This window comes from Gigantopelta aegis, chromosome 6 (assembly GCF_016097555.1).
Source record: "Gigantopelta aegis isolate Gae_Host chromosome 6, Gae_host_genome, whole genome shotgun sequence".
Taxonomy (NCBI): domain Eukaryota; kingdom Metazoa; phylum Mollusca; class Gastropoda; order Neomphalida; family Peltospiridae; genus Gigantopelta; species Gigantopelta aegis.
The window spans coordinates 44,497,485-44,558,432 of record NC_054704.1 but is presented as its reverse complement, the minus strand read 5'-3'; the positions used below and the strand labels follow the sequence as shown (position 1 = coordinate 44,558,432).

The 60,948-nt window shown below is 36.9% G+C and overlaps 1 protein-coding gene across 1 annotated transcript; it reads left to right on the top strand.

The window, feature by feature from the left end:
- The first annotated feature begins 2,054 nt into the window (after window positions 1-2,054).
- LOC121374895 (transmembrane protein 272-like) lies at window positions 2,055-33,067 on the top strand. Its single transcript, XM_041502018.1, has 6 exons — window positions 2,055-2,766; window positions 7,939-8,023; window positions 20,151-20,264; window positions 22,256-22,315; window positions 23,189-23,404; window positions 24,938-33,067. The coding sequence occupies exons 1-6, from the start codon at window positions 2,734-2,736 to the stop codon at window positions 25,120-25,122; spliced, it is 693 nt and encodes a 230-aa protein (XP_041357952.1). The 5' UTR covers window positions 2,055-2,733; the 3' UTR covers window positions 25,123-33,067.
- The last annotated feature ends 27,881 nt before the right edge of the window (window positions 33,068-60,948 follow it).

The following is a 60,948-nucleotide window of genomic DNA, read 5'->3' as shown; positions in this document are numbered from 1 at the left end:
TAGGTAAATGAAACTGAGGGGACCAAAACTTAGCTAAACAACATAGGTTGTATCATCTCCTAATAGGCAGAACTTAAGGGATACCTAATAAATACTGGTGTCACAGAGGGAGAAGGCATTAAATATTCAAGGGGCACACTTTAGGCTCTCACAACAACTACACTGTCCAACAAATTCTAAGGGTCCAATGTTGGTGTGGGTTTTGTTTGTTGTTTTTTTAGGGTGGGTGGGGTGGAAGAGATGGTGGTGTGACGCTCTTCCATTCCCCTTCCTTGGCTATGGACCTGCTCTAGGCCAATAACATGTCCTTGTGCTGTACTTCAGATGTCTCCTGGGTTGATTATACTTAACGACTGACATTTATTCAACTGCAGTCCAATTGGTGCCAATGACATTTGATGATCCTGAGCCCGGTCCATGAGGACTACACAAGTGCCTCAGATTAATGGCCTGGGACCTTCTGTGGTAAAGGATGGGAGCTTCAGAGAATGACCACCACATGTAAGCCCAATATCTGCATGGACAATAGAATTTGACACTGAGGTAGCAAAAGTAAGTACCAAGAGCCAGATGGACAGTTATAATGCTCTGGACAGTTACAATGCTCTGGTCTGTGAGAAGGACATTACATAACTGTCCAAATGTCTGCCTGACTCTCTTACAGTCAAGAGTACTCAGGCTAACAAGGAGATAGCCTTTATAATATGCATCTGTGTCACGGGGATTCTATAATTCCCGTAACTGAATAAAACACGATTACCAAAATATCTCTCCTAACTGTATATCTATTAGATCTCTCTGTAACAGGCTGTTAAACCCTAGTATGGCTCGTCTCTAGGTATGATCAGAGATACGATCTTATATAAAGTATATATTAATATAGCACGTTAGTTCTCTAGAAACACAACAAAAACACAATACACTTTGGAATCTGTATTAATCTACGCTGACAAATGTACAGCCGTAGTAGTTAATTAATAACAGCAATAATAACAACCCAGAACTGATCACTGAATTAGTTAATCTCTAGGTGTCTAGTTACACAATATGCGAATCACTTCACCGTTACACCACACCCACACGTGTGATAATTGAGAAACGCTTCCAGGAGAAGTTAATTAATAAAGGAATTACAACACCATTCCTAACTGGTTAATTTTTAATTAACCCTTACTACTCGTTCAGTAACATGTGATAATTTAGAAACGCTTCCAGGGGAACTTAATTAATAAAGGAATTACAGCTCTATTCCTAATGGGTTAATTTTTAATTAACCCTAACTACTCATTCAGTAACCTTGTGACACAGAATTAATATTGGTACCTATCACAATAAAGACAATAACCTACAGTGTACCTAGGTCCGCTAGGATGACTGGCTAAGCTTTATATTACCAAATACTCATATAATGTTAGAACAAAAAGTCTACGATTTACTTCGTCAGATGACCGAAGACACTGTCTAAAGAATATTGGTATAATACAGTATAAAAATATTTAAAGTCACATCAATCACATCAAGGTTATACACAGAGCAGAAATAATATATTTACCAAAGTCCAAATGGACTAACGTTCCCTCGGAGCCTTCCTATTCGTTCTCCTCGATATCTCTAAAACACTAGCTATTTATTATAAATCAGGATTTTGCCTGGGGGTACAAGGCGGTACCTCACGTATCATCTCATAGTCTACCTCTACTAGAGTCGGTATATTTCTCTCTGATCGTCAGTCTGGCTGTCGCCAACCGCGAGCAATCTCCTGGTCATAAACAGCACTACCGGAGATATTACGTAACTACTAGCCACATGGCCTCCACAGCTGGACTAAGTGCATATTGGAATGTCCGATCGCGCGAAGTATTACGTAACAAGTGCCCACCTGGGCTACGGGCAATAAACTGCACACGGCCCTTTAACACAATTAAAATCGCCACAGGCGAAAACAAATTTAAGAGCATGTTCCGTGACAATCTGTTTTTTCCACAGACACCCCCCCCCAACATAACGGCCCACCTCCCCCCTCAAAAAAAAAAATCCAACAAAAAACCCACCAATTTAATATAATTACACACAAACGCCACAAGACATTAAAAAAACTAATGCTTAGGGAATAGCCCGTTTAGGCGAGGACACACGGGGTGCAGGTCCCACGCTATTTGAAAGTGTGTGTGTCGGGGGTGGGGGGTGGCGAGATTCAGGACCCTATCTGTTGCAAAGATTTCAAGGGCATTATCTGATTATGCTTACCTGAGACAATTTCAGGGATTCAAATACTATAGGCCTAGGCTACAGCATTTCCTGCATTCTGGACACAATAATAGTTAAAAAGGAAGGAGGCACCACTGCCCCAATCCCCCCCCCCCCATCCCCGTACCGCGAACCTTGACTTGAAAGCCCGGGGCTTGAGGTACCGATTTATATAGGGTGCCCGGGGGTGTCACTATGTGGTAGGGTCAATACTGATAGGCTAGCTCGAGGACGCTGGAGCTAGTTCCCACGGACATATAAAAAAGAAAATTCGCATGAAGCGAGGGAAGGAGCGGTCGACATCGAAGCAACCCCCACTTAACAGCTTTTGAGTTTGAAGAAACTATGGTGATGAATGAACTCTGACCCGGAAATGTAAACTGAAGCTCAGCCTCAGGACCGATAACTCACTTGTTTTTGCCAACAACGAAAACAATCCAGGAAATTATAATCATTTTTAATAGTTTTAAACAAAATATAATCCAAATGGCGAGTAATGCGGAAAAGGGATACCAGCAGGTACAGGCATCACATTATATTGTTTCATTAGAATATTTAGACTTGTCTTTGTGGGGGAGGTCTACATTTTCAATGATTTTGTTTACCAGGCTACTGTCGTCACTGTCGTGTCCAAAACTAGTCACAAAAATAGATCGATATGTCATCGCTTTATTATTTATTTCGCAATCCTTGAAATATATATACTGATAAAAAAACGTCAACTTTAAAATTTCAATTCAAGTCTTTTATTTTTTTCAATTGCAATGGGCAGGCTTTAAATTGCCATCAGTGGTCCATTTCTGTTTCATAATGTGGTGTACAGGGGTTTGAATTGAGGCAAAAGTGTTTGTTGTAGGCCTAATCTGTTGTTTCGTATTAGAAAAAATACTTTAGTAATGAAACTGAAAAAAAAATCAACCCCAAAATACCAAACAACAAAAAAAAAAAAACCCTAACAACAACAACAAACATTAGGGGGGGGGGGGGGGGGGTGGGGAAGAAAAAAGGAAAAAAAAGAAACATATAAAAAAACCCAAACAAAACGACAACTACGATCAAATGTAGATAATGTAATACAGTTATAACCTCTTGGGGAAAATAACTATTTATCATCAAGAATTAGCCCAAGTACTCCGCCATTTGAGAGCTAGACAGACATTTGTGACAATTATGATCGCTTTCTCATCTGGATATATCTCTATATAGCTATCTGTCACACAGTAGGCAAAGATTCCTGTTTAATACAACAAAAATCCTAGCTTTGACATTAAATACCTTTATTCTGATAATTTTCAAGTTCGCCAGTAAAAAATATTTTACATAGTAACCACTAATACACTCACTACAGGATGAAATGTGTCGGCACCTATAGTTAAGTATTCAACTGGAACATTATTGAAAGGGTGTGGTTTAGCCTCATTAGTATTTTTTAAGTTTATAGCATGCACTAAGGTCCCTGACATCAACTTTAATTGATTCTCATTTCAGCCAGTGCTCAGCAATTGGTATGACAAAGGCTGTAGTATATACTGTTCTGTCTGTGGGATGCTGCATATAAAATATCTCTTGCTGCTAATTGGAATGAGTAGCACATTATGTGGTGACAGCAGGTTTCCTCACTAATTATCTGTGTGGTCCTTAAAGGTAGGGTCAACTCAAACAAGAGCTTTATGTGTTGGAAAGATGCATACCCGGACCACCAACACATACTGATACTTTAGCAAATGAAAACCGCGTAATTTTAGTTTTAATAAAAAAAACATGATTATTCCTGCTAACTGGGGGCAGCCATTTTGTTTCGTTTTTGTGACGTCTGGTGGGATAGCTTGGGGCAAAGTGACGTCAGCTCCTGACCATCTCCTGTATGTACAGTGTAAACAAAAGCAGTAATTTTCGACAAGGCGCTTCTCTTTGATCAACCTGACTTGTAAAACAGCATAAATGACGTAATAATATAATAAACTATTTAACTAAATATATTTCAAGTTGCATTAACGGAACAAACTGGGGTTATAGTATTTTTCTCTGTTAAATAATCCCAAAGGAAAAATGTACACTATTAGGCCTATTGATATGCTACGTTGGAGCAAAAACAACAACCCACGATACCCAAGTGATAATTTTCTTTTCTTTGGGACTACGTAATTGGTCAGTTCTGTGGTTTTAGATGGAAAAGTCTACTTAATCAATATAGTTTTACAGAACTATTTACAGTAATAAACCATGTCCATTACCATTTTAGGGGCGACAGGTATTATTCCACAATACCGGTATGTATTTTGGTGTCTAGACAGCGTCGTTAATTGGCTCGTCTGGTTACCAATCAAATACACCTGCCAATCAGGAATCACAGGTAGAAGCAACTAACAGCATAGACCAATTAACTAAGAAAACACTCAGTGTATCATTTCAGTACGTAAGTTAATGCATGGACAAAACATTGTTAATTATTTCGACTTGTTGTGTAACCACTTTAACAATGGCATTTTATTTTGTATTGAAAAATAATATATATAGTGCTGGATATACTTATTGCTGGCTTCATGGGATGTGTATTATTACAGAACATTGCAATGTATGACTATTTATCATCTAGTTCTAAGGCTTATTCCTGACGTTACGCGTTAAGTATTACGTAACCACCAGCTCGCCAGAGGGCGTACTCACTGAGATGGTACAAAATGGCTGCACCCGTTATATATAATAGCCGTCACATTTAACCGTTTTATTAATTAACTATACGATTATACTTGTTGATATTAAGCAATAATGTGCATTATATATCGTTGAATATGCATACCAGGCCAAATGCCTTAATTGTCCCTTCCTTTAACAATATGTCCGACGCCATGTAATGTGTTGGGTGCATTGTTAAATAAACTATTCCTTTTCTTTCAGGTTTAATTGATGGTATGCTATTGTTTATGAAGACAGTTGAAAACATGTGTATTTTGTGTAGAGATGCACTAAAAACATCGTGTTATTTTGACAGAGTTCAGTTATTCATGGCACTGCTTATGTTTGTTAAAACTATTATTGGTTGTAGTCAATGTTTTTCATTCACTTATTCATTGAATTATGTGTAAAACGTGTCACAACCTCCATCGAAAAGACGCCGTATACAAATTTCTAGTGGTGAAAAAACCAAAAAGCAACATAACACACTTTAAAGAAAGTCACACAAAACACAAACAAGATGAAATTCCAAGCCAGTTTAGCACAGAATGGGGGAATCTACATGTAGTTAGCATATAGAAAGTTGGTAATAAAAGGAAGGAGATGTTTTATTTTTTAACGATGCACTCAACACATTTTATTTATGGTTATATGGCGTCGGACATATGGTTAAGGACCACACAGATATTGAGAGAGGAAACCTACTGTCACCACTTCATGGGCTACTCTTTTTCGATTAGCAGCAAGGGATCTTTTATATGCACCATCTCACAGACAGGATAGTACATACCACAGCCTTTGTTACACCAGTTGTGGAAAATGTTGTTAATATTTTGTATGATAACAGGGTTGAAAATTAACATGAAAACCATGGTCGCCAGCAGGGCTAGTTGAAAAAAAATCTTACTGGCCCTTCTCAAATTCAACTAGCCCTCCAATTTTAACTGCACAATTCAAAACTAGAATGTTCGTTGTTGAACAGTAACCATGTGCTTATCGTATGTAGACCGTTTGAATTGGCATGTAACTTCATAATGTATAAAGTTAAAATTCATATAAAAACATGTTAAAATGTGTTAAACCCATAACTCAAATAACACTTTTTGAAGAAAAAAAATTTCAGTATAAATAAAAATGTTTCTTTACAAATTACCATTAAATTATACATATTAAATCTCATTTTAATACAGTGGTGAAGACAAAATGCTAGAACAGCTAAGGTATGCAGCTTGTCTTGCATTGCCTCTGAAGTAAAAAAAGTTAAAATAATGCAGTACAAAGAGAATAACGGTAGAACTGCACGTGCTTTAGTATATAAAACTAGTCTGGGTTGCAGTCCTCTGTGGCGATGGCAAAGGGATGAAATAAATTTTGTGCCGATGCAAGAGGGATAATATTTTTTCGGGAGTGACAGTCCTACAGACGAAGCACGCACACGTTTGATTTGGATATTGTAAATGCTAGTAGGCGACTAATAAAATAAATATCGAAAGAAAAATAACTATGTGACAAAACCCTCCCCCCCAAAACAAATGCAAAACAAACAAAACACATTTTTTTTTTTTAATTTAAAAAATATACGATGTATCATATTACAAAGCATAAAGCATGCACTGTTGTTAGTATGAGTTTTTGTCCTAGAATAGTGTAAGCTGATTAAATATGGTTCCTTTTTACTATAACATTGAATAATAATTGTCAAATAGTAGCTCTGCTAGATAATTATGGCGTATCCAGTCCATTCCAATAAGCCGACGACTTCCAGATTAAAAAGAAATATATATGCAATGTTTTCGATATGTTTTGAGCTCTGTTTTCAGAAAGACCCAGCTCAAAGCCACAGAAGCTGAGTCTGGCATTGTTAAAATATAGAACATGTTCTATGTCTTCTGCTTCTGTAGTTCACGCCAATACAGAGGCGGTGTGTTTTGACACATTCGATTCAGTTTCAGTGTACTTTCTTGTTTAACTGGTATCATACTCGCCAGACCCTAAAATCGATGGTCGCCTAACGGACTACCTTTCTAAAATTCTTTGTCGCCCTTAGCCAATAAAGGTCACCACGGGTGACCGGGTGACTGCTAATTTTCAACCCTGTGATAAATAAAATGGGCCAGTATACCTAAAGATTGTAACAAGTTGGTCTGTCAAAACATCATCAAATTAATATCTTTCCTTGTTGTTTTTTTGTTAGTAGTTTATTACATATTATAGTATTACTGATTAAATTGGGAAAACCGAAATATACAAGCTATGGGAGATAATTCATCACTAGATCGTTATATGAGCAAAAACTCTTTATAACAGCAATGCAAGCACAGAACAAACATGGCCGTTATAATGAGAGCTGACTGTATAAATGATGCCTTTATTCATAAAATAATCAATAACTGTTATTTCACTGACACATATGTTTACAACAATCCCCCATGCTGTCAATGCAAATTAATATAAACAATCACTCCATGTAATCTGACTGTTGTCTAGTCCTTGACAATCAAAAGGAGGCTACATGTGGTCATGTGATTACCATATTTAGAATGGGACTGAAGTAAAACTATGGGAAAATTTAAAGACACAGACTCTAGTTTCAGCACCTGAAGAGAGACACTGAGTTAGTTAATCTACAAACCTGCAACACATTTAATAAAGTTATAACAGAGAAACTAAAGTTTGTGATGTTTAAATAAGGAAATACTGTCTAAAAATAAAGCTTGTCTCAATAACCATTATTTCTTAGACAAATGTGCCTGTTTAGAATGATGAAAAATGCATTTAGGGGTATTACCAAAACCTGGATAACTAGAACCACTTCAGGTGTTAAGAAAATGAATATTATAAATAATAAAATGTAAGTACTTCTAATTTAAATAATTAAAAATGGCTTTAATAGTGAAAAATATGTTGTATTGTTTAAAAACTGGGGTCTGTCACTTTAGGGGTCAAAAGTCTGGATTTTTTATTCTAAAAATATTACATTTTTATTTGTTTATCTCACTGTTAATTTCTTTGTAGGACGATGTTCCTCCTCCGTATTCCCAAGATGTCCATAGCAGTGATGTGCCTTTACCTTCCTACAACCAGTCAGTGATAAACACAGGTATTTTTACCTTCCTACAATCAGTCTGTGACAAACCCAGGTATTTTTACCTTCCTACAAACAGTCAGTGACAAACCCAGTTATTTTCACCTTCCTACAACCAGTCAGTGACAAACCCAGGTATTTTTACCTTCTTATAACCAGTCTGTGACAAACCCAGGTATTTTTACCTTCCTACAAACAGTCAGTGACAAACCCAGTTACTTTTACCTTGCTACAAACAGTCAGTGACAAACCCAGGTATTTTTACCTTCTTATAACCAGTATGTGACAAACCCAGTTATTTTTACCTTACTACAACCAGTCAATGACAAACCCAGATAATTTTACCTTACTACAACCAGTCGGTGACAAACCCAGGTATTTTTACCTTACTACAAACAGTCAGTGACAAACCCAGTTATTTTACCTTCCTACAACCAGTCAGTGACAAACCCAGGTATTTTTACCTTACTACAACCAGACTCTGACAAACCCGGGTATTTTTACCTTACTACAACCAGACTGTGACAAACCCAGGTATTTTTACCTTCTTATAACCAGTCTGTGACAAACCCAGGTATTTTTACCTTCTTATAACCAGTCAGTGACAAACCCAGATATTTTAACCTTCTTATAACCAGACTGTGACAAACCCAGGTATTGTTACCTTCTTATAACCAGTCAGTGACAAACCCAGGTATTTTAACCTTTACCTTACTACAACCAGACTGACAAACCCAGGTATTTTTACCTTCTTATAACCAGTCAGTGACAAACCCAGATATTTTAATCTTCTTATAACCAGACTGTGACAAACCCAGGTATTTTTACCTTCTTATAACCAGTCGGTGACAAACCCAGGTATTTTTACCTTCTTATAACCAGTCTGTGACAAACCCAGGTATTTTAACCTTTACCTTACTACAACCAGACTGACAAACCCAGGTATTTTTACCTTACTACAACCAGTCGGTGACAAACCCAGGTATTTTTACTTTACTACAAACAGTCAGTGACAAACCCAGGTATGTTTACCTTACTACAACCAGTCAGTGACAAACCCAGATAATTTTACCTTACTACAACCAGTCGGTGACAAACCCAGGTATTTTTACCTTACTACTAACAGTCAGTGACAAACCCAGTTATTTTACCTTCCTACAACCAGTCAGTGACAAACCCAGGTATTTTTACCTTACTACAACCAGACTCTGACAAACCCGGGTATTTTTACCTTACTATAACCAGACTGTGACAAACCCAGGTATTTTTACCTTCTTATAACCAGTCTGTGACAAACCCAGGTATTTTTACCTTCTTATAACCAGTCAGTGACAAACCCAGATATTTTAACCTTCTTATAACCAGACTGTGACAAACCCAGGTATTTTTACCTTCTTATAACCAGTCAGTGACAAACCCAGGTATTTTAACCTTTACCTTACTACAACCAGACTGACAAACCCAGGTATTTTTACCTTCTTATAACCAGTCAGTGACAAACCCAGATATTTTAATCTTCTTATAACCAGACTGTGACAAACCCAGGTATTTTTACCTTCTTATAACCAGTCTGTGACAAACCCAGGTATTTTAACCTTTACCTTACTACAACCAGACTGACAAACCCAGGTATTTTTACCTTACTACAACCAGTCAGTGACAAACCCAGGTATTTTTACTTTACTACAAACAGTCAGTGACAAACCCAGGTATTTTTACCTTACTACAACCAGTCAGTGACAAACCCAGGTATTTTTACCTTACTACAACCAGTCAGTGACAAACCCAGGTATTTTTACTTTACTACAAACAGTCAGTGACAAACCCAGTTATTTTTACCTTCCTACAACCAGTCAGTGACAAACCCAGGTATTTTTACCTTCTTATAACCAATCTGTGACAAACCCAGGTATTTTTACCTTACTACAACCATACTGTGACAAACCCGGGTATTTTTACCTTACTACAACCAGTCAGTAACACACCCAGTTATTTTTACCTTACTACAAACAGTCAGTGACAAACCCAGTTATTTTTACCTTCCTACAACCAGTCAGTGACAAACCCGGGTATTTTTACCTTCTTATAACCAGTCTGTGACAAACCCAGGTATTTGTACCTTCCTACAAACAGTCAGTGACAAACCCAGTTATTTTTACCTTCCTACAACCAGTCAGTGACAAACCCGGGTATTTTTACCTTCTTATAACCAGTCTGTGACAAACCCAGGTATTTTTACCTTCCTACAACCAGTCAGTGACAAACCCAGGTATTTTTACCTTCTTATAACCAGTCAGTGACAAACCCGGGTATTTTTACCTTCTTATAACCAGTCTGTGACAAACCCAGGTATTTTTACCTTCCTACAACCAGTCAGTGACAAACCCAGGTATTTTAACCTTTACCTTACTACAACCAGACTGACAAACCCAGGTATTTTTACCTTACTACAACCAGTCAGTGACAAACCCAGGTATTTTTACTTTACTACAAACAGTCAGTGACAAACCCAGTTATTTTTACCTTCTTATAACCAGTCAGTGACAAACCCAGGTATTTTTACCTTCTTATAACCAGTCAGTGACAAACCCAGGTATTTTTACCTTCCTACAACCAGTCAGTGACAAACCCAGGTATTGTTACCTTACTACAAACAGTCAGTGACAAACCCAGGTATTTTTACCTTCCTACAACCAGTCAGTGACAAACCCAGGTATTTTTACCTTCTTATAACCAATTTGTGACAAACCCAGGTATTTTTACCTTACTACAACCATACTGTGACAAACCCGGGTATTTTTACCTTACTACAACCAGTCAGTGACAAACCCAGTTATTTTTACCTTACTACAAACAGTCAGTGACAAACCCAGTTATTTTTACCTTCCTACAACCAGTCAGTGACAAACCCAGGTATTTTTACCTTCTTATAACCAATCTGTGACAAACCCAGGTATTTTTACCTTACTACAGCCATACTGTGACAAACCCGGGTATTTTTACCTTACTACAACCAGTCAGTGACAAACCCAGTTATTTTTACCTTACTACAAACAGTCAGTGACAAACCCAGTTAATTTTACCTTCCTACAACCAGTCAGTGACAAACCCAGGTATTTTTACCTTCTTATAACCAGTCTGTGACAAACCCAGGTATTTTTACCTTACTACAAACAGTCAGTGACAAACCCAGTTACTTTTACCTTGCTACAAACAGTCAGTGACAAACCCAGGTATTTTTACCTTCTTATAACCAATCTGTGACAAACCCCGTTATTTTTACCTCACTACAACCAGTCAATGACAAACCCAGATATTTTTACCTTACTATAACTAGTCTGTGACAAACCCAGTTATTTTTACCTCACTACAACCAGTCAATGACAAACCCGGTTATTTTTACCTTCCTACAACCAGTTGGTGACAAACCCAGATATTTTTATCTTCCTATAACCAGTCTGTGACAAACCCGGTTATTTTTACCTTCCTACAACCAGTTGGTGACAAACCCAGATATTTTTATCTTCCTATAACCAGTCTGTGACAAACCCGGGTATTTTTACCTTCCTACAACCAGTTGGTCACAAACCCAGATATTTTTATCTTCCTATGACCAGTCTGTGACAAACCCAGATATTTTTACCTTCCTATACAACCAGTTGGTGACAAACCCAGATATTTTTATCTTCCTATAACCAGTTGGTGACAAAACCAGATATTTTTACCTTCCTACAACCAGTTGGTGACAAACCCAGATATTTTTATCTTCCTATAACCAGTCTGTGACAAACCCAGATAATATTTTTACCTTCCTATACAACCAGTTGGTGACAAACCCAGATATTTTTATCTTCCTATAACCAGTCTGTGACAAACCCAGATAATATTTTTACCTTCCTATACAACCAGTTGGTGACAAACCCAGATATTTTTATCTTCCTATAACCAGTCTGTGACAAACCCAGATAATATTTTTACCTTCCTATACAACCAGTTGGTGACAAACCCAGATATTTTTATCTTCCTATAACCAGTCAGTGACTAATTCAGGTGTTTTTATACGCCTGTTTATGATGGGTCGTATTATATGGTATGACGTTGTCTGTCTGTCTGTTAACTTCTTCTTGTCCAGACCATATCTTGCATACAGATGCATACAGGACCATCAAACCTCGCATGTAGGAACAACTTGGGATGGCAATATGTTGCATACTATTACTAGGTCACTGTGACCTACTTTTCAAGATCTACTGCACGTAACAGTAAATCCTTGTCCAGACCATATTTTGCACACAGATGCATACAGGACCATCAAATCTCACATGTAGGAACAACTTGGGATGGCAGTGTGTCACTTACAATTACTAGGTCACTGTGATACAAATAAGTTGAATAATTTGTCTATATTCTGAACATTATAGGAAAATCTTCTTTAGCCTTTGAAGAAAATGCTAAACAAAATTTCCCTTTCTAATAAAGAACAATAACTTCATTAATCAGACAGCACCTTCTCCAATGGATACAGTATCATCAGTAGTTGGTCCAAAACAAACTATTCATCCATCCCATTGCAAAAATTTCACATAATTAGAATTGAATCATACCCGTAACATTCCTTAATAATAATATCTATGGTTTTCATTCCAACGCCTGACGGGTATATCATGTACCTCACCGGTACTCTTACAGTTGTAATATCTAATAGGCATGAACAAATAATTATAATTACATCGATTCTGTTGTTTTTGACAGTTTTTGAAAACTGAAATACCTGCCTATTGCTGTCATATTAGCTCAAAATAGTAGCAGGGCTGTATGCAACAAAGTTACATGTGTACCTGAATGTAGTCATTCGGTTAGGAGAATCTACCATGAGTCTCTGTTGGAGATACAGTGATCCTTGTCAAGTTTCAAATTAAAAATGGGTTTATACCATGACAAATCAAACAACTAGGTAAAAAGTGGAAATGTACAAAAATTACAAAAAAGAAATCATTACACTTCCAAGCAAGATGTATATGTAAACTTAAGCTGTACATTGTCTCATTGTTGAGGGCACATGTGCTGCAAATTATTACGGGGATGGTCAAGACTGGCTGGCTGAGATCGAGGGTGTAAGTGCCCGAGATATTGGAGGGGGTGTTGAAAAATTGTGAAAATCTGATGTCCTAAAATGCTATTTCTTTTATTGTACAAGGAAAATTCATCATGACAAATACTGGTATATGCATATTAAAATAATAATAATTTGCTTTGAGCAGGGGTGGGGATGTGGGGTTGACCCCCCCACCCCGAACATGTCCCTGTTATTATTAATTTTTTTCGCCACTGCAGTGTAGCAGTGTAATAAAAAATGTTCCTAAAAATATGCTTTAAATAAACAGATGCTATTATGCTTGCCCGAATGAGGCAAAGTGAGGCTTTCATATGTTATAGAAGATAAAATTGCACTTTCCATGATACTGAATATAGTTTGGGTATAATGTCTTCCCGGTCGTTACAAAATGAGAACAAAATAATTTAAATTTTTTCCTGGGTCATATTTAAGCCCTTCAAAACCAGTCTATAAAATTACATTTTGCCTGATTGTTTTATCCAGCCTATATATTATAAAGCTGATAATCAACTAGTGGACAGATTAACAGTAGGTCAATCTATGGGAGTTTTTGAGGACAAAACAAAGAAGAAAATATAATTTCAAACTCCATGAATCGGACAACAATTTTCATTATGGGTGACTACATGTATTGTTGTTTTATTTATTTTTACAGATTACATATAAAAATATAGTAGTTTTGTGATTCCCTTTCTTTTTATATAGAGTTTTTTTCTTCTTCTTTTTTTTTTTGATGCTAGTACAAGGCATTTGTTTTTGTATTTATTTTTGTTTTTAAACCATACTTTTATCATTCAAATAGATTGCTTTGTAACCTACATGTAGTTGTAGTATTTGATGATTAATTTAATGTATAAAGTTTGGGTGTGTGGGGGGTGGTGTTGGGTGTTGTTTTTTTTTTTTTTTTTTTTTTTTGTTTTTTTTGTTTAATAATGATATTCCAGTGTATTGGTATGTCCTTTTGAAGGGTGGGATCATCATTTCTGAGGCAAATATTACATTTCCCAAATATTGGGATTGTCTACTGTAACACAACATGCAGGCTTAATTGTTTACTTTCAAACCAATTTTGGCATGTTTTTTAAAATTAATTTATGTCAATGGATTAAATGCATTTCAATTGACACATCGTTTTTTAATATCTACATGTAATAGCGATAGATTGTTCACCAATCTCCTGAACAAATTTGTGGAAAATTATTTAAAAAAAATTACTTGATGACTTTTCTTTAATTTACTACTTATATTTAAAAAATAACATTTTGAATGATCTAATTATCGAAATTATGAATGCCAGAATCTAAAAGTTAACATTAATTTTTATGAGAATCCAGAACAGTAGCTACTATATAGAGCAATTAATTTATGGAAAGCACATATCTAAATGTATTATCCTACATATAATTCTTGTTGTGGGTTTGTAGGCCCTACATATACTGAACAAAATAAGAAACTTCCGCTAACTTTGCTTGAACATAACTTGATGAAAACAAACTGGGGGAATAATTGTTATATATGCATTTAAAGAGTGTTCCATGATGCATCGTTTGGTGGAAAAATCATGGCCATAGGTTAACAGAAACTGGGAGAAATTTTGACCAAGTGTGGTAGGGGTTAAAAATAAAAACACCCACTTAATAGCTGGTATGACCACCTCTTGAATTGACCACTGCAGTGCATCGCAGACGCATAGAATTGACCTAAGTGTTGATTTCTGCCTGTGGTATATTGTTCCATTCCTGAATGAGCGCTTGACGAAGTTCGTTGACGTTAGCGGGTGGGTTGGGAGGACGCCTCAATCGTCTGTCCAGACTATCCCAGGCATGCTCGATGGGGTTGAGATCAGGACTTTTAGTGGGCCAGTCATCAATGAAATCAATGTTATTTGTCCTAAGAAAATGTACAGTGTCTCTAGCTGTATGAGAGGTGGCATTATCATGCTGAAAAATCGAGATGTTGGCGTTGTTATGGAACAGAGGAATGACGTGATGAGCGAGAATGTCATCGCGGTAACGTTGAGCATTTAAATTGCCATCAATGATGACTAGTGGTGAAGGATAACCATGGGCAATGGCTGCCCAGACCATGACAGAACCCCAACCCCCGAAACGATGTCGTTCAATAACACAACAGTCAGCATAGCGTTCAGTTCTCCAACGGTAGACGCGCACCCTGCCATCACCACGTTGTAAAGAAAATCGGGATTCATCCGAAAAAAGAACGGTATTCCAGCGTTGCCGTATCCAATGAGTGTGTACACGTGCCCAATTAAGACGATTTAGACGATGACGTTGCGTTAAAACGCATCCGACGTAAGGACGTCGTGCATGTAAACTGTTCTCCCGCAGACGATTACGAACAGTTTGCCCACTGATTCGGATATTGTGAAGCCCAGGTGTGTTAACAGCAGTAGCAGTGGCAGTTTGGAATCGATTGCGCAAATGCGTGTTCATGATATAGCGGTCTTGACCACGTGTTGTAACACGCGGACGTCCACGAGATGGCAAGTCGTTGGTGCTTCCTGTCGTTCGAAATCTTACGCGAAGATTTCGTCTCGCTCGAGTAAAACTCCCAACATGCCTTGCAACGTCTTCTGTTGACATGCCTGCATCAAGCATGCCAATCGCCCGTTCGCGTAAATTATTGGGTATTCTTGGCATATTACAAATGCTACAATGTAAAAAAACAATGTCAGTAAGACAAGTAAAACAAATTGACTGAATACTACACGGGACATGTCGAACCATGCATGCATGTGCAAATTGAATTTCACGTTGTCGACGATTAACAGTGCAAAAATAATCGATAAAATTCATGAATCCTGATAATACAGCTCAAGGCTAATATTACCTATATAATTTCATTACACAATGAATTCTTTAACACAACAAGTACTATATGTACAAATCGGAAGTTTCTTTTTTTGTTCAGTATATATCATTAGTTAACTGAATATTCTGGCTATCTGTGGTTATCATGGACAATTCAGGGAACAGTTTAATTGTGCAGTATCGCATTGCGATTTGCTACGCAAGTTTTAGAGATTGCTACACAATTTCAAAACATTAAATAGTAGTTGTTACATGCATGCTATTTTTTAATTGACTAGAAATATGCTAATCAAGATGAACAAAATGTTCCCTGCAATTTGATACTTGTACAATGATCGACCACTTGCTGCGAAATGGCCCATATGTTGCAGGATGGATTATAATTTATTATGAGGTTTGTCAAAATCAAGAAAAGCAATTATTATTTCACACTACATGTGCTGTTGGATGCACTATTTTAATAGCGGAATGGATGTTTTATTAGCTGTACATGTGTTTCACTTGTCATCAAATATACCACACTGGAATGACACTGCAGTTACTTGGTATTGGCAAATCACTTCTGTTCCAAGGTACATGCCTCAGAGAATTAGTACCAGGGTCATTTATTTACATTTTGTCATCTTACATGGTTACACTTGGACAGGATACCTGGGATGATAATACGAACGCGTGACACTGTGTAAAAATGAATACTGGTAAGAACAAAGTTAAAAAGTTAGTTAGTTTTATTTTACGATAACACTAGAGCACATTGATGTATTAATCATTATCTATCAGATGTCAAACATTTGGTATTTTTGACATATACATATAGTCTTAAAGAGGAAACCTGCTACATTTTTCCATTAGTAGCAACAGATCTTTTATATGCACCATCCCACACACAGGATAGCAAATACCATCACCTTTGATATACCAGTCATGGTGCACTGGCTGGAATGAGAAATAACCCAAATGGTCCCACCAATGGGGATCAATCCCAAACCAACCACACATCAAGCGAGCACTTTACCACTGGGCTACGTCCCTTCCTTTGGTAAGAGAGTGGTTTGGCATCGTACAGGTAGTCTCAAAGTTGCATAATGATAAAAAAATATTAATTAATTTTTCTTGTAAAAAAATACTTTGAATTTTACATCCCTTCAAAAATTACAGAAAAATATATATCATTTACTATAGTCTGTCTAGCCTTTAGGAAGTAAAAATATATATCATTTACTATAGTCTGTCTAGCCTTTAGGAAGTAAAAATATATATCATTTACTATAGTCTGTCTAGCCTTTAGGAAGTAAAAATATATATCATTTACTATAGTCTGTCTAGCCTTTAGGAAGTAAAAAGGTGAAATATAGGTATTACTTTGCCTGTGGTGGCTGCATCGACAACATCAACTTTTGCAATTATTATTATTATTCATCCAGGTGATAAAATCACCTACATGTACATTGTATCTCATTTTGTTTTCAGCTGTCGTTTTATTAAACAACCATTCATTTCTTTTTCTTATGCTAGAACAGGCCTTTGAAAATTCTGTAAACCATTTATGTGTTACACAAAAACAAATACAGATACTGGTAAGTTAACCCATTTAATTTGTGCTCAACGCGTTAGAGCCATGTAAATGATGATCTAAAGATAATGAGCAAAAAACAAGAAAGAAAAAAAGAAAAAGAAGAAAACAAAAGGCTTACACAAAACTAAACTTGCATTAGTAATGTACAAATAAAACACCAAATTGAAAAGTCTTCTTAGTAGCCCCTACCGGTCCAACCGGAGGGGACTATAGTTTTTATCTCCATCTATCCGTCCGTCTGTCCCACATATAGTTTTCAGGATTTTAATTATTTTTTTTTAGAATGCCTTGAAATTTAAAAATATATTTATTCTATAAAAATGCAAAAACAAAAATTGAACTTACGATCATTACAACGGACAATTAAAACCAAATTAGAAATTCAAAAGTGTATTCTGCTTTAAAAACTGTGAATACGAATATTTTGAAACATATTGGAAGAAATGGTATAATTTATTTATTGACAATTTTACATGAACATTTTCAACTGTAGTTTAACATACTGGCTTAGAGACCAACATTAAAAGATAAGATTTGCAACCCATTATTCTTTTCTTTCACTTCTGATATTTCATTTTTCCCCTTTCTTCTTTCTCTTCTTTCTTGCTCCCAGAAATAATTAAAACTAATTACCCACATGTATGAAAACTGATGTACATGGATATTTGTGTGTGTGTGTGGGGGGGGGGGGGGGGGGGGGGGGGGGGTAGATGAGTGGATGAGAGAGTTTTTTTTAATGTAGTATATGTTTTAAACATGAACATTGTGTACATGTAAATAGTCTGTATATACAGTGTATATGTATATATATATATATATATATATATATATATATATGAAATATAATTAAAATATGTGTACATCAGGTAGCTCAGGGCACCTCAACCCTGACACTGCCAAATATTTCTGGGGACATTAAAATAAAAAAATAAAAGAAGTATAGTTTAAAATACACATATTTCGTCTTCTTTTGTCAACAAAAGGCTCCTTATTACAAAAAAAAAAGAAAAAAAAAGAATGCCTTGAAATTTTGTGTATAGCTTTATTATTTACTGTAACAGATCAGTTATAGATTTCTTGGTGATTTACCCATTTTTGACAGAGTTATGGCCCTTGATCTTAGGAGATATGATACTTTGTTTTCCAGACTTTTTTTTTTCAGAAGGCCTTGTATAACTTTATCATGTACTGTTACAGATGGAGTTTAACCTCCATAGGAGATTTTGACAGAGTTATGACCCTTGAACTTAGGAAATATGAAAATTTGTTTTCCTTTGCAATGCCTGAAGATATTAAGATGAAATTTTGTATATATAGAGGATAATAAACAAGTTTCCAGTTATTATCAAATTTATGTCCTGAGTGAAATAGCTTTAGCGAGTGACAAGTGAAAATTATTTCACTCGGCACATAAATTTGATAATAACTGGTGCCGAGTTTGTTATTCTATTTATTACCTGATCTATTTGAGTTTTTTAAAAGCTTTTATTTTCGATATAGCCTACATCAGCTACACGTCCATGTATATAGAAACGACGTAAACTACTGTTCTGGGTATTGCTTTAAATTTGTATTTTATTCATGGTCACATAATTTTCAAAACCCAAAGTTCTATGTATTCTGTGAAAAAAGATCCATAATGAATTGCATTAAACTACCATTTTGTTACAAGTTTAACACTGAAACCAGAAAGACGTAAATGCAAACGCTTTAAACTACGTGCTTTGCCAAATCATGATGATGTCATATTTAGTACCGACAAGGTGATTGGTTTGTTGGCTTCAAATCGTCCAATAGTAGTTTACGTTAAACCAATGCATGATTTTTATTTTCCCCGTTATGATTGCCTGCTGGGGTAATAAATAGCTTTATCACGTACTAGTGTTACTGATCAAGTTTAACTTTCATGGTGATTTACCCATTTTTCACAGAGTTTTGGCCCTTGAATTTAGGAGATACGAAAAATTGTTGGGCCTGGTAATGGACATGTATTGCTTTAGCAATGCTCTCAAAATCCTTGTAATTAATGTAGAAAATCAGATTTTTATAAAATAAAAAAATTGTCAAAACATGCAACACATTTTTAAAAAGAGTGATAGCATTAAATGAACTAACTTTTGTGAAATTAGTTTTTTTTAAATATGTACTGTATATTGTACATCAAAGTATTTTTAAGTGTTGGTGGAAATGTCTGTATATGGGGAGAATTTTTAAAATATAATTTTCTTGTTTTTTTCCCCTGATGATTAAGGTGAAAGGATGAAAAATGTACGGTGATGATTCAGGGCTCCTCGACCATGACATCACCTATGTTTTAGGGGATAATAAACAATTTGTAAAAATCGCCCAACCCCCAACCCCACCCCCTAACAAAACAACAACATAGAAACAAGACAATTCTCACAATTTTCAGAGGCCTGTAGAAGGATTGTCAATTAAATGAATAACTGTTTAATGGTACTAGAGTCCAAAAAAAGAAAAAGAAAAGAAGAAGACATTGGGTACTGGGTGTCCAATAAAAAGGGCATAGTAACTACCCTGTGTATGAAAGTGATACATGTTTGTGTCAGCTCTGATATTTTCTGTTAACTGAAGGTAACTGTGTTGTGTATTTTGCAGCTGACCCCCCGCCTTCTTATGACTCTCTGTTCGGACGGGTCAAGCAGGTGCGAGGAGAATCCAGCAGCAATGTTGACTTCATGAAGAAATTTATTTTCCTTCTTCTCGGAACAGGTGAAAATAACTTGGTCAATTTTGTTTCTTTATTTTGTTATATATGGTAGCTTCAGGGCACATTCATTTCAACTTATTTTCGTGCTTATATCCAATTAATTAAGGTTCAAGCACACTGTCCTGGGCACACACCTCAGCTATCTGGGCTGTCTATCCAGAACAGTGCATGGGTTAGTTGTTAGTTGATTAGTGGTTAGTGAGAGAGAAGTGGGTGTAGTGGCCTTACACGTACCCATTGAGCCCTTAAGAACTCGCTCTGGGTTGGATCTGGTACCGGGCTGCGAACCCTATACCTACCAGCCTGTAGTCAGATGGCTTAACCACTGCGCCACCGAGGCCGGTTTCAGGGCACAGTATTTCATGCGGACCATCATTCTGTTTGCTTATCAGGAGCCTAATTCACTAAACTCTTGCAACTTCATGATCTCGTAGTGCAATGCTAAAAGACTTGCAGAAGGGTGCTTTGTTGTCTATCGGAGCCTAAGAGACCTTTGTGAATTAGGCCCCTGTTATGCAACAATAAGTTCACGTGACCTGCTGAGTGGTTGTGATGAACACTCATTAACAGTTGCAAACAGTAGGACAGTGTCAAAGACTTTCTTTTTTTGAAATATACTGATGGAAAAAAATAAAGGATCACACAGATAGCAACAAGAAATAATGACTGCATCAAAAATCAATTCATATTGTCCGAAGTTGACTGGGAACATACAGACAGGACATTCAACACAAGACATTCAATCCCATATTACAACTTGGTATGAAATATAGACATTATTAAATGCTAGTTGTGAATTAAATTTGGTCTACGATTTGATGTGTTCCTTTATTTTTTTCCGTCAGTATACATAACATCCAAATCCTGATGCTATATGAAAGCCTGTTCAATATCCTATAAATAAATGTTTTATAAAGTTGTTAATAAAACTACTTGTACTTTCAAAATTAAATTGACTTTCATTATTATTACTGGTACCTGGTATATAGATTATAATTATATGTTTTTTTTTTTTACAAAGATATTCATGACCATTTCATATTTTGCTGTTAAGTAACTGTCTGTGAATTCTTGCTAGGATTGTTAAATTTTTGTATAGTAACATTTAGAGATGTGCGGTATTACCGTTTTATTACATACCTATTCAGTCTTACTATAGTGATAAAGACATTTTGAAACTGTGATAAATTTATTCTGTATCGCACATATGTGTGATATGGACCGGAACTTTTAAAAGGGAATTCCATTTTTCTTTTTACTGCAGTTAGCGCCTTTTATTTACTGATGTCATATATGATTTACAAATGACATCATCATATTTGAAACATATTTGCCGCAGAGTATGATTCTTAACATTAAGTAAATCCATGAAAGGTGTTTTGATCATAGATTTAACAAAGTGTTGTTATGACGTTAAATTAAAAAAAGTTTTTGTAAAACATAAAACAAGGTATGTAATAAATACAGAACTTCACATACATTTATTTTGCGAAAGAACATACCACTCGACCGCTACACAGTCTCATGGTATATGTTCTTGCGCAAAATAAACTCGTGCAATAAATAGGAAGCGAAAACACTGTATGTGAAGTTCTGTATATATATCGATATATTATGATTTACAAGATAAATACTGGTAATAAATATTACGATATACACCCTGCTGTATTGAAACACTTAGCAATTACTGTATTTCATGTTTGCTGCCAATCACTAAGATTAGTCTCCAGTCTTTCGACTGAGATTACTAAATAAACATTGGTACACATAAGTGAACAATATTTTTCCAGGTTTAGATACTCAACTTGTATTTGTACTTGTTTGATGTATTTTCTTAATGTTCACAGAAGTCTTCCTCAAACTACTGTTGATGCAGTTGTAAATAATATATTATGATATGTATTGTGATTCTAGGTACTCAGATCATGATTTATCGTGATACAAAAATTATCATAATACACATCCCAAGTAACGTTACTGTTTATATTTTCAGTTGGCTGCACAATATGTATTGGATTGGTAATGGCTATTCCTGTGTCTATGATTGTCATGGGTATGTACACACACACACACACACACATCCTAATTCAGTGCTAGATTGATTGTTGGCTTTGTTTAATGACACCACTAGAGCACATTGATTTCTAAAGCATTGGCTGTTGGATGTTCCACACCTGATCTATCGTGCATTTTTTTTAAACATGAAAATGTGCTTTTACACAGCTGCATTTTCACAATACCTCAAGAAATGCAGCTGAAATTTTGTATATAGCTTTATCATATACTTTTACTAATCAAGTTTGACTTTCATGGCAATTTACCCATTTTTCACAGAGTTTTGGCCCTTGAACTTAGGAGATATAAAAATGTATTACGCTCGGTAGGGGACATGTATTTCTTAGTAGTACTTTCAGAATTCTTGTTTTATTACACACACTGTCAGTGTACTCTGACAGTGCGTCACATTTTGGTAGAGTTCAATCATCTTAATTAAGCAAAAAAAAAAAGAAGAGATATGTTTGATAGTAGAAATGTTATGGAATCATTTCGATTCTATCCAGGAGCCTAATTCACTAAACTCTCGCAACTTTGTGATCTCGCAATGCAGTGCTAAAAGACTTACAAAGAGGATGCTTTGTTGTCTAACAGTGCCTAAGAGATCTTTGTGAATTAAGCCCCTGAACTTTTGTTGAAATTTTCTTGCGACACTGATTTTTATTTTACCTATCTGTGATGTTTGTAATTTTTGCACAGTTCTTTACACTGTTTTTGTTTAGCTCTTGAATTTTTATATTGATGTTGATCATCACTTCATTTTTGCATTTACCTTAGTTTGACCCCCAATAGCCGATGTATGATTCGTGCTGCAGAGTCATTAAACATTGATTGATTAATTCATTCATTGTTTTACTACCCACTTATTTAGGTGCTGTCTACCTGCATGATTGTCCAGCAGAACGCTACATCCCAATCTACCTGGTTGTGATGGGCTGTTTCGGGGTCTTCAAGAATCTGCTCAGCCTGGGTCAGCGCGCCAAGAATAGGAATGAAGAAACGAACGAAGAAGAAGGAGGAGGAGGAAAGAAAAAAACCTGTTTGGAATCTGTCCTGGGCGCTTTCATGTTTGCTTGGTTCATTGCTGGTAAGCACAGGTTTTGGTTCAGATCATTTGCCACAGCAAAATTGTATTTTTTAGTGTATTACGTGTACCATCCCATTTTCGTTTCTAAGGTCAGTTATTTTAGGGTTTTTTAACAACATGGAAAACTCAGTCCAAGGCCAACCTTTAAAAAAAAAAACTTTTACAAATTGACATTTATTAAAGTATAGTGTAGAGCTCTAAGCTTGTAAAAGATCATTTCAGCTTTTGTTTTGAAATGAATATCATATCCTTTTATTAAACATTAATAATACATTCAAACCTTTGATAAAGGGTATCCTTTTTGGAAGTTCCAAATTGGAACAGCCATTTGTGTAAAAGAAAGTTGCATATAATCTAGCTAGCCTGTGAAATGATACTTTTTTCACCAAAAGTCCGGCTCCCACCCAGAGCGAGTTTTAACGACTCCCTGGGTAGGTGTAAAGCCACTACACCTTCTCTCTCACTAACCACTAACAGTTAAGCCACTGTCCTGGACAGACAGCCCAGATAGCTGAGGTGTGTGCCCAGGACAGCGTGCTGGAACCTTAATTGGATATAAGCACAAAAATAAGTTGAAATTAATAGATAAAGAAATAATATGATTCGGACTGAGTGTGTATCTTGGAATCTTTCCAAATGAATGCAGAAGATGACCAAAATGTATAGAAAATGTTCACTTGGCCTATTTTTATCAAACGTCTCCCATTTCTTCTGGAAAAGAGGTCATTTCTTCTACAGGGCTTTACAATGCATCAAAGTCTGTGCAATACATATTCCCAAAATAATCACACCCAAATTAAGTACAAGCATGCTGACCTCATAATATTTTACCTCAAACCCACTGAAATGTTAAGCTTAATTAGATTAAAATAACCTGAAATACATTTCTGAATACTGACAACTCTCCAGCAGCTGTTAATAACAGTACAGAACTAAAACAACCTTGTAGTTCTAAAAAAAAGACAAAAATCCCTGTTGTGCCCAAATTAGTGAGATCTAAAGTCCTGTCCTACTTTTTCAATTCTGTATTAGGGCTTAGATATGTCCAGGGCCCCATACCACGAAGCGATCCAAGATCACCTTAAGTGCATAACTTACGGTGATGTTAGCACTATAAGACCGCTTCTTAGAACAGGACCCTGGCTGTATTTAATTATATTACCAGTCCAACTTCACACTGATTCCCACTAACATGACTCTGTTTCAGGAAGGGACGGGATTTAGCTCAGTCGGTTGAGTGCGCGCTTGAGATGCTTGCGTCGCAGGATCAAACCATCTCGGTGGATCCATTCAACTGATTGGTTTTTTTTTTCTTGTTCCAATCACTGCACCACAACTGGTCAATGGCTGTGGTATGTGCTTTCCTGTGGGAGAGTGCATATAAAAGATCCCATGCTGCATTAAGCAAATGTAGCAGGTTTCCTCTGATATGTCAGAATTACCAAATGTTTGACATCCAATAGCCGATGATTAAATAATAATCAATGTGTTCTAGTGGTGTCATTAAACAAAACAAAGTTTTAACTGTTTCAGGAAATGTGTGGATCTATCGTCTGTATGGAGACTACGATGGTTTCGACATCACCAAGAGCAACTACTGCTACAACACCCTGTACTTGTACGCCTTCTGGATGACGACTGCCACCTACATCCTCATACTGACTGTGTGCTGCTGCACCTGTTTCGGGACTCTCCTTGCCTCCTGTCTCAAGCCATAATGGGTTACAGCAAACACTTTCAGCTAACGGTGTTTGTTTTCAAGTTCCGAGCTAACCGTAAACACAAATATGGTTTCTGCAGTCTGTTTTACCTACTGTATACAACCGTGTCCGGTGTATCGGCGCGTCCGGTGATTCGGCGCACTTGGTATTTTGCTTAAGTAAGCTTAGGAAGTTGTCATGTTGTCGGGGTTTTTAACGTATTAAAGTTCACTTCCTTTTTCAGTGATTAATCAAGTATCAACATTTATTGTTACGGGTTTAATAAAAAAAATTTTTATAATTATCAATAATTATATCATAATTTCAAAATAAATCATTCACCTGTTTTCATGTCTATAAACGCGAACTAGGTCAGCCTTATTGATATTAAGAATGTTAAAACCAGTCTAAAAATACCTTTCCCACATTTTTAAAATTATAGTAAACTAATTATTTTTGTTCGATTATTTTTATTTAAACTGAAAAGGAAAACACAGACAAATGCAAACAAAATGAAACTTTTACACCTTAATTGATAGTCATTCCAATTCACAATTATCACATTGTTATAAAAAATAAAAGCGAAATAAGATCCACGTGTGTGCACAATCTACCCGAGAAAAATAAAATCCATGTAGGCATCTTAAATAGGATAATAGCCATGCATGACAATGAACATGTATGCATCTCAAGAACAGACTCAAGAAAACGAGTCCGAAATTGATCATGAGATGGGTCACTGTGATCGTTCATTTTCATAGTAATATTTTTAACAAGACAAAACAAAAAAGTACTAAAATAATTCTGGGACAACAGTGTAGCGTTTATGGGCTAAAAGTGAGGTCATGGGCGGTCTATAAATAGCAGGGTCAACGATCCACACCTGCGCCGAATCACCGGACATGCAAATCGTTTTGGATACAAGGGGGTGCCTATATTTATGCACCATTTTAAAATGTTTATTTACTACAGACATAAAACAATTTGTAGTGTATTTCAGATTATGCACAGCTTCATTGGTGAGAGACACATTTTATTAAGTATTTCACAGTGTTCACATAGAAAATGGTCCTTGAAAGCTTAGGTGCGCCGATACACCGGACAGCACTGTACCTGTAATTCCTGATCTATTTTACCTACTGTATACCTGTAATTCCTGATCTATTTTACCTACTGTATACCTGTAATTCCTTATCTGTTTTACCTACTGTATACCTGTAATTCCTTATGTTTTACCTACTGTATACCTGTAATTCCATATCTATTTTACCTACTGTGTACCTGTAATTCCTGATCTATTTTACCTACTGTATACCTGTAATTCCTGATTTATTTTACCTACTGTACCTGTAATTCCTGATCTATTTTACCTACTGTGTACCTGTAATTCCTGATCTATTTTACCTACTGTACCTGTAATTCCTGATCTATTTTACCTACTGTATACCTGTAATTCCTGATCTATTTTACCTACTGTTTACCTGTAATTCCTGATCTATTTTACCTACTGTGTACCTGTAATTCCTGATCTATTTTACCTACTGTGTACCTGTAATTCCTTATCTATTTTACCTACTGTGTACATGTAATTCCTGATAATTAGTCAAAAGAATTTATTTCTACTTTTGCTTTAACATAAGCACTGCAGAGCATCTTACAAAATGCCTACCCTAAACGTTCCAAACTTTATTAAAAGACCATTATTATTTATATTTATATGTCATTCTGAATTATTTTCAGTACGTACACTACACAGCTGTAGACTGAGAAAATACTCAAGGGAGGTAACTCAGTCTTTCCCCCCCCCCCCCCCCCCCCCCCCCCCTTTTAGCCACAAATGGAGGATTTTTTAATTTTAGATTATAGCTATTATTGGATATAAAAACATATGTAATGTCCTCTCTGGATATTTGACTTCTACGTGGCCAAAAAATAGTTTTGTCTGGTTTTCACTTTCCTTCATTACAGAGCTAACCTTTCAGTTTGAGCTTGTACTTTTTATGTGAAACCTCTCTTAAAATTTGTATTAAATATTTGATGCAGAATATTTTAGTAGGTTAAAAATACCTTTTGCCTTTCTATGCTGTATAATATGAAAAGAATACTCTGAAAAATAACCAGTGGACCTATACTTCAGTAGTAACTTGGGCTGCAGCAAGCCAGATTTTGTTTAAGGAATGGTGAAGCAATATTAAGGTAACATATCGCCTCATTCTTACTATAGAAACCAGCATTAATAGTCCCGTCTGTGGGCTGATGACTTTTTCTGTACTCTTTACTTTAATGACATTCTTTTTTCTTGCTTGGGAGTCTTTTCTTTTTTTTCTGTTTTTTTTTCTTCTGTTTTTTGGACATCCATCATTATTTGAGATGTGATCTAGGTCAGTTAGTTAACGTTGATCATTGAATCAAATTCCCTCAGTCAACTCATTCTCTGACTGGGGTTTTTCTAGTCCCAACCAGTGCTCCGTCACTGGTATATCAAAGGCTGTGGTATGTACTGTCCTGTCTGTGGGAAAGTGTATAAAAATTATCCCTTTCTGCCAATAGAAAAATGTAATGAGTTTCCTCTAAGGCTGTATATTAAAATAACCGAAATTTGACATCCAATAACCGATGATTAAATCAGTGTGCTCTAATGGTGTCGTTAAACAAAACAAACTTTAATTTTCATCATTATTTGGTTTATTGATATTACCACTCTCATTGTTTAATCTGCACGAATGAATTAATAGCATTGTGAGATATGTTTTAAAAGGTGTAGCTAAAGTCACTTTTTATATTTCATAGCCAAATAAAGTTAGTTTTGTTTAACGACACCACTAGAGCACATTGATTTATTAATTATTGGTTATTTGTCAAACATTTGTCAAGTTTTCATAGGCAAATAAAGCCTCATAAATCATGTTAGTTTTTTTATTCCTCTTTGGGTGAAAGAATCTACCATAGTAAATTCATCTTCAGTACTCATTACTGAGCTTCCAACTCAGCTTGTTGATTCGTATCATCTGACTCTTTAATATAAGGACATCACTTGTTCTGTCTGGACTTCGAAGACAGCACGTGACACATTTTCTATGATTATTATTGTTGTTTATTTTTTTATTGTTGTTTATTAGTCTGATTTAATCCTTTGACTAAGTGTGAAAGATACACCAGACACTCAATTGCTGATTAAACAATGTGCTGAGGTGTCTTTTAACATTTCTTTCTTCAGACATGGGCTCAAAACTAAGTTTGTTTATTGAACAATTGTGCCTTCTGCCTTTTTGTATTTTTCGAATAAGATATTTTTTTTAGGTAAAAAAACAAAGAAGTGAAGATTATACTCAAGTAGATGTCATGTAAAAAAATCATCCTTATAAAAATGTATGTTTTTCGTCACTTCTAAACTATCTTGAATGAGGAGTACACTCTTTGTTTCCACTTTGATATGTTTCTTTTTTGTGGTGTGTTTTTATTTTAAATGAGCTTAAAATACTTTTATCTAAACTATTACAGAGCATAATATTTCAAGAGAACCGTTGTTCTGTTTGCAGCTTTAAATTTACGCAAACCTGCCAGTCAGTTATGTGGTGAACCATTACAATTAAGGGTTATGAACTAAAGCGGCATTCTCATCGTGCCATTAGTCACACCAACTTGTCGTATGCGAATTGTCGGCCCTACAAAAATGAGAATGTATAAGACTAAAGTTGTTCCGATTTAGGTGTTCTCACAGTACTTTTCGATCCCATTCAACAATTCGGTGCAATTAATAGCATAATGAGAACACCCCTTTAATGATCACTGAAATTCTATGAATTACAAAAATCAATGTACTCCAGTTTTTGGACACTTGATGTGCAGCACAAAAATTATCCCTCACTGCAATTTTTTAAAATTTAAAATCTGTTTAAAATGTCACAACAGTACAGAAAAACCATAAAACAAGTGTATTAGGCAACTGACAGGTTATGTAAATATAATTCACCTAACCGAAATCATTTGAACCGATTTCCAGTTACCTAAGATTTAAAAAAATATTGTCCTCTACAATGCTTAAATTATTGACAGTACGCATTAACAAGTGTGTGTTCTTCTACTCTCAATATACATGTAACATAATGATTACAGTTCACATATCAACTTCATATGGTCTTGAAATACCTGACTACAATCTAAACTCTAACTGGACGCTTGGCCTGTTCCACTTTCTAATTGATGTCACTATAGATTTACAGGTGTTATCATCTGTTTGATGTCACTATAGATTTACAGGTGTTATCATCTGTTTGATGTCATTATAGATTTACAGGTGTTATCATCTATTTGATGCTCACAAAGTAGTTTAGTTAACCATGTAATCACATTACAGAACATTTTCACCATTGGTTTAAAATGATTGAGAATAAAAGCTCATATTGACTTGATGGGGCACGTGCTTGCGGTCTAGCTAAAAAACTATTTGACATACCTTAGTATCAATTAGAGCATCTGGACTGGATGCGTGTGGTGCATGCATCTGCAAGACGCATGCGACCAACCACAATGAAATAATTCTATATGTTGTATACACAATGTATATGCCCGAAACACAAGCAGCAGACACATCGGGAATTAACAGTCGGACTGCATGCAAGCACCACATCCAGTTTATATGAACCATAACAATGACCATGGGCAAGGCCAGGCATAGTCATTAACAGAAGTTAGATTTAAAGTCTGACATTATTGACGAATTTTGAATTATTATTATTTTTTTTTAAAACAAATTAACATTGTTAATACTGAAAATAAAAAACTATACAGACAAATATGACATATCCACTCTAGATACATGTACCACTGTAAAGCCATTTTCGCTTTTTATTGTTTCTGCACATTGTTACTCTTTTCACTGATTAGTTTTACACACATTTTGACATTATTGACCATATCTTCTCATTTAAAAAAAATTCTATATGGTTTGTTTTACTAATTCGCAAGTGGTAATTGTGTTTGATAGGAATTTTTTACTTTATTATCTTGTTCTACCTGTTAACATTGTGGTGACTACTAATTTTTCATTTTGTTCTCCAGATTAGTTGGCACAGTTTTAATACGATATTACACATCTAATAGTCAATCACTGTTTTTGATTAAATAATGCACCAGAATGTTAAACACATTATTTTCCTTTCATTTTGAAAAAAGAAGAAGAAATGTTATGAATTGGTATGAGTTTAAATCTCAATAATGTATTTTTGTACAAGTTATTATTCATTATTAATTAAAGAATTATGTGCCAATTAATCAGATTTTTTAAAAAGTGCAAACAAAATATAAACCAATATTAAAAATGTAAATTAAACAAAATCGCCTCCCCCCACCCCACATACACACCATTCATCAGTTATCCTACCTTTGTTTTGACACCCAATGGCCGATGTGTATTTTTGTGCTGGGGTGTTGTTAAATATTCGTTCATTCATTCTGTTAGCCAAGTCCAGTTACATCTTATTAATGTTTACACATACGTATTTGTTTTACATGCCCTTATCCACTTACAGATATATGTGTATTCAGTTTAAGCCTCTATGCAATAGCATATCTAGGACTGCCAGGATCGTTGGGTGTTGGGTACGGGGCACAGGAGACGTCTACTTGATTATAATGGGACAATGCTAATATCAGTATTGTTTTTTTAATGTGGTCCTGTCTGGATGTTTTGGTTTAAAAAAACTAGCATATCAGATTAGTGTTTGGAAATGGTTGGAACTGAAAAAGTGTTTCCCATGAAATTTGAAATCCTATGGTCTGTTCTACTAGTGATATGAAATAATGACATAATTTACTAGTAGTCTGTTGTGTTGTAACTCTTGATCTGTTCTGTTTTTGTTACTTTTTATAATTTGGAATTAGTGAGTATATTATTTAATTACCATATAGCTTGTTTGTCAGTTTATTGTATTGATAATTACAGGTCGTTTGTCAGTCAAGACATTGTTCTGATAATTACAGTATTTGTTGGTTTAATACATGTATATTATATTGAGATTTTAGTATCAATCTACTGAGATTTACTATGGACTGAAACCATTTTTCTTATTTCTTGATAGGCTCCTAATAATATTATTATTTATTATTATATTGCTTCAAAACAAATAATCTATTTATATATATTTAAGTGCATTAATGGTGTTGGTTTGAAAAAAAAATATTGTACATATAATTAATTTATAAACATTTTAATGCTATTACTTTATACTTTTATGATGTACATGTATATTGCATAATAAATGTCTCCATAATTTGATTTCCATATGGACTATAAAATATTTGATTATTTTATTTCGGATCTTTTTCTACTTGATATATGTAGTTCTAAGTAGTTTTTTTTGTGTGAATTGTTTTTTTAAATATTGAAGGTTAATAGTTTAGAATTTTTTTAAATATTGTATATTTGAATAAGAAAATGTGTATACAATGTATACAGATATATACATGTATATAAACTAGAATCCAAGCCCATATTTATACATGTAGTTTACTAGTTTATAAGCCAGAAAAACAAGCAAATTGTTAAATATAGTGTATTAAATAATCATAGGCCAGAATCCTTACTGAGCTACATTGAAGGTTAGGGTGACCAAAAATGTGTTGAATATACATGTACGTATATTAATGTTTTAAGCAAGAAAATGTAAGTACCCTGTTAATACATTTTAAAATTTATTTAATAATTAAAAAAGACGTTGAATTGGCTAAAACATGTTAAAATGGCTTGAAACTGAGAATAATCCCATTCATGATTTTTATACATTAAAGTGACAGACCCTAGTTTTTAAACACTACATCATATTTTTCATTATTAGAACCAGGTTTTTTTTATAACTGAAACCAGACATTACTTAGATTCTCTTGTTTAGATTATCATTTTCCATAATATATCTGAAGCATTTCTGGTCATCCTGTTGTTTCCAATACCACAAAATGCATTTTTGATATTTTAAAAACACATGTCTCTCTGACAAGTACTGATTATGAAGATGTGTTCTAGTCTACTTTTGAACAACACAGACGCTTGTTTCACCGTCTTGTAACTACATGTGTATACAGACGTGTTACAGGTTTGTAGATTAACCAAACTTAGTGACCATTTTCTGCAACTAAGAGAAACAAATACTAAAAACAAACTACATTTAAAACGTGTAGGGTATAGACTCTGAGCCACATTGCTGACATTACCAGAGAGGTTAATACATGATCACTGAAATATAATTCTGTGAAACCAGTCTAAACCAGATCACACTGGGGATTTAGTATAGACTCTGAGCCACATTGCTGACATTACCAGAGAGGTTGATGCATGGTCACTGAAATATAATTCTGTGAAACCAGTCTAAACCAGATCACACTGGAGATCTAGTATTTATCCAATTTAGACAGGATAAGGTGTTTCGAGGGTCATATGTTATTTTTTTTTAAATTGGAACCATAAAACGTGGCCAGTTTTGAGAATATTCCTGTTTGTCCAGGGTCCGGTTTAGACAGGTTTCACTGTATTATATTTCAGTGTCCATTAACCTCTCTGGACCTCTCTGGTAATGCCAGCAATGTGGCTCCAAGTCTTTACCTTACACATGTTTTAAATGTAATTTATTAATAATTAAGGCTTTTTAATAGCATATTTGATGGATATAGTTATATTTGTATTAAATGTAGTTATATATTATTATTTTTAGAGATTTATTGTTGTTAAATGTACATGTATTAACATAAATTGACAATCATTCGACCCCTAAAGAGAAAATAAACAAACAAGGATGATAAACGAAAAATAAAACAGACAAAGAGTGAAAAAGACTGATGAAGTAACTAATTATTGTAGCACGTGAAAAGGTGGTCATCTTTCACCCACTTGGTCATCTTTCACCCACTTGGTCTGAATGAACTGGAAATATTTCATGAAAATAAATATAAAATAAAATGCTCACTGCAATGAATGTTTTTTTAAAATTATCTGTATATATGGGTTTTGCAACTGTAGTCTATTTATATATCATGTATCTCATTCCAGTGTGTACAGTACTATTGCCTGTTGAAGTCCATGTATATTATTAACTCATTTGACTCAGTATTGTTCAATATATTTCTGTCTTTGGTGTCAGTATAACAGGGCACAATATTTCACGCGAACTGCCGTTCTGTTCGCGTGTCGGTTACGCAAAATTAAATTTACGCGAACCGCAAATTGGTTACGTCATGACCTGTAAACGTTCAGAAATTAAAACTTACAAACTTCACGATTACAGGAAGTTTATTCATCCAGACATACTAGTACTAGTATTCCGACAAATGTTTTAGGCTGAATTTTAGATACTTGTTGCGCAGCAAACCAGTAAACAACATTATTTTGCAACAGTTGTAACTTGCGACCAGTCTAAACTTTTAAAAAAGTTTTAAAGAAATGTGCCCAGATCGCTATGGACTGCTAAATTATCTACTGCTATTTTATCTCTTAAAGGTATATATGTAGATATAATATTGGATTGGCTATAATTTTGCATATGTCAAAAAACAGTTTTAACGTAAACAGGAATCTTTCTGGCAAAAACACTGAATGATTATGTATATATTTCAAAGGCGTAGCGCCCATTACGCACAGTACGCATGTGCGTAATGCAAAAACAAAATCCGGGAATAGGTCGAGGCTGTTTGTAATTGTTCTATAAAATATCCTCTTAAAATTGACTCGAAAAAAAGATTTGAATGTTTTTTTTAAATGCCTCCGAAAAGACTCAGATTGCATCTACAGGCGTCCTGAGTTTCAAAATTTTCACAGGGGGAGGCCCCCACCCCCCCCCCCCCCACCCCGAATATCCCTGCTCGGTCACACCTTTGGTGTGCCTAATGCTAAGAAAATTTCTGGCTACGCCCCTGTATTTTGTTTCAGTACTGGGGACTGATATTCAGTTCTTTTATAATATTGTTAACTTTAGTAAGCATTAAAGACATTTTTTTTTTGTAAAATGTTTTCTTTTGTATGTTTTGACTTTATGTTTCAGCTAAAAACTATGTATTTAAAATATAATTTCAACGTAATTCTGAGGTAACCGATCAGGTAACCCACGGGTTTCGCAAATATAATTGACGTAACCGAACAATTGGTTACCTGGGTAAAAACCACGTGAACCGATTTCCGGTTCCCTCAGATTTCGAAATATTGTCCCCTGGTATAATATAACATTATTATCTACATGGTTCAACATAACCAGGTTAATAATAATCATATGAAGCACACGTGTAATGACGTAATTTTAGGAAGCGACGTCATAACATGATGTTGCTTCTCCAGTTCTAGCTCAGATTGTGCTTGTGAGATGTGACGTCATTTCGTCGTCTCGGTCTAGTTGTGGTTGAAACATTTTGAGACGGCCCTTGGGCTTTGTCATTCATAAAACAAAAAGTTACCATAATAATATGGATAATAAAGAAATTATTAGACTCGCATGTGAGTAATCTGGTTTTAGGAAACTCGTGTAGGGGTTCATGTATCACCCTCGCTCTCGCTTGGGCAATACAAAAATCCTGACACTGGTTTGGTAAAATCAGTACGACACACAAGCTGGATAATAATCTATTTTACACTAATATTTTTGTTATTAAAACAGTAACATTACATGCTTGGCTGTTTTTGTTTCTTTGTTAATAGATTGGAAAACCCCACCAAACAACAACTTCATCTCAAAGCAGGATTGACATAGAGTTAAAAAATTGTTTTGTTTAACGACAACACTAGAGGACATTGATTTATTTATCATCAGCTGTTGGATGTAATTCTGACATGTAGTCTCAGAGAGGAAACCTGCTATATTTTTGCACTAGTAGCAAGGGATCTTTTATATGCATCATCTCACAGACAGGATAGCACATACCACAGCCTTGATATACCAGTTGTGGTGCACTGCCTGGAACGTAAATAGCCCAATGGGCCCACTGATGGGAATCGATCCTAGACCAACCGCACATATGGTGAGTGCTTTGCTACTGTGCCATGTCTCGCCCCAAATGTAGAGTTATAGGAGTGCATGAAACTAACACTAAATACATTAACTGTTAAAAATATAAATATATATAAGCATTTTTATATACCCTGTCTGTCCATAAACGTTTTGTTTTCTGAGCATATCTTTATCAATTCATATAGGATAATTAAACCTTGCATGCAAGTACAACTTGGGATGGTGGTGTGGTGTGTACCATAACTATGTCACAGTGACCTACAAATGTACTTTGACTGGTGTGTCATATACATCACTGGTACATCTTTTTTTTTTCTTTTTTCTTTTTTTTTCTCTTCTTTTTTTGGGGGGGGGGGGGGGGGATATGACTTCCCAACTGGTGCATATAGTTTGAAAAACGAAAATCACTGATATTTAAACCTCTAACTGCTATTGAATTCCTTATTAAATAATAAATATACAAATTGTATATGGACAGCAAGTTATTTTAAAATCTATTGTAATTTTTTTGTTTTTAATGTGAAAGAAAAAAAAGTTGTTTTGTTTTACACCACTAGAGCACATTGATTTATTAATCGGCTATTTAGTAATTTTGACATTTTGTCTTAGAGAGGAAACCGGCTACATTTTACATTAGTAGCAAGGGATCTTTTATATGCACCATCCCATAGACAGGATAGCACATACCACGGCCTTTGAAATAACCCAATGGGCCCACCGACAGGGATCGATCCCAGACTGATCGCACATCAAGCGAACTCTTTACCACTGGGTTACGTCTTGCCCTTTAAAATGTGAAAGCCAAAAAAACTTATATTTTTTTTAACTTGATTTGTTTTTAAGCATTACAATAAAAACAAATAACACAAAAATCATTGAATTTACCTCCAACCCCACAAACTTCCCCCACCTCCCTCGACAAAACCAAGACATCGATTATATAAACCGTTTCCAGATTTTTAATAAGCAAATTAAATTTCGGTTTTCTTTGGTGAATGTGGTGAGTTTGGGAGGGTAGTGGACATAGTTTGTTGGGAATAGTTACGTTGGTGCATTACTCGGACTCAGTTTATGTAGACATTTTGCGATGACCAAAAAAAGTCCATTGCTGGAACAATAATGTTTTATTTTTTTATAATAATCGTAGGCTTGGATCAAAACAATGTCAAGTCAGGAATGAATGAATGATTGAATGAATTATCAATTTATTAGATTATGGATGATTAGACGGGGATCGATCCTAGAACCCATTATACAACCGTAATCCGAGAGCTCTACCCACGTATTCATCTTGTTGCCTGAAAACAAATTAAAAGTTTCACAAATTGGAAAAATTGCCACTCCTTACCTCAGTCAATTTCGTTTTATAAATGAAATAAATAAATAAGTAAAATAAACAAAGCATTTGGGAGAATAGGTATACATACATATATACATACATACATACATACATACATACATACATACATACATACATACATACATACATACACATACACACACACACACACACACACACACACATACATGCATGCACACACATATCCACACACACGCACGCACACACGCACACATATACAATGGAGATCCATATTGTAAAGTGGATGTCCATATTAAACATATAATAAAGTAAAGTTTGTTTTATTTAACGACACCACTAGAGCACATTGATATATTAATCATCGGCTATTGGATGATAAATATTTGGTAATTCTAACTCGTAGTCAATAGAGGAAACCCGCTACATTTTCTTAATACAACAAGGGATCTTTTATTTGCATTATTCCACAGACAGGAAAACACATACCACGGTCTTTGACCAGTTGTGGTGCACTGGTTGGAATGAGAAAACCCCCAATCAGTTGAACGGATCCACTGAGGTGGTTCGATCCTGCGACGCAAGTACCCCAAGCGAGCACTGAACCGACTGAGCTACATCCCGTCTCAAACATATACTAAAGACTTGTGAGTAGATTATAATATTATTTCTTACATACCCGTTGGTGAGAACACCATGCGTTATTTGTGATAACACACCCTGTTTACACACGTACGTGTGTTAACAATTTCAAGACATACGACTGGCTGCTCCTAAGTCACCAGTGCCATACATCTAATGAAAATCAACACGATGGAAATCGAATACCTTGTGACGTATAGTTAACTTGACTCGTTTAAAAACAGATACATTTTAAAACAAATGGTATCTAACGGCCACTCGTGTATTACTCTCTATGTCCATAACACAGAACGGGGTGCATTGTGTATGTATAACAATGACTACAATATTGTGCAAATTCACACAGCGCAGTTATAACTTATACATTTGTGTGTTCTCACTTGACTGAAGTTTTTGAGGTATGTTATTCTTTACCTCGCAGTTACTATTTCATGTCACATATAGAGAAGAAACCCGTTGTTGCTATAACGATGTTAATATTGTCATAATATTAGCACTTTCCCAACAGACAAGAGAGTACATACCTGGACCTTTGATATACGGGTTGTAGTGCATTGGTTGAAGCGGGGAAAACAATTGGTCAATAGAAGTAGTTTCAGTAACGAACCAGAGTTTTGCGAGTGACGGCGGAATGGCGTGGGGTGGATGCGGTAACCCAACGATATTTCTAAGAGAAATCGACCCCTTTACATTAAGTACAGGGTATACTGGCTATTAAGTATAGGAGAATGTCCCAGTGTCTCTCCATTCCTGAAAAATAATGGAGACGAGGCCCGCAGTGTGACGTCACTGTATTGTCTCAACGCTCCTTTATTTTTCAGTAATGGATCGATGATTCCATAACTCTCCATTACTAAGAGTAATATAGATAAAATATAGATATATATAGATAGACATGAAGTCATTGGTGTATTTTAAGTAGGGGGATATCCTGATAACTCTCCAATTCCGGAATCTGACTTTGGCCAGGCTTTACAAGCTACTGTGCCCGCTTGCATTCCGTATGGCATTTGTCTACCGAAAGAAATCCAAATTATTACCGTCTGTGTTTGCAGCTGGCAAGGGAATCCTCGTATAGAGGCGCTAAATCAACGCTAATCAACTACAAGGGTTATGGCTGACAATGACTGGGAAATTAACCAAATTAGGGATACACGTGTCCGCAAGGGATCAATGCGACCTTGTGGTGAGCGTCGTGCCTGTGTCCAGCCCGCCACTTTTACTGGTCCTGGTTACAAATTGCTCTCCGACTTAGCTAGCAAATTTTGAGTAGTCAAGGTTGATTATGTTGGCAGTGTTTGCTTAAGTAGACAGGGGACGCTAATGGAAGTGTACATATGTGTGTGCATGCGCAGTAGAAAGGTTGGATAATAGAATAAATTGAAGAAGAAAAAGAGACATTCAACGAAATTGAGAATTAGCGGCCGGAGAAAGGCGCAGAGAGGTCAAAGGACAGATGTGTATTGATAAGTCATCAACGACAAAGATTGTTTTGGTATAGTACGATAGACTTGAGTGAACTGTTTGCGCGACGTGACGTGGAACAGTAATTAAACCAGAACGGAACAATAATGACTAGATTCTTTTTTTTTATTAACTCCATGCTACTTAAAAACATATTTAAAAAATCAGTTGCTTCTTCTTCGTCGTCGTTTTCTTTTTTCTTTTCTTTTTCCTTCTTATTCTGCTGTTTTTGCTGCCGATTCTACCGCTGTTGGTGCCTTTGCCGATACTACTGCTGATGCTGTTGCTAATGCTGTCGCTGCCGATGCTACTGCTAGTGTTTCTGCTGCCGATGCTACTACTAATAGGCCTAGACTACTGTAGTTGCCGATGCTACTGCTATTTCTGTTGCTTTCGTTGCCGATGCTACTGCTAATAGGCCTAGGCTACTGCCGCTGCCGATGCTACTGCTATTGCTGTTGTTTTCGTTGCCGATGCTACTGATAATGCTATCGCCGCCGATGCTACTGCTGCGGCTGTCGCTACCGATATTACTGCTAATGCTGTCTCTGCCGATGCTACAACTGTTGTTTTCACTGCCATTACTACTGCTTTTGCTGTCGCGGCCAATGCTACAGTTGCTTCGTTTTCTCCTTGTTTATCTTCGTGGATGTACATGATTGTGTGATTACGTTTCAGTGAGAGAGAGAGAGGGAGAGAGAGAGAGAGAGAGAGAGAGAGAGAGAGAGAGAGAGAGAGAGAGAGAGAGAGAGAGAGAGAGAGAGAGAGAGAGAGAGAGAGAGTGAAAGAGAGAATTAAATTAAAAGAAAAGAAAAGAAAAATAGATATAAGATATTACTTCGTAGCGGGAAGAAAGATAACAAACTTCCCCTCCTCTGCTACATCCGGGGACGGAACGTAGCCCAGTGGGAAAGCGCTCGCTTGATGCGCGGTCGGTTTGGGATCGATCCCCGTTGGTGGGCCTACTGGGCTATTTCTCGTTCCAGCCAGTGCACCACGACTGGTACACCAAAGGCCGTGGTATGTGCTATCCTGTCCGTGGGATGGTGCATATAACAGACCCTTTGCTGCTAATGGAAAAATGTAGCGGGTTTCCTCTCTATGACTGTGTCAAAATGACCATATGTTTGACATCCAATAGCCGATGATTAATAAATCAATGTGCTCTAGTGGTGTCGTTAAACAAAACAAACTCCTTCTGCTACATCCCACCGGTGCCACCATGATGGTTATCTGTACGCTCTTCAATTACTGTATTACAAACAGCCATGCACTCACTGACCTATACTAGATCACGGTCTTGCCGCTTGGTGCGAGAGTCGTTATTAACGCAATAAGATGCTGAGACGTTTGTTAGGATTACAAATGGACTTGCAATTATATTCGTATGTTGACATTTACGACAAAAATCCACCAATGCGCGGGTAAATATTACACTTGTCAATATACTCTTCAAAATAAATTAAGGACCAAATCTTGAAAACAGGCATACGTTTTGAAGGGTGTATATTATTTCTGTGAGATGCCATTTCAATTTTAGTGATCTCATGAATAACATCTTTTTGTGCAGTCTACGACCTCGTCGCTCTAACCAGTGCACAACGACTGGTATGTCAAAAGGCTGTGGTGTGTGCTATCCTGTCTGATGAATGGTGCATATAAAAGATCCCTTGCTACTAATGGGAAAATGTAGCAGGTTTCCTCTCTATGACTATGTCAAAATGACCATATGTTTGACCTCCAATAGTCGATGATTAATAAATCATTGTGCTGCTTTCTAGTGGTGTCGTTAAACAAAACAAACTTTCTTTCTACGACCTCGTGTCAAATTAGATTTAATCGAGCTTATAAAATAATGCATATATTTTAGTACCCTTATTCCTTCGGAAACGATACTGACTTGTGTGCTGTCGAATCAGAACCTGTTTCATTAAGGTCATACTAAAGCTATCTGGGACGCAGGCGATGATTCGAGTATGTACGGGTGGGGGTAGATCAGTGGTAAGCCGCTCAACTGAGGAGGCCGTTGTCCTAACAAAAAGCAGTACAGGGTCTTTTTATGCACTCCTCCAAAGACAGAACAGCACATACCATGGTTTTTGCTGTATCAATCATTCGGTCAGAATGTTTTTTCTTCTTCTGTTTTTCTTTAAAAAAATTTAAGGGTGGTTAAGCCATCGTACTACAGGCTGGTAGGTACACGATTCGCAGCCCGGTATCGGCTCCAACCCAGAGCGAGTTCTTAAGGGCTCACTAGGTAGGTGTAAGGCCACTACACCCTCTTCTCTCTCACTAACCACTAACCAACTAACAACTAACCCCCTGTCCTGGACAGACAACCCAGATAGCTGAGGTGTGTGCCCAGGACAGCGTGCTTGAACCTTAATTGGATATAAGCACGAAAATAAGTTGAAATGAACGAAATAAGGGTCGTACGGTTTTTCTAGGGACGATCGGTATTATTTTGTTTGGCCTAGGCATACATTTCATAATCAGTAACATTTGACAAGCGGTGCATAATTTATATGGAGGATGGACAATTACTTATGTTGATAACGTAGGTATCATATATGTTAAAGATATTTCCCAAATTACATAGTTCTTTTGTGTTTTGAACAGACAATAGTAGCACAAGTTTAAAGACAGATGGTTTGCACCAAGTCGTATTTCTTAATAAATACTGAACGTAAATAAACGTACAATGAACATTTCAAAATAAAGTGATATTCATCTGACATTCATGCGACCTTTAAAGAAAGAAAGAAAGACATGTTTTATTTAACGACGCACTCAACACAATTTTTTTAACGGTTATATGACGTCAGACATATGGTTAAGGACCACACAGATATTGAGAGAGGAAACCCGCTGTCGCCACTTCATGGGCTACTCTTTCTGATGAGCAGCAAGGGATCTTTTATATGCACCATCTTACAGACAGGGTAGTACATACCACGGCCTTTGTTATACCAGTCGTGGTGCACTGGCTGGAACGAGAAATAGCCCAATGGGCCCGCCGACGGGAATCGATTCCACACCTACCGCGCATCGAGCGAACGCTGTACCACTGGGATAGGTCCCGCCCCCTGCGACCTTTCAATACCATACTATCTACCTTGTTCAGCAAGCAGCTGGTGAGAAGAAACACGACATTTTGTGATAAAGTTAAATGTTTGTTTTGTTTAATGACGCCCCTAGAGCATATCGACTCATTAATCATCGTCTAATGGTGTGTCAAACATTTGGTTATTTTAACATATAGCCTTAGAGAGGAAACCCGCTGCATTTTTGTCATTAGTAGCAAGGGATCTTTTATATGCACTATCCCACAGACAGGATAGTACATACCACGGCCTTTGATATATCAGTCGTGGTGCACTGGTTGGAACGAGAAATCAATCCCAGGCCTACCACGCAGCAGGCGAGCGTTTTACCACTGGGCTACTTCCCGCCCGCTTATGATAAAGAAAGAAAGAAATGTTTTATTTTACGACGCACTCAACAAATTTTATTTACGATTATATGGCGTCAGACATATGGTTAAGGACCACACAGATATAGAGAAAGGAATCCCGCTGTCGCCACTTCATGGGCTACTCTTTTCGATTAGCAGCAAGGGATCTTTTATATGCACCATCCCACAGACAGGATAGTACATACCACGGCCTTTGATATACCAGTTGCGGTGCACTGGCTGGAACGAGAAATAGCCCAATGGGCCCACCGACGGGGATTGATCTCACACCGACCGCGCATCGAGTGAGCGCTGTACCACTGGGCTACCTTATGATAACGAGTAGTTTAACAATCTGACTCGTGTCCCTATAGAACATGACTAACTGCCAATAACAGTAAATGACTCTGATTTGTTCCATTGCTTCTTATTAGGACCATACATCTTACATCACACATCGGAAAATTCCCCAACGTGTATTGTACACATCTGGTACGCGGTTGAGCATAACGGAAGCCAACTTCCCTTTTGACCCATTTGGGTAATAAAGATCAAAACTGACAGGCGACAAATTAATTTATTCTCTAGAGCAGGTTCTCTAATTAAAGGTCAATGCTCTCGCCGTGGGGACAAAATAACAGATGAACGCTTTTTGACAATAAAAGACCAAGGGACGGGACGTAGCCCAGTAGTACGGCGCTCGCTCGATGCGCGGTCGGTGTGGGATCGATCCCCGTCAGTGGGCCCATTGGGCTATTTGTCGTTCCAGCCAGTGCACCACGACTGTTATATCATGGCGTGTACTACCTTGTCTGTGGGATGGTGCATATAAAAGATCCCTTGCTTCTAATCGAAAAAGAGTAGCCCATGAAGTGGCGACAGCGGGTTTCCTCTCTCAATATATGTGTGGTCGATAACCATATGTCTGACGCCATATAACCGTAAATAAAATGTGTTGAGTGCGTCGTTAAATAAAACATTTCTTTCTTTCTTTTCTAAAAGGCCATTACGTGTATGCGCCTATTGGTAATGCCCGGCGCAGACGAGCGTTTCTTAACGCATGCGTCTTGCGTTAAAAAACGCATCCGTACGAACGCAGTAAAAACGCATCGTGTGCGACCCCCTCTACGTTGCGTTTTTTTAGCGCTGCGTCGATTTTTCAAATATCAAACATGTTTGATTTTAGACGTACAAACGCATCCGTCTCCTGCCGCATACGTCTAAAAACGCACGTGTGCGCCTACTTGCGTCTGCGTTGCGTTCACATTTTTATATTGACCAATCATCTGTCTATATATCTGTATATAACGAAATTAACAATTATTGGTTTCAGTGATGAATAGAACTGTGAAAACAGACCCGACCATTAAAAATGACTAACATATAAATGTTTCAACACAAATAATTTCCAACTGCTCATCTTTGAAACAAAGACAAGGCATGTGTAATTAATGACATTTCTAAATAGATGAAATTAAAAAATATAAATTATTGCATTCATTGTACTATGCCTAATAATAATAATAATTAAAACAAACAATTGTGAAATAAGAAAGATTTATATCGTAATAGTATATTGTACATAATATTTTAAATAAAGTTTACTATGTTTTAAAATGTATTAATAAATTACATTTAATCTTTGTTATTTTTCCTAGAGTAAAGTATAAATAAATTAATTAATAAAAGAAATCGTCAGTGGATCGCAGGTAGGCGCACACGAGACGCATCCGTCTGCGTTGAGTCTGCGTTTTTTTACGCAGACGCATGCGTTAAAAAACGCTCGTCTGCGCTGTACGCACGTGCATAATAGAGTAGCACGAATGGAAAGGCAAGGGGCATTTGCTAAACGACACCTCAGCACATTTTTAAACTGCGGCTGTTTGGTGTCTGGTTATTTCAATACTTTGTCGAGAGAGACAGAAAGGAAGCTCGCTGTCACAAAAGGAACTTCTACCGATGAAGCAGGTTAGGGATCTTTTACACGGCAAATGGCAATGCCTTTGAGATTGCCGTGGATTTTTTTTAATTATCCACGGCACTTTTCTGCTGTGGACTGTACTTGATTTGTTTTTCTTCACAACATGTTTTGTCTTTGGTGCTGTTTTGTTGTTGTTGTTGTTGTTGTTGTTGTTGGGTTTTTTTTTTTTTTTTTTTTTTTTTGTTTGTTTGTTGTTGTTGTTGTTGTTGTTGTAAATACAGGGGTTGATTATATACACGCACCTTTCCTGTAGAAAAAATATAGACACTTAAAGAAAAAATATCTTCTTAACCGTTTAAGGAGTCGTAAGTAGTATATTTTATACGTGGAAAATATACTACTGTCGTAGACTATTAACTACTCAGCTGCCGCCCCTCCCCCCACCTCCCCCACCTCCCCCCACCTCCCCCCTCCCCAACAAAAAATCATAGCTACGGCCCTGTCAACGTTTGTGGTACATTAATAGATCCATTCAGTAATTTGGAATTTAACCATCCTTTGATTAGAAGTATTGATACATGAACTGTAGCACATATTCAAATACTGAAGACAAGGTTTAAAATAATAAGATTTATTTTCAAAATCCGCCTCGTACCGGAAGGGAAAATCATGTTAAAAGCACATAACTCAGTTTTCGGCAACCGCTACAGTGAGGATGAAGTAAATAATTTGCGTTGTAGAGTTCTAGTACACTATTCGCCCCTTACCCGTCTCCACTATATTACTAGATGGGAAGTGATGGCCTCACACTGGGATCCCTCCCCCCATCCCCCAATATAACGGCCATGTAGATCTAACCAGCACTCATTAGCCGAGACTATATAAACGGACGTCGTGTATATAGCCACTTCTATGTTAAACTTGAGACAAAGATGGCGACTTCCATTGCCGTTGAATTTATGAAATTCATCTTTGTTACCGATATTTGCACGATGTGTGTACGATAGTCGACTGAATCTGGGCGCAAAAAGACCCTGTCGAAGTGCGACATCGGATGAGTACAAAGAATGTTGTCGGCAGTAAACATCAAAAGAGGAGAAGCGGTCAGATTGAATCGGGAACTGTTATAACGGTCCTGCGTATTATATTATAGCTATTTATATACTCCGTCAAAAACGAAAGCATAGGCGAAATATTCATGGAATTATCTCTATAATACAAAGTGGCATAATTTCGTTATTTATGATCGTATCACAGTAAAATTTGACATGAGTATGTGACAATGTTCTTGCTATGACGACATTGGAGGCGTTTTCGTCACCAAACAGCGTCGCACGAGGGCGCTGAAATCAGTACCTTGCGTGGCCACCAGCAGCAGCAATCACTGCGCGACATTTCCTTGGCATAGACTGAATGAGTCTCTGAATCCGGGCACGTGGAATCCTAGCCTATTCTTCCTGCAGTGCATGTGACAATTGGGGTTAAGATCTGGCGATCTTGATGACCATGGAGGCACATTAATGTTCTCATTCTGTAGGAAATCCATTGTTACATTGTCCTGCTGAAAGAGTTCTCTCTGTCGATCCAAAATGGGAAGCATATGACGGCGAAGAATTTCACTCCGGTAGCGTACAGCTGTCAGGTTGCCTTGTACGAACACAAGTTCACTTCTGCCGGTGTATGAGATGGCTCCCCACATCATGACACTCCCTCCACCGAATCTGTCAACTTGGGCGACGCAGTTGTTGGCAAAACGTTCATTGCGGCGTCTGTAAACACATTGCCGTCCATCACGTCGCTGTAGAAGGAAACGTGACTCATCGCTGAACCATATTCGCCGCCAGATTCAGCAGGCTTAGTCTTGGCATCTTGTAACTCGTCTAAGTTTCCCTATACATTCGTGCACCAGCAAACACTAAGTGTCGATTTTGACGTCGCAAGACGGGGCCAACATACGGTCTCCTAGCCATAAACCAGCTTCTCGAAGTCGGTTCCGAATGGTTTGTGCAGACACCCTTCTCAAACCAGGTATGCGTCCAGCAGTGTTCGTTGCTGTGGTAGTTCGCAAGTGACGCAAGTGCAGAATCCGGCTGTAGCGATCTTGTGCTGCAGTTGTTATGTTAGGTCTTCCACTTCTGGGCCGGTCTTCAGCTGATTGAAACTGCTGGTACCTGTCCCAGAGACGTGAAATGGTGCTCTGATGGACGTTCATGTGGCGTGCGATTGCTGACTGCGATTCACCTAACTGGAGGCGGCCTATTGCAATGTTTCGATTCGGCAGGCTTAGTCTTGGCATCTTGTAACTCGTCTAAGTCAAAATGGAAATGAGGCATCATTGCGAGCATTGCAGCTTTAAATACCCATCACTACCCCAATCTTTTCCCCGAGTTTCACGTGCATTCATCAAAATCTGACCATTTCACGCCAATTTCCTGCAACTGTCGCACAACGTGCCATAACGTGCGTTAAATTTGTTTTAGGATGCATTTGGGCATGCTATCCCATTCCAGGAACATTAACAAACATGGTCATTCAACAACATTGTAAAAAAACCACTTTTCTTCTTTCCCTATCACCTATGCGTTTCTTTTTTGACAGAGTATATTTTGTTCCCTTGTCTGAAGACGCACGAACACAAGAAACAATTCATTCCGTCCAAATACATCGCTTCCCATATATCGAATAGTTTCATTTCATTCCAATGACTCAACGACAAACTAAGGGATCCATATGAAGATGTGCCTGATGATGTCCTGCACCCTGTGACAGATTTATGAGCAACAGGTGGTTCTGTCGATCCTTAATCTACGCGCCAGCATTTCAAAGATGCAAATCTATTTCAAACTACTGCAGCAGAACGACCATAAACACTACAGACTTGTAGCAATTAAAATGGCAAGTAAGAACGCTAAGTAGTATAATAAAACATCACGAAATCTCGATTAGACAGAAATCTGCAACAGGACCGATAACGGATCATGCATCTTTAATGACATCAAACTGCGGCCTTGATGCAACAACATGATAATAACATAATGGATGTGTAGCAATTAATATGGAAAGTAAGAACGCAAAGTAGCATATTAAAACATCACGAAACCTCGATTAAACAGAAATCTACTCAACACGACTGATGTAGGAACATGCATCTTTAATTATATCAAACTGCGCTCTTGATGCAACAGAAATATCATAAGATACTGGATGTGTAGCAAGTTATATTGCCAATTAGAACGATAAGTGGCATATTAAAACATCGCGAAACCTCGATTATACAGAAATCTACTCAACACGACTGATATAGGAACATGCACCTTTAATGATATCAAACTGCGCGCTTGATGTAACACAAGGATCATAACATATTGTATATGTGTAGCAATTAATATGGCCAGTTAGAACGAAAAGTATCTTTAAAACATCACGAAATCTCGGTAGACAGAAATCTGTAACACGACTGATATTGGAACATGCATCTTTAATGATATCAAACTGTTCTCATTGATGCCTTAATGGTGACAACGAAGACATATCAAGTCATTAGAGCTCGTTAGCATACTGTGGCTGTATTTTACTGTGACGGAATGTGTCATCGCGTTTCCGACTGACACTAATATTACGTCGATTTTATGAAGATGTCTTAGTGACTTGCTATCATTTCTTGTCATCGGAGTAACCATTCACCAGACAGTGATGGATGGGGAGAAGCATCTAACTATCACCCTGCTTGAATATACTAACCTCTGGACAGAGTGGAATTATTCAGTGGAATGTATTGTCATAAAATAAAAACAGAATTATTGTCGCAATGCATAATTCAACAGTCGAGGTTACGACAATAATGTGTAATGGTATTATTAAGGGTTACGGTTACAAATCAATGAAAACGAGAGCTACGTAAAAAGAAATGGTGGCTTATTGTCCGTTTTGTTGTTGTTGTCGTCGTCGTCGTCGTTGATCTTGTTTGTTTTACTTGTTTGTTTATTTTTCTTTTCTTTTATGTATTAGCGTTCGACATGAGAAGATAATCTGATATTCTAGAAATGTCATTGGTATATCTTTTCTCAAACACATTTGTTGGTCGTACGCAATAAAACAAAATAAGTCGGTCTCAGATCGATCCCCGTCGGTGGACCAATTGGGCTATATCTCACTCCAGCACGTGCACCACGACTGGCATATCAAAAGCCGTGGTATGTGCCATCCTGTCTGTGGGAAAGTGTATATAAAAGATCCCTTGCTGCATTAGAAAAGATGTAGCGGGTTTCCTCTAACGACTACGAGTCAGAATTATCAAATGTTTGACATCCAATAGCCGATGATTGATTAATCAATGTGTTCTAGTGGTGTCGTTAAACAAAACTAACTTATTTTTATTTTAAAACAAAATACCCCTGAAAAAGTAGTTTTTCTGTCAGTTTAACACACATGAAACTAATAACCAGAGGTGGCTACAGTGTCGATTATAATTCAGTTTGATGTACCAGTCGTAGTGCACTGGCTGAAGCGAGAAATAGCCCAATGGGCACACCGACGGGGATCGATCCCCGACCGACCGCGCATCAAGCGAGCGTTTTACCACTGGGCTACGCCTTGCCCAGGGTGTAATGGGTGCTTTTTAGGAAATTTGTTTTTTCCTAGATTCAAAAGACGTAACCCCAAGTAGTAAACCATTTTCCGTAACCTCACATGTGGTATTTCAAACGGTAGCTGAATTGGGGCGACTTCCTGCTATTGGAATGTATGGATATGGATTTAAAAAAATCTATCCCGAAAGATGTGTGTTAGCAATGCCCACGTGTAGGGGCAATCAAAATGGTGCAAAGGGTGTGAAGCTCAGGCCTCAACCTATTTAGGCCACTGAGATGATATCTGTATTGAAAAAAAAGAGGACCACACATATATTGAGAGAGGAAACCCGCTATCGCCACTTCATGGGCTACTCTTTTCGATTAGCAGCAAGGGATCTTTTATATGCACCATCCCACATACAGGGTAGTACATACCACGGCCTTTGATATACCAGTCGTGGTGCACTAGCTGGGTATCTGTATTGGTGCAGTCTGCAAAAAGTATTTTCGTATGCATGGCTGATTTGATAGTATTACTAAGTATTACTAGTAGACGCTCGTACGCAAGGTGCTTGTTTGTTTATTTATTTATTTATTTTTCTATTTTTTTTCTTTCCTTGTGTGTATATTAAAATGTATTGACAAAGGACAATAAGGGTTATTCTGATATTTTAGAAATTTCGTCAGTATGTTTTTTCTTCTTCTCAAACACATTTGTTGATCTAACAGAGGTATGGTGGTGGTGTGTACTGGGGTATGGTGGTGGTGTGTACTGAGGTATGGTGGTGGTGTGAACTGAGGTATGGTGGTGGTGTGAACTGAGGTATAGTGGTGGTGTGAACTGAGGTATGGTGGTGGTGTGTTCTGGGGAATGGTGGTGGTGTGTACTGAGGTATGGTGGTGGTGTGAACTGAGGTATGGTGGTGGTGTGAACTGAGGTATGGTGATGATATGAAGTGAGGTATTGTGGTGATGTGAAGTGAGGTATGGTGGTGGTGTGAAGTGAGGTATGGTGATGGTGTGAAGTGAGGTATGGTGATGATGTGAACTGAGGTATGGTGATGGTGTGAACTGAGGTATGGTGATAATGTGAACTGAGGTATGGTGATGATGTGAATTGAAGTATGGTGTTGATGTGATCTATGATATGGTGGTGATGTGAACCGAGGTATGGTGGTGGTGTGAACCGAGGTATGGTGGTGGTGTGAACTGAGGTATGGTGGTGATGTGAACTGAGGTATGGTGGTGGTATGTACTGAGGTATGGTGGTGGTGTAAACTGAGGTATGGGGATGATGTGAACGGAGGTATGGTGGTGATGTGAACTGAGGTATGGTGATGATGTGAACTGAGGTATGGCGATGATATGAACTGAGGTATGGTCATGATGAGAACTGAAGTATGGTGGTGGTGTGAACTGAGGTATTATGGTGGTGGTGTGAGCTGAAGAGTGGTGGTTGTTAGAACTAAGGAATGGTCGTGGTGTGAACAAAGATATGTTTGCGATATAAAGGAAGGCGGGATGGGATATGAAAGGAGTAGGAAATTGTCCTACTTTCCTCGCAAAGTGACACAACGTGATCTCAACTGATTTAACTGAACTCCACCGATTTCAGTCAATCGTATGCCGACCAACAAATTAGCCCAATCACAAAATGATACTGCCCATCGCCTTCTTTAATTGGATGTGTGAAAAAATTATTTAAAAAGCGGGCGACTTAAAAGGGCATGATGAAGACCAGTATTATTTTGAACTTCTATGATGTGTTCGTGAGATCCCCCCACCCTCTCCGACCCGAGGCTAGTTTAGGCTCATGAATATTAATGAACATCGTTCTTCTATTGTGTGAGCTTTTTTTTCTCTTTTGCTCAACAAGAGATTTCCTTTCGGATGTGTTTGAAACTCTTCCATATTTCTTTCTGTCTATTAACTGTCGCCGATTGTCATTGCCTTGTCGCATGGCTGCTATTGTCAAGCGTCTTCTTATAGATCAATACAGTTAACAGCTCTTCCTTCCCGACTAACGTGCATACCTGCCACTTGAATCTCGTGTATCCCGCTGCAGATAGAAGACCAACACTTTTGGAGACTTTTATCTCACACTTGTGCAAGCTGAGCTCTGCGTGTTCTGTTGAAAACATGGAAAATCAATTGACTTTTAAACAACAAATCTGAATTTCCCTACATGGTTTCTACAAAATGATCCAGTCTCCAGCAATTAAAGATCCAGTATTACAAGGAGATGGAATGTCCTTGGCCGTCCTAAGGGTAATGGTAATAAAATTAAGTCTCTAGGATATTGTACTTACGAGTTATGGTGCATTCCATCTACAAACACACGAAATCAGTATCAATGTTTGGCTGTTTTAAATTATAGGAAAACATACAGTTTATCCGAGGAATAGAAAAAGTACATTAACAGTACAATTGCCATAATTATTTCACATCTCAGAACATCAAAATATAGTGGGAAGTATGCCACAAAAACAACAGCAACAACAATAACAATAATAACAATAATGTTTTTTTTTTTAAATGACAACAATAACACTACTACTACTACTACTACTACTACTACTACTACTACTACTACTACTACTACTACTGCTACAACTACTAATACTAATACTATTTAATACATTCATTTATTCATCCATCCATTAACCCATCTACCCACCCACGTATCCATTTATCTATCCATTCATGCATCCAACCACTTATCCATTTATGCATCAATTTATTCAACAATCCATCCATCCATTATTTCGTTTGGTCTTATTATGCGACGATGTCACTGTATTTTATATCTACAGATATATTCTGCTAGAAGTGCCGATATAAGTTTCTGAAGCAATCAACGTAGAAATAATGCACCGTCGACACAGAAAATAGTCCAGTTATGAAGTGATGATGCACAGAGACCTGTGGCCTTTGTTGAGCGTGATCAATAAATCGGTCGGCCGTCTGCCGGACTAATGATGCAAGACATTTTTAACAGAGAGAGTTTACTTAAATCCTGCTTGGCTAACTGCAACATCCAAGCGCAAGGTGATTACATCAAATTAGAGTTGCCATATTTAAAACTTACTGATCCCGTGCTTATAAAACTTAAAGTCTAGACTTTAATAAAGTCCAGACTTTAACGTAATGCTATTTGAATGGCGATGCCATGACGTTAAAGTCTGGACTTTATTAAAGTCTAGACTTTAAGGTTTATAAGCACGGGGCCAGATCTTGGTATTAAAGTCAGGATCTGTATAGTTATAGTCTTTCCCACAGGGAACAACTTTTTCATACTATGAAATTTACTACAAGTTATTTATTTCTGAGCCGATTATTTTGTATCTTGCACACAAAAATAGTATTTGTTTTGTTATTTTCAAAACAACTGTACGTTTCTTCTTACGTCAAACCAAAAAAGAAATTATTAACAAAAAACACTTTTGTCGAAGGATGGGACAGACTATAGATATATATGTTTTGAAGTAATAATAGATTGAAGCCGGATGAGTAACTAGGATTTTAAATTGACGGTCTACTCAATTCCGGATGCTAAAGAGCCAGAGGGTAAAATTGGTATGGCAACATACCCAGATTTTTGTGCATGTTTTATTATTTTTGTTTAAGTTGACCTTTTGACAAAAATAATTACTCTTGTCATTACTGTATGATTGTCTAAACCTAACCCTAAACCTAACCCTAAACCTAACCCTAAACCTAACCCATTCATTTTCTTTCTGGGGGAGGCCCTCCATACCCCATACACACATTGTAAATATTCAATTTCATAGCGCCATACCCAAAAATGTCTTTCTGGCAGAAACACCGGAACTTTAGTATATTGAATATATATAGAAGATATTTATGCACTCAGCTAAGTACGCAGCATATAGTAGCTGCGCGTATCGAAACATGCTAGTTTAAATAGCATTATCACATTATTGTCTAGTTATCAACAGAAGAAACGCACGCACATGTATTCAAATATACTTATTAATAATATTATAAATAACTAAATGCAAATTTAGAAGGAAGGAAGTAAGAAAATGTTTTATTTAACGACGCACTCAACACATTTTATTTACGGTTATATAGCGTCAGACATATGGTTAAGGACCACACAGATATTGAGAGAGGAAACCTTCTGTCGCCACTTCATGGGCTACTCTTTTCGATTAGCAACAAGGGACCTTTTATATGCACCATCCCACAGAAAGTGTAGTACATACCACGGCCTTTGATATGCCAGTCGTGGTGCATTGGCTGGAACGAGAAATAGCCCAATGGGCCCACCGACAGGGATCGATCCCAGACCAACCGCGCATCGAGCGGGCGCTTTACCACTGGGCTACGTCCCGCCCCTAAAGTTAGAAGGAATATGATGGCCGAACACTGGGTTATTCCCCAGAAATATGACCGTCGTGTAGCTAGCCAGCCCTTATTAGCTAAGTTTATATATACGGGCGCCGTTTATATAACCACGTCTATGTTAAGTGAGTAGTATTGCGGCTTCCATTGAGATTGTATTTATGGAATTCACATTTGTACGCAATATTTAACAAGACGAGTGCACGGTTATCGACTGAACCTGAGCGCAAAGAGATATTTGCGAAGTGCAGCATTGGGTCAGTACAAATAAGGTTGTTGGCAGTACAAATCAAAAGAGGAGAAGCAGTCAGAACGATCGCAAAATATTAAAACAGCCTTGTGTGTTATAATGCAGGCAGATGATTTGTGATAGAACACGTAGGTATGTATGAATTAATGTATGAATGTATGTATGTATGTATGTATGTATGTATGTATGTATGCATGTATGTATGTATGTATGTGCATATGTGTGGCACTCTCCCTCCCTCTTTCTCTCTCTCTCTCTCTCTCTCTCTCTCTCTCTCTCTCTCTCTCTCTCTCTCTCTCTCTCTCTCTCTCTCTCTCTCTCTCTGTGTGTGTGTGTGTGTGTGTGTGTGTGTGTGTACGGACTGGATGCATGCATTTAACGATGTACTATATTTTGATGGCTGACTGGCTGGCTGGCTTGGTGGATTGGCTGGCTGGCTGGCGGCTCGATGGGTGGATGGATGGATGGATGGATGCTGGCTGGTTGGCTGCGTAATTGGCTGATGTGGGTCTAACATGCGATCCTCCTAATCTCTGATTTACTTCCTGCTCCAGCAAGTTAAGATATAGGTTTGTATGGGTGAATATCGAAGTCTGGAATCGATCATGAATTTCGTTGCGATATTCGTCTGGATACACAGTTTATACCAGACACTTGGGGGAATTTACCCCATGCTGGACTAATCGATATTTCAATATCGATACAGACGTACTGTAATTTAATTGAACTTAGAACACTCACCCAAGTGCCATCTGTGCCCTCCAACAGACAAAGTGGAAACCTATTGGGTTTTGTCATTTGAAGTAGTGCCCCTCAATTGATAAACCAAAGGCTGAGGTATGTGCTAACCGGCCTATAGGGAAAATGCATAAAAATACACCTTTCCTGATATTCGGTAAGAAATGAAAAATGTGAGTGTAAAGGTCTGCCATTAGAACACTAAGGAGAAGCTCACATTACTTAAATATCGAAACTGAAAGGTATAAAACTGTAAATATTCCATGAGAAGAAAGATAAGTGCTCCTTTTGTCTAAACATTATTGAGACAGAAATGCACGTTCTACTGTTCGAAAGAAAGAAAGAAAGAAATGTTTTATTTAACGACGCACTCAACACATTTTTATTTTACGATTATATGGCGTCAGACATATGGTTAAGGACCACACAGATTTTGAGAGGAAACCCGCTGTCACCACTACATGGGCTACTCTTTCCGATTAGCAGTAAGGAATCTTTTATTTGCGCTTCCCACAGGCAGGATAGCACAAACCATGGCCTTTGTTGAACCAGTTATGGATCACTGGTCGGTGCAAGTGGTTTACACTTACCCATTGAGCTTTGCGGAGCACTCACTCAGGGTTTGGAGTCGGTATCTGGATTAAAAATTCCATGCCTCGACTGGGATCCGAACCCAGTACCTACCAGCCTGTGGACCGATGGCCTAACCACGACGCCACCGAGGCCGGTGTTCTACTGTTCCTGTAACAGATTTAATGAATTAAAGCCCGGTACCGGATCCAACCCGGAGCGAGTCCTTTAGAGCTCAATGGGTAGGTGTAAAGCCACTACACCCTGTTCTCTCTCACTAACCACTAACCAACTAACAACTAACCCACTGTCCTGGACAGACAGCCCAGATAGCTGATGTGTGTGCCCAGGACAGCGTGCTTGAACCTCAGTTGGATATAAGCACGAAAATAAGTTGAATTGAAATAATTAAATAACAGGCATTAAAGATAATACAGAAAATACTGTCATCTATAATTAATTTAAAATTAAATTATTTTTATTCATTATAAACACCTTAAATATAAACGATTATATATACTAAAATAAATTTCATTAGCAGCAAAGGATCTTTCATATGCACTTTTCCACAGACAAGATAGCATATTCCACGGCTTTTATACCAGTCGTGAGGCACTAGTTAGGACTGGAAAGAACACAATGGGTTCGCTGATGAGATTTGACCCTACGACCCAAAAACCTCACGTTTGCTTTGTTTAACGACACCACTAGAAACACATTGATGTAGTAATCATCGGCTATTGTATTTCAAACATTTTATAATTTTGACATATAGTCTTAGGGAGGAAATCTGCCAGGGGATTCCATTAGTAGCAAGGGATCTTTTATATACACCTTCACACAGATAGGATAGCACATACCACGGCCTTTGATATACAAGTAACACCCAATAGCCGATGTGTATTTTTCCTGCTGGGGTGTCGTTAAACATTCATTCATTCATTGACATACCAGTCGTGGTGCACTGACTGGAACGAGAAATAACCTGATGGGCCCACCGACGGGGATGGATCCTGGACCGACCGCGCATCAAGCGAGCGTTTACCACTTGGCTACGTCCCGCCCCTTGATCTCGGTTACAGTTTTGTTTTAACTTCATAATCTCTGTTTATTTATGAAATGTACACTTAGTTCAGTGTTTACTCTTTTTGTTTGTGTCTCTGCAATCAAGACAAGACAAGACAAGACAAGATATTCAGGGTTTCTAGATTATTATAGCCCCACTCCCATGGCTAATGATATTCAGTGTTGAGCTAGTAAATAATTACTAGTGCCATGCCCGACGGCTAGTGAAAAAATGTGTTGCAGCTAAGTCTATTTTGTAAATATGAATATCTTGCCCCTACGCCACCCCTCAATGTTAGTTTTTTTAAGCTCTATCTTCCTCTTTAGGTGACATATCTGATTATTACTATTATTTAGTAAAACTGTATTGACTTAAAGTAAAGTAGGGCAAGTGAATTTATAAGTATGGCTAGTAGATTTTTTAAATCACTGATCCCATGGCTAGTCGATTTTATAAAAATTCTAGAAGCCCTGATATTTATTCAGTTACTGAGGCCACATGACCAAGATAACTACTTTTAGATCAAATTAATCGTGCGCTACGTGTGTACAAATTACAATACATGTATAATCAATTTAAACTGGCAGATGTCATTTTAAAAACAAGGCTATTCCTTTAATACACTTTATATTTTGGGTAGAAATCAATAGATTAAATTGTTCTCTTGAAGGATTTACTATAAAGTATTCTGATATGAAATATTTCCTGCTCAAAGCATAATATGGACATACTAAAATAAAATGATATTCATCTTCCACTTGACTGAAATTACACTTTAAACAGATAGTTTTGTTTATTTCTATTACTGGATTATATCTGCTTTTCTGTAATTTTAATTTATGTCACAAACACCTAAATTTAGAAAAAATTCTCAAGAGATATATTATGACAAATATAATATCTACTTATTCTCTGCAATCAATGCGATTTCAAAGTAAAATGAGAACGTACCATGTTTAATCTTATTTTATATTTTTATAACCCAATTATAGTACACTGAATCTCGACCAAACCTTGAAACGATTTAACATGACGCAAGTACAGAAAATAAACACCAAAAACAGACGCTACATATAGAAATATCGACAGTGTGGCTTATAAACCTGGATTTAAAATAATTGCAATTAAGTTGCTAATTTGAGCATCCCTTGTGTAGGTGTAACACTAATCAGCGGCGTTTCTGTTTTTAACTACATGCAGTCCACATTAATGATTAGTCCAGACGGAGTTAACCATAATCCTTCCCCCCCCCCCCCCCGCCCCATTGTTTTGTTGTAAGCTATGACCTTGGGATAAGATATTGACATACCATTTATTCCAAAAACGATCAAATGAGAGCTTGGTTGAGCCAATCAGTATATTTGAGTCGTTAAAAAAAAACCCCGATCTGTGTATATGTTAGACAAAAATAAATAACTTATTCAATTTCGAATTTTACTTCAACAGTCTTTTGCAAGCTTAAAAGAAAAATGCCTTTGAAGATGCTGACTAAACACTGAAATGTCAATTATGTTACCAAAATACAATAGTGATTTTCTCTAAACCTACAGTCAGTTTTATGTAATAAAACACACTACAAACCAAGGTAAACATTGTACCTTCTGAAGTATCATCAGCCAATACAGTGTGTGTGTGTGTGTGTGTGTGTGTGTGTGTGTGTGTGTGTGTACATACAGACAGACAGACAGACATACATACAGATACATTATAGAGGTACTTAATAATTGTATTAGTATATATTTTAAAACTGCTTTGTAATTTTATTATAATTATTAGTTGAAGAAACTTTTTAATTGTTACTTGAACCAACAATGCAGAAAAATCTACATATGTGATGCAATCAAAATGGCACAAATGCTTACAATCGGCCTACACCCGCTCACTGAACGAAAAAAAACCCCCGTCTCTTTTGAGTCGTGTTATTTACTATTTTCAAGTATAAAAGCAGAAAACCTCATAAGAACAAAGTATATAGCTGCAATTTGCTTGGTTGAATTTATGTCTTGAAGCAATCAATAAAAAAAGAACTGTTTTTTTTATAATTATGTTTATTGATTTAGCAGTCAGCAAATTGCTGCATGGTGTTTGATATATTGCTTGCAAGATAAGGTGGAACAAACGTCTTTTTAATGTTTTGAAATAGCTTTGGTTATTTCTATTTGTATTTTTTATCTAAATATTTTTTAAATATTTATTCAAATAAAATACTCACTATACGTATTGTAGTAATAGCCATATTTTTAATGCAACACTGTACTGATCTACATCCTAGTTTACGTTTTAAAATTTGAGCGCCCTTAATATTTGCTTGCATGGAAAAACTCTTGACGTATGACCTCACATTGTCACTCACGTCACTCACTACTCAGACACTAGTACGTAACATTAAACATGCACATGCAGACGACACTTTGATATATATTTTGGGCATGATCGCCATAAATTAAGAAAACTAGAAATGTTTTAATTGGCATATGGGTCATTTGTGTTTTACCTATTTTGATTCATGTGTAGAAAAACTAATTTTAAAGATAAAATGTAACAAATAATTGGATATACACATGTACTTAACATTTCTTAGCTACTTGATTGTCTACACATCCAACTATGAGACTGGGAACGTAAACAAACGGTAGGTGACGTAATACTTTATAAAAGGGGGGGGGGGGGGGGGTTATCCCAAATGGCACGATTAAATAGAGAAAACGAAGAGAAATGCAGGGGATAATTTTTAATAGTGTGGTATGACCACTTACAAAAAGTAAAAAAAGTAAAGCAATTTGGGACCTACCATTACCTTGTATCTTATGTTATATATTAAGAATAATAGCACCAAAAAACCTAAATCATTCTATTCTTTTATTAAATAATTAGTAGGTGCAGCACTCATCAACCGAGGCTATATAAACGGCATCCCTATATATAGCTATTTCTATGTTAAATGACAAAGATGGCGGCATTCATCGCGCAAAACAAATCCTTGCGAAGTACAGAGAAGGCCTCAGACCACAATTAATTTCGCTATATGTTTCTATATAGCCTTAGTGGCTATAACATTTTTATTAAAATCAGCAGGCCCGTGAAGTTGTGTATGTACCTTTGCCTGCATGGGGGACACATACCCTGAAAAGGACAACCCCTGTTGTCCAGCTCTTTCTCCCAGCATATTGGTTTAAACAGACACACCCTCTAAACCAGGCCGGAGTACAACCATTTTACACAAAAAGCACTACTTTTGCATGGGCCGGAATTACCACAAACAAGTCTTCAATGTCAACAAGTTACACATGTTTACAAACTACATGCTATCCCCTGTCACTTCAGTCAAACAGTTGCCACTTCATAGCTGTCTGCCATGAAATAATCACAGTCAAACAGCAGACTACTTGCGCGGTCAAATTTCCGGATTTTGGACAACCAAATGGGAAGATAACTGTAATCTGAGGCCAAAAGGTAGTCGGTAGTCCAGATGAAAATAGGAGAATCGACCAGAACGATGTGAAACTGTTAATCAGGCCTCACGAAAAGTAAAAGTGTTTTGAACATAATAAAAATATACTATTTTTGCTTGCAATCTACAAATCCACTGGCTCAGAAATAAACAACTTCTAGTAAATTATATAGTATGAAAAAAGGCGTTCCACGTGGGACGGACTATAGATAGAAAGGTAGGTACAATCACTTCAAATGGAAATGTATTATTGTCACGGTATCACTAACTTCTGGTATGTTCCACGTTGTGCACTTGCGAGACGACCCCTGCGCGTGAAATCATTATTACAGTTGATGGAGTCTGTACTAATGGTGACATTTCTCTTTCGTGTTAACACAGAATGTATTTTAACAGCCCTAGAAAAAAGGCGGCAAAAATCGTCGACTTGACAAAGTATATCTGTCAGTGAGTCACTTGGGGGAAAAAAGAGAAAAGAAATCATTTACGACACTGTAACACACTGGTGTGCTGACATTTTAGTTTAAAGTCGCAAAAAACTAGTTTCAACCCATACAAATGGAAACTAAGTTTAGTTAATCAACAAACCGGTAATGCGTTTGGATAAAGTTACAACAACAATCTGTGACCCTGAAAAGGTCAAATACCTTTAAAAATAGATTAAAACTCGACTCAGTAACTGTTACTTGTCATAAACACATGCGTTTTTAAAAATATGACAACAAAAAATGCATTTTGTGATATTAAAAACACCAAGATGACCAAAAACAATTCGGATGTAAGGAAATTAATAATATAAACCATAAAATTTAAGTAAAGTATGATTTCAGTTATCAAAAAGTGAAAGATATGCTTTAGTGTTAAAACCTAGGGTCTATCCCTTTAATTCGTCTATCAACGATTGAGTATCTGGCAGTTTATATGAATATAAACATAATAGTCCAGTAGCGTAGCTGATTGATGGGGACAGAGTGGATACAAGCACCAGGAAGGAAGGACAACTCTATTAACGTGTCCATATCCAATGAAGGTTAAGGCACGTACATCCTGGGCACGAGTTCTGATATGCGCCAGATTTTTTTCTCCAGAATATAAAGATGGAATTTGGAATAAATTAGTAAATTTAAAATATATTAATAGAAACTTGGAATACATTAGTAAATTAAAACTATATTAATAGTAAGTTAAGCCAACATATGGGGTGGGTGTTATTTATATTACTTGCGTAGCACGAATATAACTACTATTGAATTACACATTATTTTAGACGGCCAGCCCGAAAACAAGCATTACTGAACCTGTTGGCCTAATAGTCATCCCCTGGCGGACAAGGAAAAGATGAGGCTTTGCATCCAGTACAGACGAAAGGTAAGATGAAAATCAAAATATAAAATAAAAGCACCAATTTTGTTTTCTGCTTTTATACGTGCTATGTTTGTTATGAGCTACCCAATCAGTGTTTTGGGAAAAATTATATCGCAATGTCAAGATGGCCGCCATTTATAAGTCGTTTTTTTGTGTTAATATCTTGAGTTTTAAATGTTCTAAAATGAATGAATGAATGTTTAACGACACCCCAGCACGACAAATACATCGGCTATTGGGTGTCAAACTATGGTAATGCAAACAAATAAAGTGATGATCAACATCAATATAAAACTTCAAGATTTAAATAAAAACACAGTGTAAAGAACTGTGCAAAAATGCAAATATCACAGATAGATACGCACTTTTATTCAAAATTGTAATTGTATCTCGAAAAAAACAAGGGGATTTGTGTTGTATTGGCCATTCTCAAAGAGATTTTTACACCCCTGCACCACGGTGAGGATACAGCACGCGCAGGGGTAAATGTTCTAAAACCAAAACTGCTATTTCCATATAACAAACACTGCCAAGAAAATAATGCTTGTTCAGGTAGTACTAAGCCAAATAACTTCCGCCTGGGTCAAAGTTCGAGGTGCACCCAACTTTTGATAGTCCTATTGTCGTCTATGTGATTTGATTTGGTAGTATACATCCTATAATGGCACATCAGCACAATG

Bases quoted from the DNA above. Each gene is read 5' to 3' on its own strand.
- LOC121374895 (XM_041502018.1), top strand. From the start codon at position 2,734: ATGGCGAGTAATGCGGAAAAGGGATACCAGCAG. The intron at 8,024-20,150 runs GTATTTTTACCT...TGTATTTTGCAG, and splicing joins CCAGTCAGTGATAAACACAG to CTGACCCCCCGCCTTCTTAT. The intron at 23,405-24,937 runs GTAAGCACAGGT...TAACTGTTTCAG, and splicing joins GTTTGCTTGGTTCATTGCTG to GAAATGTGTGGATCTATCGT.